Source organism: Sturnira hondurensis, unplaced genomic scaffold (assembly GCF_014824575.4).
Source record: "Sturnira hondurensis isolate 20B ecotype Veracruz unplaced genomic scaffold, ASM1482457v3 Scaffold0006413, whole genome shotgun sequence".
In the NCBI taxonomy this organism is placed as follows: domain Eukaryota; kingdom Metazoa; phylum Chordata; class Mammalia; order Chiroptera; family Phyllostomidae; genus Sturnira; species Sturnira hondurensis.
Genome location: NW_028079044.1, coordinates 45,321,632 through 45,393,720, shown reverse-complemented (window position 1 = coordinate 45,393,720; position 72,089 = coordinate 45,321,632).

The following is a 72,089-nucleotide window of genomic DNA, read 5'->3' as shown; positions in this document are numbered from 1 at the left end:
GAGAATGCTCTCACCAGAGACACCCCAGAGAGAGATGACACCTTTCAGAGGTTCAGGGAACATGTAAAGGTTGGTGATGGATATTTTCCTCGGGGGTGATTATAGCTCTTTAGTCTAATAGCTCCCACATTCATACCATATTAAGGGCTTAATAAGAACTGAAAAGGCACTGGGAGCTTTAAAAGCTGACGCAAACTGAAGGGCTGTGTGGCAAACATAATATCCCTGGGAAAATAGATGGCATAAAACCATAAACAAAACATAGCTCGCCAATGCATTGATAAAAGCCAAACTGGTATTACAACCTGATGGGAAAGAGGCTCATTCCTGGTAGTGACACTTGTGTATTTTAGGGGTAGGTCAGAAACCAGGGGAGAGAGAATGCCTTCTTGTTGGGACTTGCTGGAAGAACCTATGCAGGGCATGCCAGACTCTTCCCTCATTAACTATTTGATTCTTCCTACAGGTTCAAACACATCACCTGGGCAGTTGCAACACGAGAACAGTTGTGGGACAAAGAACACATTGTTGAGTGGCAGAGTGGCACAGTTATCGCCCGGAGCACCAGGGCAAAGGGGACTTACCAGGAGGATTGGCTGGCACTGTTGGTATATAGTGCCAGCCAGTCCCAGTCTAAGACCCCGATCCTGAGAAACTTGCTGGATTCTTGCCCTTCGATTCAGAGAAAGCAGCTTTCCAGCTGGGGCAGACTCCCTCCCCCACAGAAAATAAAATAAAGTCAATAGCACATAAAAATTCTTTGTACTTTTTCCAGTGCCTTTTATCTGCTGAGCTCAAAGAACCATGAGGGTATTAACTCTGGCTACACCCCTTAGTTGTAGGTGGAGAGTTGGCTTATCCCTTTTTTTATGGATGGGGACCTGAGATATGAAGGGGGTAAGCCATTTGACCAGGGTCACATAATTTGTCAGGGTGGAGCTGGGAAGAAAAATCAGGTTTCTAATTCTTAGTGTAGTGCCCCCTGCAGCCTATATTGAGAGATGCAGTTTGGAAAAAAAAAAAGGAGGACTTCGGAGAAACATGGAAGTGGAATCATATATTAAGATCAGGAAAACAAATTAAAAATCATTTAGCCAATGTTCTCATTTTCCAGATGAGGAAGTGAGGCTCAGGAATCTGATATAAATTTCCACGGTAAACAATGTAGTTAATTATAGAGCAGAATCTAGAATCTTGGTTTTTCCAGTCCAAGGTGGTTTTTACTTCACTGTGCTATAGTCTCTCTGTCTACACCAGCTTTGCAAACTTTAGAGTATCTACTAATTTAATTAGTGTTCAAAAATATTTGACTATTAATTTGATAATCTCAGAGTAGTTTTTCCCCTCTCTATGACTTTGTATTTATTTTTTAACATTTAATTTAAGAACCAGAGCACCCAAGAAACTCTACCTCATTACCTCTAAACAGCTCTAGCCTCAACCATTTGATTCCCACATTTTCCCTGGAATCAGTCATTATTTCTTACTCTAAGTTACACCTGTCATTTTCCTTGACTCTCCAAACTCCACAGACTACACTCCCCAAACCGTTTGCATCTAACTGTACTACAACATGTGAACCCCTTAGTCATAATCCATGACATACTTGTCTCTTCCCCCGAAGACCTTTTATATACATTGAATCATTTAACCTTATAGCAATTTGCCGTTGCAGGTTTAATCCCTTTTTAACAAATGAAGAGAGAGATGAAATAATTTTGCCAGGTTCTCACTGTTGATGCGTCACTTGGAAGCTGTCTTTTACACTTCAGTTCTGTTCCCTTCCTACTCACTGTTCTGTCTCTTTTGAGGGCACCAACCATGGGTTTTACATCTCTCATCCACAGGGACTAGTATGAAAATAATCACTGATGACATACATTTTTGCCATGATTATGGCACTCCGGTTGTGTCAATGCTCACTGAACTGGACTATGTTGTGTTGTAGCATGTCAGGACAATATCCTACAATAATAGGGTAGGGGAAGTCTGGCACAATATGAGGGAAAAATAAACCTGAGAAAAAGAGAGAGAAGAACAAAGTCATTTATTTGTAAGATAATGAGTAGGTTGGACATTTTTCTTTTTGGACGTTGCTGGTTTCCCAGGACTAATATCCCACAGGTAGCAGGCAGAGCCTCAAATACTATTTGAAATGAGTATGATCTCATCATGACTGATATATATACACATCTCTCTCTCTCTCTCTCTCTCTCTCTCTCTCTCTCTCTCTCTCTATATATATATATATATATATATATATATGGTATATCCCACCAAAAAAGATATTAATGAGGTATTTATTGCACCATTTTCCCTTCTATTGCTTATATGGAATTGGTAGTTCCAAATGAGATTCCCCAGGGGTTACACATTTAGGCTGGAGAAGAATTACCCACATAGTCTATTATTTTCTGATACAAGTTCTGTTGTAGGAAGGACAAAGTTTACTTTAAAAGTACACTTTTTCAGGCTGTCTTTTTTACAGTTAGATTTGGTTTCAATCAGTGAAATATTAATGACTCATTTTCCTCCTCTGGTCCTCAATCTCTCCGTGTAGGAAGTGGGACCATGTTTGTAAGTGAGACTTTAGAAGTCTGCAGATCAAGACTGGATGGAGAGGTCCTTTCTCACTGCTGAGTGTGGGATGTACATATATTGGAGGATGCTGGTCAGGCGGGTTGTGCCTTTGGCGTCTACAATCTTGCAGTTTAGTTGTGTCTCTGCTGGGTGGTGGCATTAGATGGTTCCTTACAGAAGCTCCTTCCTAGATGAGCCCTGAAATCAGAGCCCCCCAATTTTATTCACACGTTATTTGTTTAAACTCACTCTAAACAAAGTAATAATCTCTGTGAAAGGACAGTTCTGACAGGCTAGGATTTTACTTCTGACACATGTTAAAATATGAAATGACCATTTGAATTTCAAATATTCATCCACACAGTGAAAAATGGCCTCCTGTGGTATGTTGGCCACTCTGGGAAACACTACACAGAAGACATCAGCAACTATGCTTCTCAATAAAGTGGAGGCAATTTCCTTTTGTAGTGGTTAGTATATTCCAGTGAAACATTGAAAGTACTTCCATACTGTCAATTCATTCCTTTTTTTCTTTCCTTCCTTCCTCTTCTTCTTTTCTTTTCCTTCTTTCCTTTTCCTTTCCTTCCCTTCCTTCCCTTCTATCTCTTCCCTTCCCTTCAACCCTTTCTCTTTTCTTTTCCTCTCTTTTCTTTTTTCTGTTTTGTTCTGTTCAGTTCTGTTCCTGGTCTTTCTTCGATCCTTTCATCTTTTCTTCACTGATTTCCCAGTAGCTGTCCAGGACTCTGCTAGGGAGCCTTTTTGAAGTGCCACATACTGTGGCATTAATCACTACCATAGATTGTAAGACCAAGTGCTTGTCTGTGTTTGGAGCACGGGGGCTGTGTTGGAGCTACACCACAGAGCCTGCATAGGGCAGGATCTCAGAAAGGCTGTGCTGGGTGCATAGACACTGTCTTTGGGGCTGCTTCACTCTGCATTCAATAGAGGGAACAGACAGTAGATAGGAACCAGCAAAAGGTAGCATCAGGACACACACAGGCATCAGTGTGAGACAAATGGGAACAAGGTCACCTTTGCCGGGGTGAGGGGTGGGCAGGAGAGGCTCCATGAAGAAGGCTTGAACTTCATCTTAAAGAGTAAATAGATTAAAAAAGAGGGGTATTCAGGGCAAAGAACTAGCGGGGAGGCCTGAATGAGAAGGATGAACTCAAGGGCTATGAGAACCTTAGGATGAAATGTGATCTTGGGGCTGGTAGAAAACAATAGCAGGAACGAAGAACAGAGCCAATGACAGGTTGCCCAGGTACAACATCAAAGCTGGTGAGTGAGACAGGCACCCTCGCTCAACAGTCTGTGCTTATAATGATGGCATTGTATTGGCTGAGTGAATAAACAGGGATGGAGAGATTAAAATGGTGGTGGGTGCTAAAAATGAAACATGCGATGCTGCAACCTCACATACTAGGGCAGAGGGTGATGGTTGCAGTAAAATTTTGTTATGGAAAAAACCTCTCACATATTGCTGGGTGGGCAGCCACTTACCTGGCCTACTCCTCAGAATAGCCTGGAATGGCAAAGTGACTTCTTTGGGATATGGTCAAGGTAGGTGTGCAGCAACCAACATTCATAGGTACTTGCTATGTGCCAGGAGATGAGTTAAGGATACAGAAAATAATTTATTGCCCTGTTGCCCTTGTGGCTGATAGACCCTCCCCTTATAACAGAAATAGATTAATCAGCAGTGACTACCTAATGTGATATTGTACAAGTCACGGTCAGTCTGTGAACAAAGGGTAGGCGGATGAGGGGAAAGGGGAAAGAAATTACCTAGGTTACGTTTGTGTGCAGATTGTGTCTAGGTTTGTCTTAGGCAAGACTTGACAGGGGAGACAGCTGGAAACCTGATGGTGAAGGACAAATGAGTTTGATGGAGGAGGGAGGGAGGATTTCCAGGCAAAGAGAATGTTGTAAGAGGAAGCAGAGGTAAGAGAGGGCAGGGAACCTTTGGCAACAAGTTGTATCAGCCAGAATGGCGATAGTTGGTACTTCATGTTTTTTAAATAAATGAATGAAAAGATAAACAAATGGCATTAGTGGTGGGAGAAATAAAAGTCTGTGAAGGTCCTGGTATGCCTAGCCAAGAAAAATGGTTTTTATCCTGTGGGCAATGGGGAACCCATTGTAATTTATTTGGAAAAGAATAACCTATAATTGGATTTATAGGTTATTTAATTGTATTTAACCTATAAACACAAAAACATTAGAAACATAATCTAGCAGCTGTGTGGAGGGTGGAATAGAGGCATTCAACTTTGCAATGATCCAGGCAAGAGAGGCAGTGAAGATGAGGAGGAGGAAAAAGAATGGACAGATATTTGTAGGAAAGAATTCAAAGGAGAGGCATGAATATAGATGAGCAAGGAGAGCTGGGAATTGAGGAGTATTTGATCTCATCAGGCAGTGGTTTGCAAACTATGACCCACAGCACTTGACCTTTGACCCAGTGTCTTACATATGTACTTCTGGGAAACAACAATTTAGACCAGGTTAGACTCTGTCATGTGTCACCACTTAGCTACCAAACAGGAAGCCTTATTAGGAAACCAAGTTTTAGGAAAAGGGCAAAAATCAATGTTCAAAAAATATCAAGAGATTGTGGTGTGCATATGTGTCTCTCTGTGTGTTCAAATTTAAAAAATGTAGGCAATGTATTTTGCAGAAGTGGAGGGACAAGGAGTCTAGGGAAATAAAGCTCACTTTTTACCAGAACTGACTCAGTGGTGCGTTCATTCGTAGGAAAGTGAAGTTCCTATGGAGAGAAACTGGGAGCCGTTTCTCACAGGTCTTACTCTATCCCACTATCTGGGTTTGGGCAGTAGGTGAAGGGCTAACACTGTGGGGAGAGGGAGAATGTGTGGGGTCAGAGGAATCACCGTCTATCAACTGGGGCCCATCATTCTGGTACTCTTTACTATCTCCATGATTTCTTCTTTTCCAATTGGCAACTCCAAGCCGCTGAAGGAAATTGGAGCCCATGTAATTTTGGCCTCACTGGTTGAAGCTTGGACTTTATTTATGCCTTTAATTTTCTATTTAGCAAGTAGTTGTTGCCTTATACCCTGTCTCATGAAATATCCTGGAGTTGAAATTAGATTCAGCCTTTGGATATGCATCTGTGATTCCTGGTGACAGTCCCCATGATATCATACTTTGAACTGAGACCTTTCTGGAGCAGGTCCAGCTTCCAGCATGGAGTTTTTCACCCCCTCCCCCTTTGCTGCTGCAATGCTCTTTTTGGGAGAGTCTCAGACTGCTCACTGGCACCTTCCGTCATTGCTCATTTATCACCTAGGCTAGTGCTTCAAACAGTCAACCACTGTGAGGGCTATTTTGCAGAGGAAAGAATCTGGGCTTTGGGTTAGTAAACTTGTTCTGTCACTTGGGAGCAAGAGAATGATGAGAAATTATTTACTCATGATGGCCCCACTAAAGTGGGAATAAAAATCAACTTCCTCAAAAGATTATTGCATTGATTCCAAACGTGGTGCCTAAATGATAAAAATATGTCAAGGGTTTAACACAGTGTCTAGTACACAGTGAACACTCATAAACATTGGCTACTGTCAATTTATGTAGAGAGCACTCCGGGGAGTGGGGGGCAGGAGTATTTTTATGACAGACTTTCTGGGGAAAGAGGAATTTAACTTAGGTCTTGAAGGATGAGAAGATTTGGCTGGGCAGAAATGACTCCCAGCCTGGGACTGGGCAGTTTAGAATCTCCTCTTGGACTGAAGGCTCAGAGTGCTGAGTACTCAGAAGCCCCAGGGGTAGGTCTGCCCTCCTCTGGGACATGATTTCTACCATCACTGCCATGAATACTAGGGTGCTGGGTTGTCCTAGGTGAAGCTTGAGGAGGCGGGGGCTGCCTTTCTGTCTCCACATCCACTGTCCTCTTCCTTCTCCCATCACACCATCACACACCTGCTCCCAGTAGGTTCCTCCCCATCTCCCCTCCGTGGGCCCAAACACTAAACTCTTGGGCTTGGAAATGTGGGTGTGAGTCATGTAGTTTGTTTTTTCCATGCCTTAATTCAAGTGGCCTGAATTATTTTCTCCTTCCTCCCTGCCTTCTTTTTTTTTTTCTCTTTCTCACTTTCTATTTTTCCTCCTTCTTCCCTCTCTTTCAGCCTTTCTGCTACAGTGAACTTTTGAATATAGGGGGCCACACCAGCTTTGAATTCCAACCCTGACACTCATAAGCAATGAACAAGTTTTCACATCTCCAAACATCCATTTCCTCTTCTGGAAAATGAGAAAAATAATTATACTTACATCTTAGAAATCTCAGGGAGATTAAATGTGCTAATATATGTCAGGGCATGTATCAGCATTTCTGGCTTTGAATAAAAGCTCAATAAATGTCTCTTTTAGTTATTACTCAACAGACATAAGTTTGTTGAAAACTTATGCATATGTGTATGTGTATGCATACCTATAGGAGTTATAGAAATATATAAATGTAGTAATTAGAAACATATAGAAGAGATGGGGTGCTGAGAGCCCTTGAGGTCCTCAAGCATTAAGCTCCAGAGAACAGAACCTCCATGCTTCTGCTCACTGCATACCCATGGAACGCCATATTTACTGATACTGCTGTTTAAATCCCTACTGATATTACATGGCCTTGATTGGCTTTGAAGTACTGCCTGCATCTCCCCTCCTGCTCCTCCTGCCCAACACAGTGCTCCTTGTAGCACCTGCAACAACAGAAACCCAATACATATCTCCCCAACTGCATGCCGAGACAAAAATAATTAGGTGTCAAAATTCAACAAAACTTTGTTCAGTCAGTTCAGTTACCAAGCTTAGATCAGACCACTGTCTTCAAATTCTCCAGCATTTGCTATTAGGACCCAAACAAAGCTACCCTGGCCTACAGAACAGGTGTGATAGTCCAGTTAGGAGAAGAAACAATGGTAAGAGCAAACTAAAGTCGGCAATAAAGAATGACCAGTATCTTGTATGAATGCATTCATAGTAAGGAGCAGATACACTCCATGTGTAGGAAATGATCTTGTTTGTCTTGTTTGCTGTATCTGTTCTGGATAGAACAGTCCTGGGGTCTCAATGGGCCATCAATAAATACTAGTCCATCAATAAATGCAATCAATTGAAAAAGGAGCTGTTGAAAAACGAGCTATCTTAAGCAGAACTGCTAAAATGTATAGAGTGTTTGTGTGTCCGAAACTTTAATGTATTTAATTTATTTGATCCAAACAATAAGACAATATGGTAGGCTCTATTATTATTTCCATTTTTGACATGAGGAAACTAAAGCTTAGAGAAATTAAACCCCCAGGTAAAGACCAACCAGGCCTGGTGATTTTTTTAACCATCATAATGCAGTCTTAAATGCCTTTTTTGCTCTCACCAAATGAAAACAGAAAAAAAAATTCAAGTTTAATATTTTAATTCAGCGTAAAACTTATTAACTACTTCACTGGTTCCACAATCAGGTACAACATGGTTTCATACCTTATAGAGCTCTGCCTCAGTTTCTCCATTTGTAAGGTGGAAATGATGAAGCCTGGCCCTTCTCTGGGAGGTTATAAGATTGAATTAGGGCAATGGTTATGAAAATGCTTTGAAGTTAGAAAGTGCTTATTAATATCAGAGCTCATGATTATGTTTCCAAATAGGATATCCTTGTCTTTAAAGCCAATTGCCTGGGATGAACCCCAAGGCACCCCAGAGGGAATGGTAGGGAGCATTCACATTGGATGCCTAATTCAGCCCATATGGTTTTGCAGTGATTCCATAGTGAGGAGGAGAGCAAATAACCTCGTCTCTTTAACTTTCAAGTGTGGGAACGTTAGAGTTTGCTACTTAATGATTATAACATTCAGGAATGTTGGCACCTTTTCTTCCTGACTTCACGTTATGAAACCCAGGGAGTGTTGAGTAACAGGATGTACGTTCATGCCATTTTCAGTTTCTTTGGGGGTTCATTTTGGGAAAGCTTCCTTCAAGCAAGAGCTTCAGTGGTTAGACATGGAAGAGCCCTTTAACCTCAGGGCTGTTGCCTCCAACGTGGTGTAAAGGTCCTGGTGTGTGGAGTAAGAGTTGGATCCCGTTCCTCATCAGTTAGGAGCCATTGTTTGCAAATGTGCTCCCCGATGAAAAAGGATTAGACACTGGACAGTAGGGAACATTATGTTCCTATTGCAAAATCTTGGTACAATCTAGTCTTGAGCTGATGGGGATTTGATAAAGCATTCTTCTTGGCCGAAATGAAAATGTCACCATAGGGCTCAGCATACTACCATATTCCACTCCCCCCACTTAAACTGCAAATCAAACTTTAGAGAAATCCTTTTGGCTCTGTTGGAGTTTCCCCAGGTTGTGTGGGAAGACCACAGGACTCCAGTCAGAAAACTCCTTTGTGTTACCTTGAGCAGGTGATTTTAACTCTGTACCTTAAGTTTTCTCATGGAAAAAGAGGGACCTTAATACTTGATTCTGATGATCAACTGGGGTGTTGTAATATCAAATGAATCTATCTCTACCTCTATCTATTAATCTATTGATCTATAATAGATGATAGATAGATAGATAGATAGATAGGAGGACAGATGGAAATAAGAGGCAGTCTAGCATGGTGACTTTGTTGTGAATTCAAATTCTGTTTGGTCCTGGGAACGTTACTTTGTATAAGTCTCAGTTTCTTTCTTTGAGTGTTACCAAAATTAAATGAGGTGATCTGTGTTATTAGGTTAATGCAAAACCTGGCATGTTGGAGCCTATTAACAAATGTGAGCTCTGGTCATCATCCTCTTTGTTAGTAGAATAATTAGAAAATTATAACAGGTTCTATACATACAGAAAGTACTATCTTTTAAATTTGCTCTTTATTTTGGGCAAAAGCAATCCTGAGGCTTACAAATAGTTTCTTGGGGAAATGATTTATTCACTAGGTTATTGGCCTCAGCACATTGCATCCTCAGCGGGAACAGGAGAAGTACGAGATCCGCTGGCTGCAGCTGTGGCCCACTTGCAGGGGTGCACTTGAGGAAATTCAGCACAGTGAGAACCTAGCTGGAACTGTTTCTCGTGAGGTTAATGTCTTTTGCAGAATAAGATCAATGTTGAAAAGATGCCTGGAGAGTGAATCTCCACAAATTGAAAGCTATCTTCTAAAGTTACCTTATGAATGTACAAATATACTCACCCAGACATCGGGACATAAAATCACCCTAGGAAACATAGCCGATATTTCCAGTCACTTCGTCAAGAGAAAAATAGTGTATTCTAATAAGATAAATCATCATTGCAAAAGACCTAGGTTTTCCTTTTAATGTGGTGGTATCTTGAAACCTAAGAGAAGTAATTCATGGTGACAGAATATCAGAGTCACCTGTGGATCCTTAAAAATATATAGGTGTCTTTAGCCTTGCCCCTTATGCTTTTGAGTCATAGCTTTGGATTGAACTCAAGATTTTTTTCCTTCATTTTTTTTTCTTTTAGCTCTACATATGATTTTTGTGTGCAGCTGGTAAGAACCACTAGAAAGATAGATAGTAGCATTCCAACTAAATAGAACCTAATCACTAATTTAATAATTCAACTCTGCATCTTCTGCCTTGATTTATACCCGCATTTGGTTGTGCGGATCTGTTTTTCAGCTCTTATTTTAGAACTGACTTTTCTCTTCCTGTATAAGCCTATCCAAGCTAATGAGATGTGGTGGGGAAGGGAACAGGTGACAGAAACATGCAGATGGAAAAAACAGATAACCCTACTTAGAATTCACGGAAGAGATTAAAGAAAGTGAAACAAGGTTGTATTTTTGGAATGAAGAAAAGGCAAGGATTCCGCAGTGTGATTTTTCAGATGATAGATATGCAGATCTGAGTTAGGAAGACTTCACTTAAGAAAGATTTTTACTTTACTCATTTACAATTGTTAAGAGCTAATCCACTTAAAATAAAACCCTTAGGTCCATATACTCAAAAGTCAATTCAAGAAAGAGTAGGGAAGGATCGGGATCCAATGCATGCGATTTTCCTGCAGAACTCAGTGGGCTTCCCATTTACAGGTGTGGCAAATAGACTTAAAGACGGCTACCACCATGCTGCTCCTCACTTCACGAGGTAGAGCCTTAAATCTAGGCTGTCATTGGTGACTGCTTAATTCATCAAATGTGGCAGAGATACTCTGGGACTTTCAAGGCTACATCAGAAAAAGCCTTAGATTTTCTTCCTGAATCTCTTAGACCATTCCCTCCCAGGATGCCGCAGAACCCAGCTGCTATGCTGGGAGAACCCAAGCAACACAGAGAAGACACGTGTAGGTGTGCTGGCTGACAGTCCCAGCTGAACTCTCAATCAACAGCCAGCATCAACGGCCAGGCAGACAAGTGGGCCCTCTTGGATGTTACTGCCCCCCCCCACACACACACACGCAGATGCCTGCAGCCGCCCTACCACCCTAGCTACTACCAAGAAAAATTACCCAATCAACTTCCTAAATTATGAGAGATGCTCAGCTGTTGTTTCACAGTACTGATGTTTGAGCTGGATTGTTATACGTCAACAGAAAATTGAGAAAAAAAGAACATGGTTGTTACTCTATATTTGCCAGTAATAGGAAGATAGTAAATTGGTTGACTTAATATATTTATCTGTGTCTTGATCCATTCATTATTCATCCATCTATTCTTTCATTCCTATTCCATTCATCCAACTACCTATCTGATACTGAACATCAGTGAAAAGAACAGTGGGAGACATATTTTTTTTTATTAAGTAAGTATTTATTCAGAATTTACTATTGCCAGATATTAGTCAAGGGAGTAGTACAAAGGTAGGTGAATTAATTGAAATCAAGGGGTAAGACAGATATGGTACTTGCTCACACCTGGGGGTGAGAGGAAGCTGGAAAATAAAGAGATACCTAAGTAAGCAAATGGTGTCATTTAGAAGAGTACAATAAAAAAAGCAAAGCACTATTATTGAATAATTTTTTTTTCTGAGATACCAGGAAAGTGTGACTCCTGTATGTAGCATTGTTAGAGAAAGGTTCCCTAAGACAATGACATTTGAATGGAGATTAGAATGGCAGGAAGACAGCTATCTGAAGAACTAAGTTGAGGGGAACATTTTCTCCACAAGAAACAGAGTAAATGCCCTGAAAAGGGAAGGATATTGGTATGAAGGGAAGACAGCAAAAAGACTAACGTGGTTGGAAGGAACATTTGAGTAAGAGGGAGAATAGAAGAGAGAATGGAGAAGTAGAAGGAAGCAGGGCCATGTGAACCATACCAGGGACTTTGAATTTAATTTAAAACATATTGGGAAGTTCCTGCAGGTGTGTAGTAAGCAAGGAAGAAGTATGATCCGAACATATTTTCCATAGACCACTCCTGCTGCTGTAGGAAGCATGAACTGTTGTTGAGGGAGAGTAGAAACAGGGAGACCACCAGGAAGGTCTTTGATGATGCAGATGTATGTCGGTAGTGATATGAGCTGGGTTGGCAGCAGTGAGGGAGGTGACAGGAAGTCCTATTTAGAATATGTCTTTGTGACAGAATCAACAGAACTTGCTGATGGTTTAAATGTGGAGTGTTAGAAAAGGAGAATACAGGATAATCCCTATAATTATAGACAGCAACTGGTGAAGAGTGGTATCATTAAGTGAGATGGAGTAGATTGGAGAGAAGCAAATGTGAAGTGAGGGGTGGGCAAGGTTTGTTTTGGCCCTAGAAAGTTCAAAATTATTAGGCATGCTAAAGAAGACATTGAAGAGGCAGCTGAAAACACAAGCCTAGAAATCAAGGGTGAGTTCTGAACTAGAATAGTCAGCACATAGACTTTCATTTAGGTCCTAGTTGTATTTCTCCAGAGAAAGTGTAGAAGAGAGCCAAGTACACTGCTATATTTAAAAGTTGTGAACAAAAGGAAAAGCCAGCAAAAGAGATTAAGAAGGAGCAGCCAGGTAAGTTAGAGCAAAACCAGCAGAATGTGTTGTCCCAGAGCCAAATGAAGAAAGTGTTTCAGAAGGGAGGCGTGCACAATTAAGTGTTAAACACTGCTTAGAAGTGAGTAACATGAAGACAGGGAATTACCCATTGGAGGATGCTGACGAGCTTGACAGGTACAGTTTCAGTGGGGTGGTGAAGACAAAAATCCTGATAATAGTAGGTTACCAGAGAAGGGGAGGTGAAGATTTGGTGACAGATAGCAGAGTTCACCATTTTAATAAGTTGGTCTGTAAAGAGAAAAAAATGGGGCGGTTATTTGAGGGGCACATGGGGATAAGGGAAAGATTCTATTTTAAAAAATGGAAGACATCATGGTATATTTAGATGTTAATTGGAATGATCCAAAAGAGGGGACAATGCTTTATATAAGAGACAGATGAGGTTATTTCAAATGCAAAATCCTGAGTAGATAAGAGGGTATGGGGTCTAGAACATAAGTTACGAGACTGGCTTGGATGAGAGCAGGAACTGTTTATATATGCAGTAGGCAGGAAGATCAAGTACAAAAGAACAAAACCAGCAAGTTTTGTTGATGAGAAGACTTAGTTGTTCTCATCTAATCTGATCTCCAGGTACTTATGGCTTTGTAGGGGAACTCAAATAAGTTGCCAAGGAGATAAAGAGTATAAAGGGGTTACCGATGAAATAATGTGGAAATCAGAAAAAGAAATGGAGGTTGTTTCCAAAAGGGAGTTTAGAAAACAGATTTTTAATCTCTCAAGTTTCAAAAATCTCACTTAGATTCAAAAGGCTTTAAATTGAGCATATCTGTAGTAGTAGGTATGTAGTATTGTTTTTTTCCCTCTGCTTTCCCCCACACATGCACACACATGCAGGTACAAACACATGCACATGCACACAAAAATTGCCTTTTTGACCCCAGAAGTGGGCACCTGATCCAACCTGGGTCAATTATAACGCCCCATACTCTGGGCCTTTGTGATTGGACCAGGAAGGGGCACATGCTCTAAACCAGACCAATCAGCATCTTTTCTGTGGTTATTTCAAAAAGGAACCAGAGGAGGAGAACAGTTCATCTCTGTTTACCTGAGAATGTAATTCTGAGTCAGCCCCTGGCTGTCATCTCTACTGCGTGGAAGAAGCCCCTCTTAGGAGAAATAGGCGAGGTCAGCAAATTGATAGAATCAGGGATGAGAGATGAAAGAAGATAAGGTCCTGATAGAATTCCAGTTCTGGCTGGAACTCACCATATGGCTGAAGCCCATCTCCCTACACTCTATGTCTTTTTTTTCTAATAAAAATCAATAACGTCCTGTCATTTTACTTGCACTAATTCAAGTTGACTCTCTGGTATTTGGAACTCTAAGAATCTCGACTACCAACATTACCCTTTCTGACTCCCTTTCCAGTGAACCTTTACCCAGTCTCAGAATTCTAATCAACACCCTGCCCCAGTCAACTTTGGTTAAAGAGAGTTGGAACACTGATGAAAGGTAATTGCCACTTGTGGCCTCACATTTGGATATACATTTATTTATTTTTAAAATCAAAATCCCTTTGATTCTATTTATTTATCTTTAGAGAGGAAGGGAAGGAGAGAAAGAGAGAAATATCAATGTATGGTTGCCTCTTGTGTGTCCCCTGCTGGGAACTGGCCAGCAACCCAGGTATGTGGCCTGACTGGGAATAGAACCGCGATCGTGTGGTTCTCAGGACCACGCTCAATCCACTGAGCTACACCAGCCAGGGCTGGATATACATTTAAACATGCCTTCTAGATGGCATGGACTTCTTAAGGACTTCTTTCTCTTACAGTTTCTCCTTGGAGCTAGTGCAATTCCCGGGAGCTGTTGGAACAGAAGAAGTAAGCTATCTGGGTCACACCCCCACCCAGACTTCCTTTGTGGAGGGGTCCCTCCCATGACACATATGCTGTGGTCTGAATCTCTGCAGGCAATGCCTTAAATCTGTGATGGTGACTCTTCTAACCCAGGAGCCTACTGTGACCACCCCATCTGACTTCTCCTTAGGATCTCTTTAAGGTTGTTACCAGCCTCTGACATATGATCAAGGTTTTGATCAGGAAATTCTACCTGAAAGCCACCACCATCAGGAGGCTGTGGCTAAGAGTATACAATAACATCAATACTGGATAAGTTAGTATCTGAAGGTGTAATCAGCAGCTCTATCCCTGATTCCTCTCTCATGTTCAGGTCCAAAGTGGAGGTTGGGAGCTATCAACCCAAACTGGGCTGAATGTATCGGTGAACATGTTCTCCCTTTGTTGATATTTTCCTCTGCTGTGCAAAACCTTCCTACTTTGATGTAGTCCCATTTTAAATTTTTTTCTTTCATTTCCCTTGACTGGGGAGATATAGCTGATAAAATACTGCTATGGGGGATGTTCAAGATTTTGCTGCCTATGTTTTCCTCTAAGATTTTTATGGTTTAGGCTCTAACATTTAAGTCTTTGATCCATTTTGAATTTGTTCTTATGCGCGGTATAAGGTGGTCTAGTTTCATTTTTCTGCACACATCTGTCCAATTTCCCAAACACCATTTATTGAATAAACTCTCTTTAGCCCATTGTATGTGCTTGCTTCCTCTGTCAAATTTTAATTGACTATAAAGGTGTGGGTTTATTTCTGAGTTCTCTATTCTGTTCCATTGATCTATGTGTCTGTTCTTATGCCAGTACTAGACTGTTCTGATTACAGTGGTCTTGTAGTATGGTTTGATATTGGGTATTGTGATTCTTCCTACTTTGTTCTTCTTTCTTAACATTGCTGAAGCTATTTGGGGTCTTTTTTAGTTTCACATAAATTTTTGAAATATTTGTTCTAAATTTGTGGAATATGCCCATGGTATTTTAATAGGAATCACATTGAATCTAGAGATTGCTTTGGGTAGTATGGACCTTTTAATGATGTCCATAATAAAAACCAACTGGTCTGATAAAGCAGGTATTCCTTGACTTAGCCTGAGGGTGTGCAGGTCTGGGTCTCTAGGTCAGGCATCAGCATAGATCCTACACTCACACTCCTTTAAGAGGTGTTTCAAGAAAACAGGTTGTTTGGGGCCCAGGGTGGTGCGGGCCAGTCTTTTACCTTGGTTCTGATATTAAGCTCTCATTTTACACTGGTTTAGTAAGCCCAAGAAAAGAAATTCTTCCTTTCATCCGTATGGTTGAGAAAATGAGGAGAAACTTTCTGATAGAAAACTGAAATTGGTAACCCTTTTTGAAGGGGAGTGTGGCCAGCACATCTGAGGAGTTGCCAGCTGCCAGAGGGGCCATGGTAGTGGAACTCAGCCACAAGCCTCAGGATCATCTTCTAAAGTCAAGTCATCAGATCCCCTGTTCTTTCAGTCCTTTTAGGTCAGAATCTGACCTGGTGCAAACTTGATCTCTTGCCAGTCTATCCTGTACTTTGTATCCTTGAAAATCTGCACTGCAGTATCGGTCTTAATACATTGTGGGGACCCAGTCCCCACTTCTCCTCCTGCCCCAACCCTTATAAGCTTTTTCTGGCCAACTTCTTGTCATTGTGCTCCTGCCATGAATGTCTCCTCTACCACCTTCGCCTGGGTCACATGCTTCTGTCTAGGTTTCCATGAAACCTTGCCATGTTTTATGATGATCATAGCCCTACAGAGGTGTGTCCGGTGTTCCAGTTTAGCCTTGATGAGGAGAAACTGAGGAAGAATAAACTTTTCCTAGACTGTTCATATCCCATGTGCCCAGACCCTGGAAAAGGTCCAATGTCAGCCTGTTGAATGCTTATTTTTCTGGGGACACAACATCGGGTTACCCTCCCGTGATGGGAGCAGAGACACGTAGGTGTTCTGTTGTCAGTCATCCTGGGAGGAGATGGCTTCTGAAGTGGGGACTGAGGACTTGGGATGTGAGAAGTAGTCAGGACTTGGAGGAAAACGTGCCCTTTTGTGAGCCTTTGGGTGCGAGTCAGGGACAAAGATTTGCCAAGTGGCAATGAAACAGACTTAACTGGAGCAATTCTGGCAGGGAAAACATGTCAGCTCAGGTCCCATGCAGAGAGGCTAAGAGTGGGACTGACAGCCAGCCCAGCACCGGCCAGGGAAGGTCAAAGCAGAGGTCGTCAGTTATCTTGGTACTATAATTTCCTAGTAGCGTCCTTGAGCTTCCAGGAAAATCTAATGAACAAGTATATCTGAATCTCTGATGTGCTGTGTGGAGTTAAAGAAGAGGAGCAGGTGCATGCTTGGGATGAAGCAGGTAAGGAGAGCAGTGGCCTCCTCCCAGGCCAGGGTGTGGATGGTGGCCCTGACACCAGTGGAAGGCCTGAGAGCCTGTACACACTGGAGCTGCTGCTTTGCACAGAGCGTCAGTAGCAACCTACAGGACACTGTGCATAAATAAGAACATTCTGCTCTTTTGCAGCTATGAGGCAGCTTGGAAGTTCTCATTTCTGGCCGTCACGTGGTTAGGAGTGTATGCTACTGTATTTTGAGTTACACTATTATGGTTTCAATGTATTGACTTAAACCAGTGGTTCTCAACGGGGGTTGGTTTTCTCTCCCAGGGGACATTTGGCTATGGCTACAGATGTTGCTTTTGGTTATCACAGTGGGGGTTGGGGAGTAAGTGGGTGGAGGGCAGAGGTGCTGCTAACTACCCTACAATGCACAGGACGGCCCCCCACAGCAAGGAAGGTCTGGTCCAAATGTCAGCAGTGCTGACTTAAATAGTGCCTGACTAAAGAGAAATTGAATAGAGCCAGCACCAGGGTCAAAGTAGTTCCCACCCCCATTGATCCACTTACTATTATGGCTGGCTAAGCCCCTCACTGCCTGCAGGAGAGTCCGCTTGCTCTGGAAATTCAGCTTCTGATGCCAGAGCTGAATATGAAACGTGCCCGGGGGGAGATCCAATCTTGTTTACATTCCTGCTGGCAGCAGAGGAAGAAGCTGCTGTGGGTTGGAGCCTTTATCTGAACCTAAAATAACATGCAAAAACGATGAATTTCATCTAAAAATAGGCAGGCACTAGGCTCTGTCAGACCCGATAGGTAGTCAGGCTCTGAACCGACTGTCCCGCTGCGCTGGGTTGGAGCACGGGACCAGCTGGGCAGCAAAGGGACGCTGCCAGCCAGTGGTGCCTCCTGCTTTGCTCTCTCCCTTCTCCTTCTTCCCCTGTGTCTCCCTCCCTTGTCCCTGTTTCTCCTTCTCCTCTTTTTTCTCCATGATTTTCTTGTTCTTGATGGTTCTTTCCCGGACCTCTCCCCCACCCCATCCCCTAATTTCACAGCCATTATGCTCACCACCGCCCCCCAGCCTACAGGGGTCTCTGCCCATTGCTTAGAGCACAGTTTCACCAGCAGGATCTGGGGCTCCTGGTGGCACCTGGCACAGCGCTGGGTGGCACATGGGTAATTATCAGTTGTTAGAAATTCGTAATTATTTTAAAGTTTCAGTTTTTCTTCAGAAAAATTTCACTATATCTAACTCATTGTTTTATGGATATTAATGTTTAAGAGGAAATCAAAGTGAGGTATCTAAGCTAGAAAAGTATTAAGATAAAGCCTTAAGTAAATAATACTACTACCTTATATTAGGATGGACCATATGGAATTGACTTACAAAAAATGCTAATTTCATATGTTTCATCTAATAGAATAAAACCCCATGTTCCTCAGCCTATGCAAAGTTTCACGCTGTCTGGCCCCAATTCATCTTTCAGTTCTGAGTTTCCAGCATTTCCCCAGATGAACCTTCTGATTTAATTAGATCAGCAAATATTTACCAAGGCCCAGTTACAAACTAGGCCCTGGGCTGTGTCTTTGCATTGCAGGTATGCATTGAAATCAACACTCTCTATTCTAAAAGAGCTTACCATTGCCATGGCCAGAGCACAATTTCAGGCAAAAACAAGTATCAAGATGTGCTTTTTAACTGGGAGTGGTATTGCCCACTCACCGCTAATTGAAAAGACACGGGGGAGATCTTGGGTTGTCACAATGATCGCAGAGTTTACTTAAGATATTTAGGGAGTGGGAGTCAGGAATGCTAAATTTCCTGCCACGCATAAGACAGTCGTACTGGATTACTCAGTGCACTGTCCCACCCTGAAGGCCAACAGCAGCCCAAAGAGAGACAATGATGGGGGCAGGTACCAGGGACAATGAGGAGCAAGAAGGGACATCTTGCTAAATCTGGGAGTTCAGAGATGGCTTCTGAAAGAAGGTAGCATTTGTACTGAGTGTTGAAGGATGATTATCTGGTTTGTAAATGAAAACGGGAAAGGCCTCTGGGCAGAGGGAAATACACTAAAAGCTATTTCAGGAGACCCAAGTTTGCTTAGCTCCTGTCCTGTTCTCAGCTGGTGTCCATTGTAGACTGCGTCTAGACGCGTCCCATTCCCTACAAGAGACTGCATTAGGCCTGCAGAAAGTGTTCCCATCTGTCAATACCTGGCTCCTATCCTATTTCCTTCACAGAGTCCTCTTGTTGACTCACTTGGGGGTGATTCCTTTCTAGGTCTTTTTACCCCAAGAATACTCCTTGTCTTTACACCTTTCTTCCTTCCCCTACTTGGTTAAGAGAAGAATTATTTTATGCTTCTTTTTGTACTTAGCAACTGATGACTGATAAATAATACTGAATCTTATAATATTTTACATTGGCAAATGTATTTTGTTTCTTTTTAAAGATTGAAAACATGTATCAAATTCGCTTCCCATGATGGCTCGATTAAGCAGTTTTGTAGGTACTTTAATCCTCTTGTGCAGCTCAGAAATTTTCAGCTGGGGACAATTTGGCCTCCCAGGGAACATTTGGTAATGTTTGGGGACATTCGTGTTTATCAAGACCGGGGAAGGCGTGCTACTGGCATCGACAGTGTAGATGTCAGGAATGCTACTAAATCCCTTTCAGTGCCCAGGGTAGCTTCCTATGTTAAGAATTATCTGGCCTGAAAAGCCAGTGGTGCTGAGGTTGAGAAACCCTGGGGTAGATGAATAAATGCAAGTAACTTCCTGAAGGCTGTACATCCAACTGGCAACAGGTCAACCAGAACTTAGATCATCAGTCCCATCAAGGAGTAAAGGCAGAATAGACCATGGGCAAGGTAACTCAGCTCCCAGTCTGACTGGTTTTCCAGAAGGTTCCTGACTCACGTGTCACATTCCTGCTTTGCCCTCCATTGGCTCCTCCTTGCCTCAGTTGGATCTCCAAATGACTAGCTGTTTTTAACATTGGGTATGTTCTTTCACCTCGTTAACTGAGAAAGACTCAGTTTCTTTATCTACTCATAATCCTAATAAAAATCTCCACCACAGAATAGTTGCAGGCAGAAGTGATATTTATTAGGCACCTATTATGTGCTTGGTAGAGTTCTACGTACTTTACATGTAGTAAGTAACGTATTCTTCTTAATAACCCTGTGGAGTAGAAACCATCATTACTTCCATTTTACAGACCTGACCACTGAGGCTCAGGGTGGTTAAGTAACTCATCATGGTATCATAGCTACTTAGGCGGTACAACTGGGATTGGAACCCTGGATCCACATGCTTAACCACCATACACACCACACACTACATATTAGTATCTGAGTACCATATTCTCTGCCTGCCTCCACCCCTCCATTTCATTTCTCTGCCCCCTCCCATTAAATGCTTCATGCTGCTGTGGGAAGAAGGGGCCTTGTTCACAGCCCACATTTCTGCTTTGTCCACCCTGCTTTAGGACTAAACTGGGTCTCCACTTGCCAGGTTATTTCTACTTAATCTTTGTATTCATAAGACCCAGGTTGTGACCAGCAACCCCCAAAATAATCAAGGGAAAGTAAGTAATTCAGATCCACTCAGCCACAGAGGTTTTGGGGGTGGATTCACCTTCTCGCTAAGACTGCTGTAACAAAGTTCCACAAACCGGGCAGCTTAGAACAATAGAATTTGTATTGTCTCAGAATTCTGGAGGCTCAAAGTCTAAAATCAAGGTGTCAAAAGGGTCATGCGCCCTCTGAAACTTGTAGGGGACCCTTCCTTAACTCTTCCTAGCTTTTGGCAACAGTCAGCCCTCTTTGGCGTTCCATAGCTTGAAGGCGCACTGCCCCAATTTATGCTTCCTCCACCACCACGTGGCATGCTCTCTGTGTGGAATCTCATCTTCTCAGGAACACATGACTCACATTGGAATAGGGCCTGCCTACTCCTGTATGGCCTTGCTCTAACTAATTATATCTGCAATGACCCCATTGCCAAATAAGGTCACATTTTGAGGTGCTGGGGCTTAGGACTTCAACATACTCCTTTCTTTTGGTAGGAGGACACAGTTCAGCCCATAACATAGGACAAACCCCTTTCTCTCTTTTTCTCCCATGGAAGTTGGACTCTGCTCAGGGGTTGGCCACCTCAGAGCCTCCCTCTGCCTTCCCCGGCTCTCTTTGGAGGGCAGATAGTATGCTTGCAGCTTCTTAATCTTCAAGGAAATGAGGTATCATCCCATGTCCTTGTCAGAATCCCTGCTATTTCCTACGTGAGTTGTTCCAAATAAATGAGCTCTTGAACAAATACCATCTGGTCCTGCTGAATCACTCTCTCAGGTGGCCCCATTGCCACCTCCCATCAGGGGCATCCGTCTCTGTTGGCGCCATGACTACCAGAGCTCCCAGGGAGAGCCCAGCTTGGCTCTCGTTCTGCTTTGTAAGCTTGCGAGGTGCCCCGAGGTTACAATCTAGCCTTCTTTGAAGAAAATGTCATTGCTCAATGTCCCTAAAAGTCATGTGGTAAAAATCAGTCCCGACTCTTCTCTTCCCTTGTCTTCTGTTATTACAAAATGTCAGTTTAAAAGGAAAACAAAGGGTTTTATTACAGCAGCTTTCATGGAAATTAAAACAAATATTTGTGCCTAACAGAAAAGAACTGTTAGAACTTCATTTCCCAGTTTTTAGTCAGAGGCATGCATATTTTTACATATACTGCAACTTATATAAAAATTTTTGTTCTATTTTTTCTACTTTAATATTATTTTGAAAGGAAATTTTTTTTTAGGTTCCAATGTGGTCATTTTAATGAGTGTAAAATATTTTCATTGGGTTAGTTTACCACAATTTAGTTAATCAAAATGTTTTACCAGGCATTTAAGATTTGGGCGGGTTTTTTTTTTGGTTACTTTAAATAATAAACTGTAAGTATGCTGCAATGAATTTCCTTTTTTTCTTTTTTCTTGAGTTTGTGCCTTAGAGTGAATTGCCAGGAGAATTTCTTTGTCAAAAGACATAAGTATACGGACTCAATTTATGTTACCGATTTGATCTCTAAAATGATTTTTCTAATATATTTGTGTTCCTTTTCCCCTATAGTCTTACAAGCACCAAGCTTTCTAATTTTAAATTTTCTCTAAAATTATTTAAGTGGGCATAAAATAATTTTATACCCCCTAAATAGTTTTAATTTGCATATCTTTGGTTAATAGTGAAAAGGAACACCTTTAAAATACATTGTACTGCTTAATATTGTAGATGCTGCTAAGAGCTGTTGGCCTATACTTGAGTCCAGTTTACCTCTAGAAATGAACACTGTCTAGCAACGCACACCTGCAACAAGGAGAGCTTACATCCTGCCTCCTAGCCCCTTCCTATTTCTGCCCTTCTCGAGAGCTGTAGGGGTGCTCCCATAGCTGCAGGCAGTGGAGTTGTATGTACTTTAGCTCTGCTTTTCTGTAACTCAGACTCTCATGGCCCAGAGGGGCAAGAAAAAAGCAACTCATCAATAGCACCGGTTTCCATCAGGAGTGTGGGTTATTCGCTTAAGTTCTTTCCATTACATGGCTGTAGGATATTATTAGAAAAGCAGGTAGGAGTTTGGGTGGTTTACATCGAGAACCTGACACCATAGTATTACGTGTCCCTAGGCCACAAACCCAAATATTCTAGCATCAAAAAGTATGCCTGTAGGTCCCAGTTAATGAGATTCTGAATATACACCCATAATACAATTTTTTAGGGAAAGAAGAGGGCAGAGAGAAAGAAAGAAGGCATGAAGGAAGGATGAAGGTCTTTATGGAAACTTCGCTACATCAGGGGTCAGTGGACATTTCTGTAAAGAGCCAGATTGTAAACACTTCAGGCTTGAGGGCCATGGGGTCTGTGACAGCTACTCAGCTCTGCCCTTATAGCACAAAAGCAGGTGTGGACAATTCTGAAATGAATGGGTGTGGCTGTGTTCTAACTTTACTTCTGAACTCACAGATTTGAATTTCACCTGATTTTCATGTGTGACAAAAATGTTGTTTTCCTTTTGATTTTTTTTTTTTTACTTGCACCATCTGAACATGCAAAAACCACTCTTGCCTCCCAGATTGTATCATACAAACACAGGCAGTGGGCTGGATTTTCCCCAGGGGATGGAGTTTGCTGATCTCTGGGCTAGAGAATCAAAGAAGGGAGGATGGTGTTGTGGAGTGGTTTTCAAACTTCGATTAGCAGGAGACTCACTTGTGAAACCCTACAAAAATAGGAGATGAAGTGTCGCTGCTTTTCAGCCCCTACTTCCTCTTCCTGTGCTCCCTCCCACACCTGAAGCAACCTCTGGATCGCCCGTGGCTGTGGAAATCAGGCTGACCTGGAGATCCCAAGACTGGATTTTAGCCATTCCTCTGCTACTCTGAGCAACTTGCACGTGACGGGCGCTTATTAAGTGTGTTAATCTAATCAGTGGATGGAGGGCTCCCGCACAAGCTCTGGGCCGTAGGACTAGTTTCTGTTGCTTACTGGTTTCGATTTCTTCTCCCTTAAAAATCAAGTTGGAGGTGAAGAGGGAAGGGTGGAAAGATTCCTGAGGTCTCTTCCAGTGTTGTCTTGGTTTTAGGTTGTATGCCCAACAAATACTAGAAAAGTCCCGGCTCATTAAATTTGATGAGTATAAGGCATGGCCTTGGCTTCACTCAATTACTTGCTCCTAGGTTGATTAAACATAATTGGAAGTCATACTAGAAGAAATGGTGGGTGTGGTAATGGGAATGAGTTGATACTGAATTATCTAAACTTTCTTTCTTACTGCACTAATTAAAAAACATGGAGTGTTTTTCAACTGGAAGGTCAGTTCCTTGAAGTTAGGAATGACGTATTTTTTCCTTATTCATTTCCAGTAAGACCCTGAGAACAGTGGGTGTTTTTTAAATGCTATCGATGTTGATGTTAATGATGCCTATTCCTGGGACTCCTTGCTGGTTCCGCCACAACCACACTAGCTCACATTCTCTTCTGCAAATACTCCATGGTCATTTTTGCCCCAGGACCTTTGATTTTCCTCTAAAAAAGCAGATCTTTGCACGGCTGACTAATTCTTTTCATTCAGGTCTCAGTTTTCATTGCATACTCTCAGAGAAAAGTCTTCCTTGGACCCTCTACATCAATAGAATCACTACCCTGTGTGGTGATAGGGATATCACCCATGATAGCTATGCACATATTGAATTAGGTTTGGTCTGTGTGGCTGGCTGTATATGGCAAAAGTAATAGTATGTCACTTCTAAGATTCAATGATAAATGACCATGGCTTCCATCTTGAGGACATGCTATCTCTTCTGGATCATTTGCTCTGGGGAAGTCAGCTGTCATGTTTTGAGAACAATAATGTATCCTATGGAGAGGAACTGAAGTTTCTAGTAACAACCAATGAGAAATTAAGACCTGCCATCAGCCATGTGTGAGTTCAGAACAGGACTTCCCCAAATTGGGCCATCAGATAAGGCTGCAGCCCAGCCAACAGCTTAACTGCAACTTCATGGGCAAGACCTCACCCCAGAATCACCTAACTGAGCTGTTCCCCAATTCCTAACCTGCAGAAACTATGAGATAATGTGTATTACCTGAAGCTAAGTTTTGGGGGTGATTTGTTACACAATAATAGATAATATAATGTAATTTATTTTTGTAATGCTTTAAAAAAATTCTTTTTTATTTTTAGAGAGAGGAGAAGGGAAGAAGAGTGGGAGAGAAACATCAATGTGTGGTTGCCTCTCATGTGTCTCCTACTGGGGATCTGGCCTGCAACCCAGGCATGTGCCCTGACTGGGAATCGAACCAGTGACTCTTTGCTTCACAGTCCCTGTAATGCTTTTTATTATCTGATATTGCCTTATTGACTGATTAAGCAAGTAGGAGAAATGCAATCATAAACAAGTAATTTATATCACATGCTGGAAGTAAAACGAGATCATTATATTTGAGGTAAGTAAAGGCAGGAAGTTTTCCGAGTGTGAACCCTGAGCCAACAGCATCAGCATCAGCACCACTATCACTGGAATGTAATAAAATGCAAATTCTTGGTTCCCACTCCAAACCTACTAAACCATAACTCAGGATGAGTTCCAGCAAAATGCACTTTAACAAGTCCTACAAGTGATTCTAATACACAGTAACATTTGAGAGCTACTGGTATAACATTGTGAGGGTATGAAGAAGGGCAGCTGTCCTGGCCTCAGGCTCAGGATAAAAAGTAAGGACACTGGAAGACACACTGGAGGAGCTGATGCTTGAAACACGTATATAAAGATGATTTAGTCATCAGTCCTGAAGATGAATGTAATAGTAGAATTATAAAAGTGAAGAATGCAGAATTATTTTTCTTAAAAAAAATATTATTGAGCCCTGGCTGGTGTAGCTCAGTGGACTGAGCGCGGGCCTGCAAACCACACGATCGCGGTTCGATTCCCAGTCAGGGCACATGCCTGGGTTGCAGGCCAGTTCCCAGCAGGGGACTCATGAGAGGCAACCACACATTGATATTTCTCTCCTTCTCTCCTTCCCTTTCCCTCTAAAGATAAATAAACAAAATCTTTTAAAAATATATTATTAAAGTGACTCTGTTTCCCTACACAGTAGGAAGTCTTTTCGGCAGAGTCGACTTCTCTGTAGGAGTTTTCCAAGAGAAGGAAGTGAAAAGAGAACTCCAGGTAAGCAGCCTGCTGTCGTGACATCACAGAGTCTTTGCTGCAGGTAGTGGCAAGTGACGAAGCTGAAAATGTAGGTTGGAACCACATTGCTTCAAGCTGGGCAAAGTAGCTGGGGTGTGGACAGCAAGACAAATGCAGAATTGCCTAAATCTAACATTGGGAGGCCAGATGGTAGGAGGGCATGCATCTCTGAAATGGCAGGGATGCACCTGTAACAGGCCATCAAGGGGAGGGGAGGGAAAGGTGGCCTCTCTCTTCCCCTTCATTGGCTGCACTGCCTCCGGCCCTGGATGCCTTCGCAGAGATGGCAGGCTCCTCCAGTCCTTCGGGCAGGAACTGCTGGCAGGTTTGATCACAAAGGGCGAGTTGTTCTTGGGACTAAGCAACACAAAGACACTCCTTTCATTGTGCCCAGGAGGCAAATCTTGCTTCTCACATCAAGACTGCATTTGCCTTTCTGTCTCTCCCAGGCACTCCTTTCCCAACAGGAAATCCTACCTGCCCCGTACCCCCTTGCATTTGCATGTAGCTTGCCTTCTGGGTGAGAGGTCTAAAATTGACTTCTCAAAGCATCATTCGTGTGGCCTGTCCTGTGAAGTCCCAGGGACCATGTTGCATCCAGAGCAAGGAGGTTTGAATAACCAGCCACTCTATTTGCAGCCTGAGGTACCGGGGGTGGCTTATAGCTGGTTTATTCCACAGTGATTTGTCTTTCACACATAGGTACACATGGACATGTTCCTAGGGGGGGTCCATGGAACTCTCTGTGGTCACTATTAATTTCTGGAGACACTTGTACTTCAGGAACCAAGATACACACACTTTCTTTATATAATTATATATATATATAATGTTATTAATTATACTATTACAGCTGTCCTATTTCCCCCCCTTCATTCACCTCTGTCCTGCACACCCCCTCCCATCCACATTCCCCACCTTTAGTTCATGTCCATGGGTCATACAAATAAGTTCTTTGGCTTCTACATTTCCTATACTATTCTTAAGCTCCCCCTGTCTATTTTCTACCTACCATTTATGCTACTTATTCTCTGTACCTTTTCCCCCTCTCTCCCCTCCCACTCGCCTGTTGATAACCCTCCATGGGATCTCCATTTCTGTGGTTCTGTTCCTGTTCTAATTGTTTCCTTAGTTTGTTTTTGTTTTTGTTTTAGGTGTGGTTGTTAATAACTGTGAGTTTGCTGTCCTTTCACTGTTCATATTTTTATCTTCTTTTTCTTAGATAAATCCTTTTAACATTTCATATAGTAAGGGCTTGGTGATGATGAACTCCTTGAACTTGACCTTATCTGAGAAACACTTTATCTGCCCTTCCATTTTAAATGAAAGCTTTGCTGGATAGAGTAATCTTGGATATATGTAGGTACTTGCCTTTCATGCCTTGGAATACTTCTTTCCAGCCCCTTCTTGCCTGTAAGGTTTCTTTCGAGAAATCAACTTGACAGCCTAATGGGAACTCCTTTGTTGGTCACTGTCTTCTTTTCTCTTGCTGCTTCTAAGATTTTCTCCTTCCTTTTAATCTTGGGTAATGTAATTATGTTGTGCCTTGGTGTGTCCCTTCTTGGGTCCAACTTTTTTGGTACTCTCTGAGCTTTCTGGACTTCCTGGAAATCTATGCCAGATTGGGGAAGTTCTCCATTATTTGTTCAAATAAATTTTTAATTTGATGCTCTTCCTCTTCCCCTTCTGGTGTTCCTATAATTTGGGTGTTGGAATGTTTAAAGATGTCCTGGAGGTTTCTAAGCCTCTCCTCATTTGTTTTTTGAATTCTTATTTCTTCATTCTTTTCTGGTTGAATGTTTCTTTCTTCTTTCTGGTCCACACCATTGATTAGAGTCCCAATTTCCTTTCCATCACTATTGGTTCCCTGTAAATTTTCCTCTATTTCACTTAGCATTGCCTTCATTTTTTCATCTAATTTGCGACCAAATTCAACTAGTCCTGTGAGCATCCTGATTACCAGTGTTTTGAACTAGGCATCTGATAGGTTGGTTATCTCTTCGTCACTTAGTTGTATTTTTTCTGGAGCTTTTATCTGTTCTTTCATTTGGGCCATTTTTTTTTTTTTGTCTAGGTGTACCTGCTATGTATAAAGGGTGAAGTCTTAGGTGTTCACCAGGGTGGGGCTGCTTTGTGATGTTGTATGTGGGGAAGGGGTCTGAGAGGGAACAATGGCGCTTGCTCCACTCTCTGCTGGAATTCAGTCACTTCCCCTGCTACCCACAAGCAAAGTGGGCCCTTCTGGTGCTGATTGTGGATGGTTTGGCTTGTGTATGTTCTAGGACCCTGTGGGTCTTTCCAACGAACTTTCCTGTAAATGAGAGTTTCCCCTGCTGCCTCCTCAACCCCCATAGGTGTTTTCAATTGGTGGTTTGAGGCTTTATTTCTCCACACTGGGATCCCAGGTTGCAAGTTCTGTCTCGCTCCCCAGGTGTTCCTCCTGGTTTATCCACACCTGAATGTGGGACCACCAGCCCCACCAGCCACTGCCTTGCCGGTCAGCCAGCAGCCACCTTGACTGCCCCAGTCCTCTACCACTGCTTTGCCACGAGTCCTATCCACCTGGCTCCCTGGCTCCAACCCCCCACTAGACTGGATGGATGTTTCTTTTTTGACTCCTTGGTTGTCGGACTTCTATACAGTTTTATTTTTCTGTCAGTTCTAGTTTCTTTTTTGTTTTTAAATTGTTGTTGTTCTTCTGTTGGTTGTGCAGGAGGCACAGTGTGTCTACCTACATCTCCATCTTGGCCAGAAGTCAAGATACACACTTTCTTTAAACATTTATTGAAAGAATAATAGACTGAGTTAGAGTGAATGAGTGAATGAATGAATGCTGTGGTAAAAATAATCTGGACTTTGGAGCTAGACAAAACTGGGTCCAAATTTCAGTTCTGTCATTTACTTGTACAGATCATATTGAAAAAATTATTTTGCCTTTAGAATACCTACTTATTTTTACCTATAAAGGGGGCTCTTATTTGATTGGAGGGGTTTTTATGAAGAGCAAAGGAAGTCAAACATATACATGATGCTCAGTGCTTGGTCGGCACCTCCAAATGGCGGGTTCGTGGTAGGGCAACGCTTTTCAACCGTGGCTGCCCATTAGACTCGTCAGGGAAACTTTTAAACTTATTGACACCTGGATCCCATCCTAAACCAAGTAAATTAGAATTAGAATGTGTGAGGGTGGAGCTCTGGCATAGGTACTCTTTATAAGCTCCCTATGGTGACCTGAATGCACAAGAGGGTTGGTTGAGCACCATTCCTATGGAAAATTCATTGGCAATCTGGGCTTTGCATTAGAATCACCTCTGGAGGTTCTAAAAAGTGTCAATGACTAGGATCTGCCTCCCAGGGAGTTTGTTTCCATTGCTTTGGAGTGAGGGTTCCCAGCATCATATTTATTTAAAAGTCTCCAAATGATTATAATATACATACAGGATTGGAAAAGCCCCACTTATTACCCATCTACCCACTTACCCTGCTGAGTCACTTTGTGATTATAAATTAGAAATATCATTTGCAAGTTAGAAGGAACTGCTTCTTCATTTAAGCTCTCACCATACTATTTTTCCATATAGCATAGTTCACTCAAATATATTATACTTAATTGATTACAAATCTAACCCCTACTGAAAGTGCGAATTCTTTGACAAAAAGGATGTATTTATGTTTTTTAAGGGTCTGGTACAATATCTGGATGAGTGAGTTCATGCTATTGTTTGTGGAAGATCTGGTTCTATACACAGGCTTCTCAAACTGTTACAGGTTGTCTATCCATTCATGTAACTGGAGTTTCAAAAATCTGAACCTGTATTAAGATCTATTTCCTAAAAATATTAACAAACTCATTAGGACCAATGAATCATTTATGTATGGGTACACAATTTTTTTCCTTACACTAAGTGGGTCATATGACTTTTACACATATATAGCACACACACAGAGTCTGGAAATAGGGTTGACTTAAGATACAGCATTATTCAGAGACTCATATAGTGTTTACCATGACCTAGCCATTCTCTTTCCCTTCTTAAGTTGGAATCATTCTCAGACAAATATTTCCTGCCTCATCATATCAAGATAGCTGTTGAGGGTTTATATTTTATACCCAGAATGAGCTAGAGTCTCCCGGAAGTTTAAGAAAAGTCTTGTCAGATCACATTGACTCTGATTGGATCAGATATCCATCCTTGAATCAATATCTAGGGCTAGGGCCAGGAAATATTATAAATGGTTTGGCTGATGGGTGTACCTCACCCAAGGCACATAGGCTGAGACTGATGGGGGCATGGGTTCCTGGAGAACAGTCGGCAATCAGAGTGTGGTTATCTGAAGGGCAAGTGTGTGCTTTGCAGTAGAAGCCACGCTCTACTGACAAAATGTATTCAGTTGATTCACCTAAATACAGGTTTCAAATAGAAAATGGAATAGTTTTTTTTAATCAAAAAGTAAAAGGTGCTTTATCATATGGATAAACATTTTCATATATACTTTGCATCCTAATCTTAAAGGAAGTCCAAATAAGAATTGCTCATCTAAACACACGCACATTTCAAAATGTTATGCCATTGTGAGATACTGCTGCTGCTGATGATAAGAAAGAGTTCTATTTCCATATCCTTTCTGATCACTGCCTGTCTTTGAGGGGAGCCAGACATACCGTGCAATTCTAATTTCCACATAGTAAATATGCAAGACATAAATTCACCCATTCAGTCACTTGTCCATCCACCATTCATCCTTCCACCCACTCACCCATCCATCTACTTACCATCCACCCACCCACTCATCCACCACTCATCCATCTACCCACCCATATACCACCCATCCATCATCCACTCATTCACCCTTCCATCCATCCAACAAATACTAATTTCTACCCACTTAATAAAAACTACATGTTTTAAGTACTCAGCTTTCTGACAAATAAGACAAAATTCCTTCTACTAAGGAGCTCTGAGTCTCAAAGGGACAGAAATTTGTGAACTACCCACTACAGAACATGAAAAATGCTTTCCTCAAGGGGTGAACAAAATGCTGTGAGACAGAGTGAATGGAGGAGTTGGTGAACAGTGAAATCAAGCAATTCAATTCACTTCAAACCAAGTGAGAGAGGACTCCATGAGACCTCTCAGAGAGCCTGATGCGCATTCCCAGGAGCTGGGGATGAGTTGTGGCTTGATGATTGAATCCCTCCAGGACCCCAGCATGAAAGAGAAGTGACTCCACTTCCCTGCATATAACCAATTTGTTAAGGGAAAAGGTGTGTTGGGCAGGAGTGTTTTCTGGATCAGACATGGGCACATGGGAGAGAGAGCTGGCCTCAGCTCTTTTTGCCGCCTACCCGTGAGTGTCAGCATGGGCGTGAGTGTGTGGAGTGGGGGCAGGTATAGAACTCTATCCATTGGCTAGGGTGAATCCATGTCCCCTATAAACGAGGCTGCAGTAGACAGACTCATATAGAACATTTAGCCCATTTGGAGTTGGCCCTCTGAAAAGTGTAGAGTCCACAGGGTTCATTCACTGGGCTCAGAGACAGCAGAGCTGACATTCAGATGGTACTTATGATCGCACCATCTGAGCAGGGAATTGCTCACTCCCCTCACCTCTCTTTCTCCCCTCTTCCACCCTCATTTGAAAGAGAAGAGGGATCAAAAATAACAACTTGCCTATAGAGAATGTGACAATTGAAAAGGTGAGAAGAGACCTTTTCCAAGGCAGGTTACCTGACTACCACGAGCTCTAGGTACTGGAGTAGATCAGTCATATCCTTGAATATAGACAGACATTTTGATTAATGTATTGGACTGGATATTTTAATTTCTGAATGGAGGCTTATAATATTTATATGACAATGGGATGACCTGAATTTTCACTCAATGGCAGGAGAAGGCTTATTATTTCCATTGTGTAGGTTTAAGAGGGGAGTTGCTGAGACACTAAAAGAAAACCCCCAAAACAAAACCCTTCCCAAATTTATAAATAAATAAAGCCTATGAGTTCTGTGTGTTTACATAGTCTCATTATACATATGTCTCCATCCATTAGAAGAGGACCCATAAAAAAAGAACTAAAGTTGCACTGGAAACACCCACTAGAACACCCATGTGCAATGACAGTGGGCGGGAATCCATCTGGACTGAATTAGCTGAAGTGTGGGTCTGGGCATTGGAGCAGGAAATGATTGTTAGAGCTGCCTCATGGGGCAGCTGTCCAGAGGAGGAATCCTTTGGGTTACCCAGTGTATCACAACTCCATTAAAAGCCAGAGCAGGTCTTTCTCGCCTGAAGGGTTCTTTCTGACAAGAGAAGATTCATAATTCATGCTGTCTGCTCTCACCAGGCCTGTCATGCATTGTGCTGGACAGAAATTCTGTCTCTTTCAGATTTTGTGGTGGGCATAATGCGCAGAGAGATGGGCCTGCTATCCCTAGTATAAGCAGTCTCAAATTCTAGGGTGCTTCAAAATGATCTGGGGATCTCGATAAATTATCGAGTCTCCCACTCTTTCCCCAACATCCAATTCTGTTTCAGGAAGACTGGGGTGAGACCTTGGAATCCATATTAACAACAAAAGCCCAGGCATTTATGAACCAGGTGTCCTGGTGATCATACTTTGAAAAACACTGCCCTGGAGTTTACATTCAGAAATAACGACACTGGCCACGTCACAACAGACCTAATGGAATTCATACAAAGGCATCTGTACCGTGTACTTTGCTGCCTGCCTTGTGACAATTGCCCCACTTGGAAAATGAGGCACAACAGGGTTAAGCATTTGCTCAATGTCATGCAACTAGTTAGTAACAGAAAAAAATAATTCAAACTCCCATAGTGCTCTGCTGGTGTTTGAACCCTTAATCACTCGGTAACATTAGCTTTCACTTTTCATAACATGTCTCTTGGTCCTCTACTGTAGCAGAATCCCAAACAAGTCACATTCTTATCTCTCTTAGAAGGACTCATTCTTCTCCTACTCCCTGGTGCCCTCCCAGAGGGCACACCAAGGCTCCAATGGCCCTGAATGTCATTCCAAGAAGACAAGCAGGGTTGGGGACTGGGGGGCTGGGACAAGCTTCACCCAAGGCCATGCACACTTTACAGTGCAACTGTGAGAGAAGTTGGGAAGTTTATCCTCCCAATGAAAGAAAAAGTGGTTCTATCAAGCAGAAACCTTAGCGGCACATTTCAGTCTATTTGATACCTGATGTAAAGTGAGCATCGTAGAGATCTGTAGTCTCCACAAATATTGGAATGCCTTCCCAAGGCAGAGGAAGTCACATTTCATACCAGTGTGCATTATTATTATTAGAGCAAATTTCTCCATATGGCAGGGGTCTGCAAAGTTTTTCTGAATGGGCCCGACTATAGATATTTTAGGCTCTGTGGACCATAAAGTCTCTCTGCTCCAACCACTCAGCTCTGCCATCATAATGCGAAAACAGTCAAATGACGTGCATAGGAATGGATGTGGTCATTTTCCCAAAAAACTCTATTCGCGAAATTAGCCTGCCTTAGTCTAGTGCCCCCACTATAGAGCATTACAATTTACAGCACACTTTCCAATCTCTTACCTTGTGGGATCTAGAGGGACAGGATTTCTAGAACAGTGGACTGCTCATCTGAGGTCCCCAGCAATCTGGTGACTCACTGCAAACCCTGCCCAGGTGTGCCGTTTCCAAGTCCAATCTTCCTTCCACTACAATCCCAGCTACCACTGGAGACAGGGTGTTACAAGGATTTTTACAATGGTTTTTGCACGTGGTAGCCATCAGGACAGATATGAGATGGGTTTACTATGAGAGATCTTTAATAAACCAGGAAAGCTAATTGTCTTTCTTTGCTGGACATTTGATATTTACTGTTGTAACAATTATACTAATTAAAGCAGGGCCCAAAGTCATATTTTTTCCTGTTTGTGTCATTCAAACCCCAAACAGAGATCTCAAACTGAAAACCCTACAGGGCACAGAAAATTAACACTAATGAATAAAGTAACAATGTGGTAGGGACCGGGGTAAACTGGGAGCACGCAGCCCATTTCTAAGAGGTACAACTATCCAAACTGAGATAAAAGTTGCCCTGCAGAAACACTGGCCCAATGCTACCAACACTGATTTTTCCAAGACTTGCTAAAAATCTAATTTAATGTAAATATCCTGATTTTTAAATATTGGCAATTTGCTTCCAATTGTAACAAAAGGACAGTGCCAATCAACTAAACAGAGCACACAGACCAAGTCTAAGGGTTATATTCCACTTGTAATCATCAGCTTTTGATCTCGGACCTTGCACATAGTAGGTACTCTGCAAATGTTGACCAGAGGAACTGCATTTTCATTCTGTAGCAGAGGATATGGAATTCAGTGATTGTTTCTAACAGGGCTCAGTGTTCCTTCTGTTAATCGAAATCCAGCTCCAAGGAGCTCCAGCAATCTCTCCTTCTCACCTCTCTCTTTCATTAGAAAGCTATGAACAAATGTTTTCTCAATCAATTACTATAATCAGTCAGCTGCGACATTTACAGGTCAGGAGAACACATCAGCCACTGTCAGGAGGCCAGACAATCATGATTCCCATTTGTCAAATGTGCTGTCTCTCCCCATTACAAATTCAACACCACCCACAAGTACAGCCTCTTATAAATGGATGGCTGCTGCAGGCCCTTTAAGGAAACAGCCATGAGGAACGAGATCATGATGGAAGTGGACCCAACTGAGAATCTTGTGGTTACTCAGCCATGTAAAACAGTACCCTGTAGTAGAACAATTAAAAATGGCATGGGGATAGCACAGGAACCATTGAGCTGTCTTTGACGCAGAAGAGTGATCTCCAGTATAGAAGGCATTTATTTTCTATTTCCCTCCTAAACGTGGTGGTCTGTAAGCACCTGCCAGGTGGGCGTGCCCTGGCTCCAAACCAGGGTTTTTTGAAGCACCCACAGTGAAGGAGGGGCCAGGAAAACAGAGGTCAGCCTTTTTATCTCTTGCACACAAGAGAAGTCCCCAGTTCATCTTCCTTGTTCAGTGACAGAATTTCCGGGGAAACCATATGGCGATTATTAAACATTTATATAATGCCATCTGCATACTCCATGCTTCATGAATTATAAATAAGACAAGAGCCCTTCTCAGCAAACTGAGGATTTCCGTAAAAACTAAGCAGAGGAGATACAAGGAGGGCTAAGTGAGCAGGGCCTGTCAGGTGGGCCAGTTGAACCAAAGCCGAAAGAAAAATAGGAGTCCAGAGGAATTCTGAAAACACTGGCGTCTAAGTGCTTTCGAGTTTAGCAGGGGCAGGAAGGAGTCCCAGGAAATCAGTAATGAGAATAATAATCATAATAGTAAGAACTTGTATTTTTTGAACACGTATGGCTCACTACCACCATGGAAAGTAGCGGTCACTGCTTTGTTTTTCAGATGTGGACGCTGAGCTCAGAAAGATTGGATGACTTGGCCAACCCTAAGACCCAGTGAGTGACAGCGATGAAATTTGGGTCTAGGCCCGCAAGGCCTGAGACTGTCTCCAGTAAGTCTTGAGGTCATAAAGACTCAAGATACTTCTTAATCCCTTTCCTACTTGCTGGCTGGGGTGCTATGCCTGTGACACAGACATGACAGAAGACTTGTTTTAATGTCATCCCCTTCCTGAAGCTTGTAATGTTTATTTGTTTTCCCTTAGTGGCAGGTTATTGTCTAGCAGTATAATGAAAATATTGGTAATAATAATGATAAAAATAACAATGACAATTGCTTTCTATTGAGTGCTGGTGATTTGCCAGAAACTGTGGTAAGTAGTTTGCATATGTTTTCTTGTCTAATCTTCCTGATGGTTCTGTGTAGTGTGGATAATTATTTTCATATGATACCCAGGAAAATTCAAACTCAGAGAGAAAAAGGAACTTGCCAAACAGTTAGAATTTAGGTTTGCTCTACTCTAAACATTTGGGACTGAAAGAAAGAGATTTAGTAGTCAAATAGAACAATTTGACCTTTATCTTGAAGGCCAAGACTTTCAATATAAAGATCAAAGAAGAGCTAGAAATTAGCACAAGGTCACAGGAAAAAACAGGAGTCAAACTGGATCCTGAGTCAACTGATTTCTTTTCAACTGCCTCTCCCCACAGACCATGCATTATTTCTCTTACCTGCCTCTGTTCTATTATTTTTTAGGGAAATAGTTTAGAGCTGAGAGTAGTCTTGTCATTCAAACAAACAAACATGCAAAAGAAATCCAGAATAATATTTGCATCAAGACTCCCCAAACCACCGTACTGAAAATGGCAGATCTGGGCTTCCAAACCACATCAGGTCTCTGTACAACGAAGGGGAGGTATGTGGTTCTGACCATGATCACGAAGATGAGCAAACAGATCAGTGATAGAAAAGAGCAATAACTGTTGCTGAAGTGGATAGATAGACATGGCCTAGGTCTGTCCGGTTCACCCAGGGCATGTTTTCAAGGTAGAAAGCCATCAGTCCTGGAGAGTTCCCACCCAATATGAGGAGGATTTCTAATTTACTGCATACATAGTTCAGGCTGGATTTTTAGAGCGATGTGATTTTTTATTTATAGGGGAATCTAAATGCAGCATTTTTCAAAGGGTAAACTTCAGATCCGGCCTATCAGCTAGAGTCATAAATCACAGCTGTTTCATTTTCAAATCATTAGGGAGACTGAAAGCTTAAAGTATTTAATTTATCCAAACCACATGGGGTAGTTTATCATTGTGCATGATGTACCATTTTTTTTTTAAATTTCAATGCTGACTAGTAAAATTTTGAGCAAATCATGCTGCGTTTTGGGGGTGTATGAAGGCAATGCAAATCTAAATCTCCAAGGAGTAGGTAATGTGAGAATCCCCATGAAAAATGTACAGAAATGGTCGTTTACATATCCCTATAATATGTCCCTGATGTGAGAGGGTAGTTCATATTAGAACACTTTTTTTGTGTGTGTGTAGAATAAGTTGAATTTTTTAAGAGATAAAAACATGGTGGTTTGATAGAAATAAAGACATGATTGAATAAGAGGGCTGCAAAATGGACTGGCCTCCTCTTGGTCAGAAAAGACATTTTTATCCCCACTTACATGTCTCCCCAGTAAATAAAGTGAATCCTACAGCACTGGTGTTGAAAATTATCTTGTGTTAACAAGAAAATGTCTTGCATTCCTTGATGAGTAAGTCTTTTTTGTTTGACTCAGAGTTTCATCCAGCCTTAAGACCAAGACTGAAGTACTTGGCTTACTTAAGCTTAGGTGGTAGCTATCATTAGAATAACAAAGATTTAGTATGTTAACAATGCCAAAGCCTGGAATTTGACCCCACATGTGTTTTGGCTCCAAGGTCCCAAGATGAAGGAATCTCAGCAGCAGCCAGGGCTTTACTTCTCTACCGAGAGCCCGAGGAGGGAGAAATCAGTTGTGTGAGTAAATGTAAATTTCTCCTCAGCTAAAAATGCGTTCGTTTTCGATTCCACACTTAGCTACTGTTTTCACTTTTGCATTGCGCCCTTCCCGGACATCCGCACTCCCATCCTCCATGCAGCATTGAGGTGACTGTTCACAACAGTCAACCCAACCCAAGCGCCCATGACAGACTGGCAGGTAAGGAAAATACGGTATGAACACGCCACGGGGCATTATCCAGCTTTAAAATAGAAGAAAATTCATTTGTGACAACATGATGAACCCGGAGGACGTTATACTAAGTGAAATAAGCCAGTCACAGGTGGGCAAATGCTTCACGATTCCACTTATCTAAGGTATCTGTAGCAGTCAGATTCAAAGCAGTAGAGAATGCAACAGTGTTTGCCAGGGACGGGGAGGGGGGTGGTGGAGGAGATGGGGAGCCGTTGTTCAGCCACTGTAGGGATGTACCTCTGCTAGATGAGTAAATTCTAAAGGTCTGCTGTACAGTGTACTGTCTATTGTTAACACTAGCGGCATTGTGCACTTCAAAATCTAAGCTAGTGGATCTACGTGAAGGGTTCTTAACACACGAACAACAAAAACAAAACAGCGGCAACAACAAAGGGACATTGGAAAGCGGGAGGGGTTGGACATGTCTATTACCTTGATTGTGGTGATGATATCACGGGTGTTTGCCTATGTTCCAGCTCATCAAATTGTGTGTTGTTATGTATAACAATTATTCTTCAGTAATTTAGCAATGAGCCTGGTCTTGTACTAGGTGAGGGATATCCCATGCTAGTGCTACGCATTTTAAAATACAAATGTAGTGTTGACTGGACCTCGAGTTATTTCTGAAGTTTATCTGTAACTTTAGGTGACTCAAAAACCTTTGCAAGAAAAAAATCTCCTACCTATCTCCATCATCTTTTAAATTGAGGAAGTCATAAGACATTTCTAAGCCTCAATTTTTTTTTATCTGCAAAGTGGAGATGATAGTTTATTCTTCTTAAATGGGAAGATTTGAAGAGATAGGGTCATGTAAAATATAAGAATACTAAAAGTACTAATTATCGGGTTAAAGTTAACAGCTAACTTTAATTGAGCGTTTAGTGTGTTCTGAACAATCAACAATTTTCATTTCTCATAATCTTCATCAGTGCCTAAAGAGAGAGCTGATATTATCCTCACTTTCCAGATGAGTAAACTGAGGCTTAAGAGAGATTAAGATCTTGCCCAAGGTCATGAGGTATTGGACACCCACAGCACATAAACATTCACAACTTTGCAGTGGAGCCTGAGAGATTCTTGACGAGTACAAGAAGACCGGCATCTCTACACCCAGCTTTGGGACAGTTTGGGAAATGTTCATGTTTCTGCAGTATATTGAACCTTGGCTACCTGTCCCTACACCTCAGATCTGCCACACTGGAAGTGTGTCAACGGGTCACACATAACAGCCAACTGTTTTCCAACTCAGCAAAGGAACAAGTCTCATGTTTAACAGGTCTCTTCCATGTTCAAGGTTATGCCAAAAACTTGATGCATTTTATCTCACTTCGTCCTCGTAGCTAAGTGATACGTGTTTATATTCACATTTATATGTCTGAGAATGGAAGTGCAGAAAGATTATTTATATATGTACTCTGCCTTGGTTTATAAAGATCATGCCTGTTGGACACCAATAAAATACATTTATATGCTCATTTAATCCAAGTAAAATTTATGAATATTAAACATAAAAGTCAGAATCATGGAAAATATGAGTAAGAGAGGAGATAAAAACCAGAGGATAAGTTAGAATTGATGTAGATGTCATTCGGTCCTATCTTGTTATTCAAAATGAGTTTTAGACAAAACTGTGAGCCTCCTGGTGGCCAAGGCAAAAAGGAAAATACAATTAATTATATAATTTGTCTCAAACCGAAGAGACAAGTTATACTTTAGAAAAATACTTCAGTATCTCTTTTTTTTTTTTTCTGGGAGACAAAATGGGTATTTGCACAAAATCACAAAGTTAGGAAGAAAACGAAACACAGGCATTGGAACCTAGGTCTGCCTATCTCCCAACTTCATATCCTTGCTTTACAGAAATGTGTCTCCTACTGTGTCTAGCTTGGGATAAGGATGTATTTGCTTTGGTTTCTGTCAGTACAGTTTCGCCTTCAGCACTCGCTTCACGTCAGTATAATTAAGGTGTTTTGTCAGGGGCAGAAGGGAAAGATGTTAAATTTTAATTCCTTGTATGGCATAAATAATGGGGGTGGGTTTATTTGTTTCCTTGTCTAGTTAACACAGGCATGTAGAAAGATGGAGCTGAAGGACAGAGAGGGAATGACGGAGAGGGAGGCACCTTGTGGTACATAGATACCTTTATAAATGATATGGACAGATGTGCAGTGATGCAAAAACAGTGAATGAGACAACATAGTTCTGGAGAAACAGGGAAGGAAAGAAAGGAATGAAATGAGATGGTAGCATTTGCTGTGGCCCAGACACTAGTCAAAGGAGAGAGAATGGCTATAAGCAGGTAGGCATCTAAATGGGGTAAGTGCCCCACCTTGGAACTAGGGACAAGCTGGCACTCTGCCTATTGTCCTCAGTGAGCTTGAGGGCATGGTCCCCAACTCTTTCCCGGCACAACTCTTCACACACCCCCAAGAGAGAACCCGGCTATGTTACTAGCACTCAGTGGCTCAGGACAGAATAAACTACATAGAAGAACACATCTGCTTCCAGTGCCAGCTTTATTACTCCTGCCTCCTCCATTACAGTCTCCTTTCTTGTAGGGGTGGTTAGAACCATCCCTTGGCTTCCCAGAAGGCTCAATCCATTTCTGTATATGTAAGGCTTTGGGAAACTGCACATGAAAATGACAGTGTGGTGTACAGAATTCATAATTGAGCTTTTTCCAGGATTTCTGCTTCCCATGAGAACTCTACCGAGCAGAATTAAGTCTCATGACAGTCACGCAAGAAGTAAGCAGAAAATAAAAGAAGACAGGTAAGTACTAACTAATCTCTTCTCTCGGGGACTTTGCATTCAAGTGGGCTGAGCTCCACGTCGGGCATCTTACAGACTTCATTCTGCTGCCCTACTACGTCAGTTACTGTGAGGCAGGTATTGAGATTCTCAATGTACAGATCAGGGAAAGGAGGTTTAGAGATTTGGCATGAGTTTCTCAGGGTAGCAAATGATGGAGCTAGGTTCTATCCCAGTCTTTGCTATTTCCTTCAAGATCTTTCAGTCCAAGGAGTCATTTGACAATTCAACACAGTACTGGCTGCTAAGCTTCCCTAAGAGGGCTTCAGTTCTGGGAGCAGTTAATGTCCAGTGCGTACAGTAGTACAATTATGGGAAAAGATAACGAAAAAGAGGATTTGAAAAGCTTCCTGTTGGAATGTCTGCTAATGTTCTAGAACAAAGTTGTCCAACTAATTTTCACCAGGGGCCACAGCAGCCTCGCAGTTGCCTTCAAAGGGCCAAACGTAATTTCAGCTCCTTGACAGTTAAGGAGTAGTTACATTTATATAGTCCTAAAATTATTTTGACCTTTTGCAGGCAGCCACCAGGTTGATGTGGTCATGGGTGAAAATGAGTTTGACACCCCTGTTCTAGGAGGAATAGAGAAGAGTATGCAAGCCAGGCTGTGTCTGTTGTCTGCTCACTTGGGTTGGGCTACTGTTCACTATAAGAGTGGCAAGCAGATGGAGAGAAAATGAGAATAATTCTGATTTTTACATTGTGATTCCCTATGCTTTAAACCTACTGTTTCCTCTACACTTCCCACACTGCCTTACTTCAGCCCTAATTATTTCTCACTGGGTTTCCATTCAAAACTCAACTCCCTAACTCCTCCTCAGGGGGTGAGAGTGCATGACCTTTGGAAAGGCAGAGTTGACCTTGTCCCTCTCTGATCAAATTTATTTGATGACTTCTCATTACTTTTGCATGGACAATGAACAAGAGTCCAGATTCTTTTCTGCTATTCAAGGGCTCACCTTCCTCTTCCTGCCTCCACTCAGGTACTTTCTCACCACACACTCAGCATTGTTCTTACTTCGCTGACTTACTCACCTTTCTCTGTCATTCTAAGCACTTTTGCTCTCCTGGCATTAGCTAAATCCTTGACAAAAGCAAGCTATTATTGCCCAGGGATATGAAACTGCTAATGACTGTGACACAGAGGACTTTGGGGCAGGTAAGATCTTGTTTCAACCCTTGGCTCTGCCATCTTGCCTCCAGGGTTGGGTTGACATGCAGGTAATTTGTGTAAAAGACCCAGAACAATAACTGTCATATGCTATAGATACCAACCACCGGCAAATCTTGTGGCTCTCCCTGCAGAACGTCTCCACATTTGGGCCATTTCACCACCCCTGCTATAGTCTCTCTAGTCTCACCCGGATGACTGAAGTTGCTCTGACCTCAGCCCCTACCTCCACCTTTGCCCCATTTGGGTTACTCTCCACCCAGAATCAGGGTCAGTTTGGAGAATATAAATTAGATCAGGTCATCCCTTTGCAGCCTTCCTTCCACGGCTTTACAATTTGCTCAAAGTGGAAACTGTTCTTATAGAGACTGGCAAGGGCCACTGGGAGCCACAAACCACTCCCAATCCCTGCTCTACCTGTTACCCTTTGTAGCCCTTATGTACAGGCTTTTCCTTTGGTTCATCCAGCACTCACAGACCACTCCAGAACCTTTGCATTTACTATTTCCTCGGCCTGCGATGCTCATGCCTTTAATATTTGCAAAATCAATTCCTCACGCCCCTTAACTCTCTGCTCAGGAATTAGCTTGTTGCTGAGGCCTTTCCTGACCACTCCATAGTACACTGTACACGCTTTCCTTCACCACGGTCCTCTGCCTCCCTCTTTCTTTGCTCTATGTCACATTTACTGTGACCTAACCCACAGGCTACATGAATAATCACTTGGTGGTAGTTACCACTCACTGTCAGAAAATTCTGGGATCTAATTCTGCATTGTCCTTTTATGCAGTAAAATATGCACATTAATATACACTTGTAGGTTTTGCATATTTTTATTTGGTTGCCTATTTTGTGAGAAGTGGATGCAACACTGTTTGCAAACAGTCTAACCAGAGTGGCTGGCATGCGCCGGGAATTAATTAATATTAACTGCCTTCATTTGATTGAATGAATTCCATTTCATTTTGTCTGACAAGCTTTTCTTGAGTTGCATATTTAAGTTAAAAAATAAATTTAGAGGCTCCTTTTAAAAAAGCATATACAATCATGAATAGAGAATTAGTTGTGAAATGATTATCTTCAATAAGAAAAGAGATAGCCACAAACTATGCCATTAGTAAAGCTGACATGATGCTAGAAAAACCTTTTAAAAGTATTTTAAATACTTACTTTTTAAACACGACTTTATAATAGCTTTTTAAATTTATTGGGCTGCCTACCTTTTGATCTCTCCTCCCGGTGACAAGGATTTCTCAGTATCCTTTTCTTTAGAGACACTGGGAGCTCACTTCGTCTTTCCTCTAGCAGGGTTGCCTGGAATTTGTTATATGTTTTTTAGTGGGAATTCGTCAGGCATATGATGTCACCGACAGGCAGCCACTTATTTGTAACACTGCTGGAGTCTGTGCCCTCCAAACAGTAACATGCGGATATGCTCCATTTCGCGTGGTTCCAATCAGGAAGGAAAACACGCACGGGGCATTTGTCACAGAATCTGCTGCACTGTCGCGTACCTGGTCAGAAGAGCTGCTCACCTGTGACTGGGCCTCTCGACTGTTCTCCACGACCACCTTGCCTTTCACGGACGAACCGCTCCCTTTGCCGAAGCAAGCTTGCTTCTCATAGGCCCGGAGGGAACTCTGAAGCATTGTCCTAGGTGTGGAGACCTCTGAGGGACTTTTTGAAATTCTATTGTTTGAAACGTGTCATATAATCAAGATGCCATAATTTGTTTTCTCTCTACCCCATCCATAGCAAATAGATGTTTTGTCAATAAAATTTTAGCTTATAAATATTTATAAAGTGTATAATATTTTTAGCTATATTGCTTACTCCTATTGATTGTATTAACAACTTAATACAGAGGAAAACATTTAAACTCATGAAACCTAGTGATCACAGGAAATTTAATATGTACATATATACACTATCTGTCTGTCTATCTATCTACCTACATATATAGATTGATAAATTTGTTGTAGATTTGTATTGTAGGGTTATCAATGAAAGACCTAAAATATGAAAATATATAATATTCTATGACTCTTGGAAAAGAAAACAGGAACATACTTGCAAGGAAAAAAAAGGAATGATATACAATTTCAACTGTCAGAAACAGGTAATATGCACACTGAAAAAAATTTAAATGGATGTTGGCTGTATCAAATCATCATCGCATTTAAATTCACTTAGGTAGTTTTAAGAATGATATAGATATTAAGATTTACAAAGTACAGGCAATTACATCCTTTGCAACTCTAATGAAAAATACTAGATGTCGACCTAAAAATGTGCAGGGGCAAAATAAATTTTTGAAATCTTGCATTAAGATACATCAGGAACTCATTAATCATACGGTGTGGTAGGCAATTCATGGCTCCCAACATGTCTATGTCCCATTCCCCAGGGCCTGTGAATGTGTTAGCTTGAATGTCAGAGGGGAAGTGACATTGGAAATTAAATTAACACCACTAAGCAGCAGTACCAGGGGGAGATTATTGTGGATTATCCAGGTGGACCCAAAGTAACTGCAGGGCTTATTACAGAGGAAGAGGGAGGGAACACAAGGAGAACCAAAGAGATGTGACCTGAGAAGGACTCAGCTAGAGGTTCCTGGCTCTGAAGACAGGGAGGCCACAAGCCAAGGAATGTCGATGGTCTCTAGAAGCTGGAAACACAAAGAAACAGGTTTCCCTAAGAGTCTCCAGAAGAAACACATTCCTGCTGACACCTTGGTTTTCACCATCAAAACCTTTTGGGGACTTCTGACTTCCAGTGTTCCCAAAAATAAGATTTATGTTTTTGAAGCCACAGAGTTTATGGTAATTTGTTATAGCAAACAATAGGAAGCAAATGCGCATATTAACCCACATGACTTGTATCACCATGTTCAATGAAGAAAAATGCTCTTTGTTTTGCTACTTCTCTAAGAATATTGAATTTTAAAAGAGCAAAGGAATACTTATTCATCTCAAGTCCATGAAGATAGTAGTATGGATTTTCTAGAACAATGGTTTTCAAACTTTAGCAGGTACCAACCACCCAGAGGGCTTGCTAAAATAGAGATTGCTAGGCCGTGTCCCCAGAGTTTCCGATTCAGCAGGCCTGGGCAGGGTGGGGGCCACTACACTGCCTTTCTAGCAAATCCCCAGGTGATGCTGATGCCACCAGTCCGAGGACCATACCTGAGGGACCAGTGATCAGGAAGAAGGCCGGAAGCGAGATGTAAAATCTTTCTTGGGAAGTCAAACCTGGCTTAGAAATGTCATACGTTCCTGCTTCTCTGCTCTACTCACAAAATGTCTCTCTAGCCCTGCCTGAGTAAGAGAGCCCTGCTTTTAGACAGAGTTGTTTAATTATCTATTTTCCTAGCTTATATCAGATTGGAAGAATAAATGAATAATAGGAGGCACTGGCATTCGCTAGAGATGAGAACATTTATAACAATGGAGGAAAATGGGCTGCCTGAGAGTGAGGGGGAAAGTGAGACACCACGAACGGTAGACATAGGAAGTAAAAATAGTAAAGTGCCCACTCCCATTTAGTGAAGGGGCAGTTAACAAGTCAGATTTTATTAGCTCTAGAAGTTTGGTGTCCAGTGCAAAAGCCACTGGCCACACGCAGCTATGGAGCGTCTGAACTGAGGTGTGTTCTGCCATGAAATGCACACGGAAGTTGAAGACTGAGAATAAGAAAGAATGTAAGCTACCTCATTAGTGATTTTTACATGCGGAATACATGGTGACATGTGCAATAATATTTAGGATGTGTTATATTAAAATATATTATTAGAATTAATTGCCTCTGTTTTCCTTTACTTTTTAAAACATGGCTTCTAGAAAATTTAAAGTGGCTCACATTACATCTCTACGGGAAAGCACTGCTCTGGAACATATCCTTGTATCACAGAATTTGCAGTATATTTACACTATCCTGAATAAAAATGGGATAATGGAGGCTGGTGGTGTAAGACCGTCAAGTTCCTTGAAGGCAGAATGACTTATTTGCTTGGTCTACCCCAGCGCCAGGGCCTTTCATTTTCATAGGCATGGCCTGTGGGAAGTGTTTATTTTATATTTCTTGAAAGAATGAATGAAGAAGTAAATGGATGGAACACTAAAAATGTTTTTTTTTAAACGTTTGAGATATTCTGTTTAAGAAAGCGGGAGAGTGCTTTCAGAAATATTGCCAGCAAAAGTAAACAGGATTTCAGAAATCTTAGTCTTTAGCAGTTACAATAAGCTTCAGTTTTTTGAAAAATACATAAGGAGAGATGGCTCATTCTCTACCCATTCAGAAGGGATGATCTGCTCCCATTTTAGGTTTAAAATGCCTCTTTCCCTCCAAACAACACATAAATATTTAAATAACAATTGTATCGTAACTTAGTAGCTTATGAATCATTTATTGAATGTACTAGGATTTGACATACTTATCCTACTTGAATTAAGAAGCGTTACAACACAAAGTGAAAAGTCCCAGACTTAACTCAAAGGGTTTGCATTAGAGTCTCCCAAATCTCCCATTCATTAGTCACAGATGCTCCCAAGTTACGCACGCCTCACCTTATACAAACGGTATCTTAGGTGCATTGTTTCATATTTGTTGAGAGAATAGCACCTACACGCTATAGTTGTAGGTGTGCCACATTTTTTTTCAGCATGCATGGAAGTACAAGATGGTCTTGTGTCCAGCTGCAACCTGAAAGCAGGAATACAAAGGAGTAGACAGAGGAGGAAAAGCTGTTCTTTACTGTGCTGAGAAAATTCATGTCACTTCATCTTCCATTAGTTATTCGGTGCTATTCTGGGTGAGACCCTCCTTGTCACATCACAGTTCAGACTGGAAAACAACCAGGTGGTAGCCACACTGTGTGTGAAATAGTTTAATTTAGAACTAAATATGTAAATAAGAATAAAATATAAAAAAGTCAACGTATCTCTTTCATTGCACGTCAATAGTGAAAAATACTTGGAATACAATATATATAAGACATAGTACAGTGTCTATTGCTGCTTTGTCCAATATAGTAGCCATCACCCACATGTGGACATTTAAGTGTAAAGTAGATTTAATTAAAATGAAAATTAAAAATTCAGTTATTTAGTTATATGGCCCCTATTTCAAGTGCCAATGGCTACATGTGGCAAATGGCTACAGTATTAGGCAATGTGCAGGGCATTTCTGTCATTGCAGAAAGTTCGATTGGCTGATGCTGCCTGAGAAAATTGATTTTCCTAACTTATCTGAGTTTGGCTTCCTTGTCTGAGCAAAGGGAAGAATGGTAACTTAGTCCTTAGTTATATCACAAGATTTCCATGAGTCATCTGTTCATAAAAGTGCTATACCAGAGCTACGCAAAGATGAGTTATTATCACTATCTTGACCAGGGGAGGGAGGTTAGAAGTGAGAATTGGTGATAGGCAGATGGTGGAAATTTGCTGTATATAAAAAATAGACCTCTCCTTGGTGTATCTGCTATATTTTGCTGAATGTATATACATGGTTAAACCAGACACCTCTTTTGCCCCATCTTTTATCCTCTTGGTTTATGTTTCCTACTTCACCCATTGTTGCAGTAACCGACTACCATGCAGGTCAAACTTAACAGCATCTTCCCCTAGCCATACTCAGTAATCCTTTCTCCCTAGTTCTTTATGACATATCCAATATGAGGTACCTAAAACAACCTGTTTAGACATTCTGTAGCATATATACCCTGAAAGTAGGAGAGAGATAACACTTCCTGGGATAACCCTTGATGCATAGTGGATGGGAGTGAATGACTATTTCCTTTATTTATCTCTTAGGTAGCAACTCTGTGGTGTATTCTATCAGGCTTCTCAGAAGGTCACAAGTGGAAGTGAGCCCTAGTTGCTCAGACAGGTAGTCAGCTGGACAGCACATCCTAGACAGTCTTTTCTTCACTTTCTGTTTTACTCTTCATAATCCCTCTTCTGTTTCTTGGGAACACTTCTCCAAAACAAACTTCCTACAAGCCCTTGTCTAGGCTCGACTTTTCTTGGGGACATCTAGGTAAAGACAAGGCTTTGGGAAATTTCTTGCTTTTCATCCACAAATTTTCTCAAAGTCATTTGAAATTTGGAATCTCAGTAAGTTGCTTTAGTATTGCCCATGGTCTTGAGCCCAAAGACAAAATCAGTCATGTCAATTAACCTGCTGATTATACTAATTCTTAGTATACCTGCAAAGAGAAAGGAGGTAGCAGAGATGGGAAAAGTCAAGGATATGACAATAGTCTCCATGACAACTCAAATCTCTGACTATAATATTAAAGTCAGCACATTCAGTGAAGAGGTTAATATTGCCCAGAACTGTGCCTGACAAGATGGAATAGGAATAGAATGTTTCTCACCCTTAAGTAGCTTATAAGCAGTGTTAGTACTGGGCTTTGATGTCAGAAGACTTGGGATTCTGGTTGTTCTTTATCCCCAAATCACATTTTTTTCCATATCGCATTATATTTTGAAACTACTCATTTAGAAAGTAGAATGTAAACTCAATGAGGATCAGAACAATGGACTTTCTCTCAATACTCTTCCCTGAGAGCCAGAATGGGGTCTTGCACACAGGAGGTATTCAGGAAATATTTATAGATTTAATGAATGGCTAATAGTATTTACTGAGTTTCTACTTTGTACTAGGTCACAGTTGGCAAACTACAGTCAGAGGGCCAACTCTATCCTAGAATTGATGTTTATAAATCAAATGTAATTAGAGCACTGTTACAACTACCTACTTCCATATTGTCTAAGGCACAGGTGGCAAACACAAGGCCTGCAGGCTGAACCCGGCCCTCCATCTTGTTTAACCAGCCCAGAACCTTGTTTCGACCTGATGGCAGAGCTGAGCTCCTTGCCCCTAGTTAAGGAGTAGTTACATTTATACAGTCCTAAAATTACATTTGGCCCTTTGAAGGCGACCATGAGGCTGATGTGGTCCCTGGTGAAAATGAGTTTGACACCCCTGGTCTAAGGGTACTTTCAAGTTTAGAAGTGGCAGAATTGAGTTACTGCAGCAAAGACCATGTTGTCCACCCAGAAAAACATACTTCCTGTCTGGCCCTTTACAGAAAATTTGCCTGTCCCTGTGTTAGGCCGCAGGGTGCTGAGAAGCTAAATTTCCTGTGTACGCCATGACATGAAAAAGGTTGGGAAGGTCAATGTTAAGTTCCTATGGAATGGAAGCAACCGTTCTAGAATACCACATGCCAAGGTGCAGAGAGAACAGTCTATACAGTTGACCCTTAAATCAGTACATGAAAGTTAGGGGTACTGATCCCCAACACAGTAAAAAATCTGCATATAACTTTTGACACCTCCCAAACTTAACTCTAAATAGCCTATTGTTGTTGATTGCAACACTCATCAATAACATAAATACTCAATGCACTCAATGTCTGTTATACATATTAGAGACTGTATTCCTACAATGTGTAAGCTAAAGAAAAGGAAGTGTTTCTAAAAAATATATTTATAGCATTTATTGAAAATAATCTGCATGTAAGTGGATCCGTGCAGTTCAAACTCATATTGTTCAAAGGTCAACCGTATATAGAATTTTAAGGTATGGAGCAGGGCCTTTTCAGCAGGCCCTAGAACATGGACCTACACATGCTTACTGTTCCTCTTGGGGCAGTGTCCTCGTTGTCTCAGCTGCAGGTAGGAGAAATTGCTCTGTTTCTCCCCCAAATCCCCTGCTCAGAATATTTGAGTTCTAATGAAATAACATCATCATAGTTATGATTTACTGAGAAAGTAAATTTACTGAGAGACTGAGAGTAAATTCCATGTGCCTATTTTGCATTTTAGCTGGACTATAGCCTCAGGGCCTAGTACAGAACTTGAAAATGATAAATGTCTACGAAACTTTTGAAATTCTCACCATGTTATGGATGAAGACTATTTCAGTCAGGAGAAAAAATCTTGTTTGTTGCAGAGAGAGATGGTATGGTCAATGCCACCTGACTAGCAAAAGGGAGGTGGATTCAAACTTGGGTCTTTCTCACTCAGTACTTGGGTCCTCTGCCCTGTAACCTGCCACTAGGTAGCTGTGCCCAGGAGCCAGCTCCTTCACCATTCTGCAGTTGACTTTGCTCATCCATAAAATGGGTGAAGAGCTGGGAACACATTGAACAGTTGCTGAACGCATTTCTTAATTTTGGAAGGTACTAAAACAATCAGCCGTGGTTTTGCAGCCATAAACTGAAAAGACTGGTTTGATTTAACTGAGGTGCTAAAAACATTTTAAAATAGGGGAAAAGTGATGGGATTTCACAGTGGATAAACTTTACTGGAATCAAATGAGCTCTGTTTTAGAGAGCTTCAGGCCCCCACGCCATAACTAGGTCAAAACTCACTTGAGCAAGTCTCAAAGGTCAAGTTGACCAGAAAACAAAAACTGAAACAGACCAAGCGGAAGAGAGAAAGCCCCCTTTGCTTTCAAACTGCTAGCCTCTATTCAGAGCTGGAAAGAGCTTATCTCAATTGCTTCATCCCATGACGACACTTTGCATGGGTTCTCTTTGGTTTTCCCAGTACAGTAAATCTTATATTTTTTAACCCATACTATTTTAAAAATTTGCATTATTTTTTCTTTTAATTCAAAGAAATCTTCCTCTGTCCATTTGACATTCAAAGTCATGCTCTTTAAAATCTTCTACAGTCAAGTCACCTCATCTGTGACCTACCATCTCATCAGTTTTATTGTCTAAGCCTCAGATGGCTTCTGAGCACATGGTTTATTTTCATTTTTATATCCTGACTTGCCCTGGGCCACATTCAAAAAAAAAAAAAAAAGGTGGCCAGGGACATGCAGGCTGTTCTCTTCCCTTAATTTCCATAATTAATTGCTTTATAATCAGTGGCAATGACTCTGGCAAATGAGCCTGCCAAATACTTGCTTACTCTCCTTATGAGCAATTCAGCTTTGACCACTGAACCCACACACTGAGATACAGATGTAGCAGGATGAGCTGGCTTGGGAATACCAAACCAGATCTTGACCTTGCTGGGCTATAGAGGGTTGTTCATGGATTATAGGGACTTTTCTGATATACCATGGGTCCCATGCTTAAAATTTTTTAATGCATTTTAACAAAAAATTTTCTGAACAATCATCAATTCATTTTTTAAAAATAATATTGACTGCATTTTCTACATATTGTAAGGGCTAGGGCATGAAGACAAGGCAGATTGTGCTTTAGCCTTCACAGACATTCTAGTGCAGAGACAAACATATAGGGAATGTGTGATATGTACATGAACAAATAAATAAACAATTAGTAATAACTGCTATGAAGGAAATAAAGTAGGATGATGAGATCGAAATTGGGGTGTGATGTTGAAAGTCAGAGCATCACAGAAGTTGTCACATTAGAGAAGCTCTTTGAGTGAGAAGAGTCAGGTATGTCAGAAATTGGTTGAGGGTGGGGTCAGGTGTCCAGGCCGATATAAGGTCGTGAGGATGTAAACTGGAGCTTGGTGAGGTGGGGAATGCAAAGGAGCTCGGAAGTGTGGTTGGAGCTGGAGGACAACGGAGCATATTAGTTTAAGATGAAGTAGGAGTAGCGATTTTCAATCAGCGTGCACAAGAATTTTTAATACATGCAGTACCTTGACTATTTAGCCATGGGCACTGTCCTCTTCCCCCTTGGACTGTCAAATAAAAAATGACAATAGCCAACACAGTAGCCATCTGGTGTGAATGAAACAAAATTATACCTATTTTTCTGCCAAATTGGCAAAAAATTCATTTTTTTTTTTGTTGAGATGAAGAATTTTAGCAATTAGTTTACATGTGCCATGAGATGAAGAAGGTTGGAAATCATTGAGTACAAGACATAGGCAGGGGCCAGATAATGCTGGAAATGAGTTGGGGTGTGGTTGCTAGGCCTGTACCAATAAAACACACCTGTGGACCAGATCCATTGCCCTAGGGTCTCCCCTCATGGTATAAAGCTCCTGCCCCACCCGAGACTTCCATCACTAATGCTCCAAGACTTCCAAGACCTGTTCTCTAGCACCTCCCTTCCTCTCCTCCTTGGTCACCATCAGAGGCCAAGGTGACCAGCTGTCCTTTACCAATGAATGTGCCTGTAGACTTCCTAGATCTGACCCTGTTCCCACCTTTTCCTGCCCTCCTAAACTCCCGTGCTTCCCTGAAACTCACAGTGAGCCATGAACAAAGCCCCTGTGTTCCAAACCTTCTCTCTGAAAGCTCCCACCAACTCCTTGATCTAAATATGTTCTGCCCTCTGGTGAAGCAGCTTCTTCGGCAAGCCTCATTGGTGGCGGTTTCATCTCTCACACCGCACAGAACAGAGCATTTGAGGATGATGAGGTGACCTCCTTTTCCCATGCTGTTTTCTTCCCACTTCAAAATCCCAGCTGCTTGGAAACATATCATTAGACTTTATTACACAAATGTACTAGGCACAGAGGAAGTGTTTGCAGAGTGTTGGCTTTTATTATATACCTTATTATTTTATTTTATTTTATTTATTACTTTTTATAGAGAAATAGGGAAAATGCATGCTTACAAGCATATAGACTTTGGAATCAAATGGCCTGGATTGAATCTAAGCTCTGCCATTTAGTAGTTGTGAGAAGACAGCTGTTTAACTAATGTCTTTGATACTCAGCTTCCTCATCTTTAAATTAAGCATCTGATTCACTTCTTCCTCTCTCCCCCTCTGCCTGATATCATTCTTGGCAAATCTAGCATCCGTTAAGATGGGTCATTGATAAATGCAATTGTTCAGCCCTCAGCCTCCTTAGCTCTGACCATTTCTTCCCCCATTCCACATCAGCCACCTACTCAGCAGGTCTGTGCTCTAGCCTTTGTCACCTCCATCAACTGTATTTTCTCTTGAATCTTGATTTCTTACATCCCAGTTGCATAGTTGTTGCTCGTATTGCCAGCTTATCCACTCCAGCACTTGCCCTCGAGAGACTGACATCATTGACCTTCAATCCATTTACCCTTCCTCAACTTTGTCACTATTTCCCCCTCATCCTTGTTCCTGTCATCATCCAGCTTATATTTTATGGCTCATGATTAAAATTAGTCTCTTGAAAAACTCCTTATCTTCCTTTCCTTTCTCTCTTTTTGCCCTCCTTGCCTAGAAAAACACTGGATAAACCTCAATAAATCACTTAATCTGAGATTGTTCCTGAGAAGTGGAAAAATCAAAATATTGCTTGGAGGACTCACTTCAAATATGTGACTACAAAGTCCAGATGTGTACACGATATCAGATAATCCTACCTTTTTTGAGTAAATTCACTTTCTCCTTCTTTGAGGTGACTATTACACTTTTTCTCTCTCCTTAAGTCTCTAAAACTCCTATTCACTGGTTGATGTTTTAGTTTTAAACTTTATTGAAAAACTAGATGAAATTAGACATTTCCTCCAATACTCCCTCCAACTCCCTCTATTTATCCCACAGCTCTGCCTTCATTTGTACCTTCCCTCTTATAACAACTGGAGGTCTGTCTCTGCTCTTCTCTAAGACAAACCATTCCTCTTGCTCTTTGGATTCACCCCTGTAACATTTTCAAATACCTCATTTTACCAATGATCCTATTTCTCCCTTATCAATCTCTCCCTCTATGTGGGATCATTGCCACTGGCAGGTATCTTTTAATATTATTTATCTTACCAGAAAAATAAAAACCTTGACTTGAACCTAGGTCATGATGCCAGATATTTTCTCGTAGCTCCTCTGCATCTACTCTTCACCTTTCACCCTGGGTCTAGAGGTCAGAGACACAAATCAGGAGGGTTATGTAACATGGTGGAAACTCTCCACTGCTGGCTTCTAGGATGGAGAGTCCATGTGTCAAGGAATATGAGTGTCTTCTGACTGTTTGAGAGTGGGCCTCGGCTGACAGCTAGCAAAGAAACGAGAACCTTAGCCCTATAACAGCAAGGAACCAAATTCTGCCAAAATTTCAATGAGCTTGAAAGAGGACTCCACTCCAGATGAGATGAACATGACCTTGGCCACACCGTGAAGAGATTATAAACAAAACCTGAAGTCCTATGCAGACTTCTGACCTATATAAATTGTGAGCTCTTAAACAGTTGCTCTAAACAGTTAAATTTGTGTTAATTTGTGATGTAGCAATAGGAAGCTAATACACAGTATTTGTCTACCTAGAGTTTCAGAGTAATTAGAAGTATAAGAGAATCTCACTGGGGTCTTTTGGGTATGGGACAGGACTTCATAATGGACTCACAGAGTATTATAACTCTGAATTCAAGCAAGCATTTCCAAATGAGTGGGGATTTGTAAAAAGCTGTCCTTGCTGAATCTCTCCAATCTGGTAAGTCTTGGTAGCTTTCATTAAATAAGCAATCATTACACATATCAAATGTACAATAGTCATGCAGGAGACAGATAGCACGCTCACCCAGGGTAACAGGGGTGAGTTCTGTAAAGTGACTTTATGCAAAGGTTTAGAGAAATAGGCATGAAAGTATGCGGAATTGCAAGAGTTGACAAAAGCAGTGAGCTGTCAATACTTCCAACTTTGAGGAGCAAGTGGAAGGAGCAATTACCAGAATCTGAAAAAGGATCTGAATGGAGTAGTTAGAGGAATAGAGTAGACAGAGCAGAGGAAGTGGGCTTGGGTTTGGAGAAGGCTGGGAACCAATAGCCTAAGCACACTTCCCCCATCTCCTGACCTCTTATTTCTCACAATCAGAGCCAGATGGTGAAGAGTTTGCCTCTATATTGGCCAGGTTCGCAGGATGGAAAAGTGTAGACTATGTTGGAAAGGGGAGGACAAAATGTATCTGATACATGAATTAAACTCTCTTCTCTAAGAGAGGCATGCTTCAGAAAGCTGATTTTTGCCAAACCTCCCATCTGGTCTCTTCATGACTTCTGCAGACAATGAGAGCTCCAGGGTGTCTATTTGTCAGCCGGTGACACAGGACAACTGCACACATCGAACTGAGAATGTCCTAATGTCCTTTTCCCTCGGAGAATATTCCTGGAAAATGTTGGCAGGCCCTGTTCGTCATGTTCCCAACAGTTGAAATTACATTTCCTTTTTCTTTTTAGAGACTTTTGGACAGTTTGTGTGTGTACACACACATGCACATAATTTCTTCTTGCTCGGTCTCTTTCTCATTGTCCCATTCCCAGTTTCTATAAGATAACTTTCTGGAAATCCAAGATTCTGGGAGGTTGGGGAAGTATTAAAGACAACTTGGTAGGGCATGATATGAGAATTAAAATTCTCACAGTAAAATTAAATGCCAAATATGAGAATTAAAATTGTCATTGATTATTGTGCTTGGTTCATAAGTGAGTAAATTAAGGTCTATTTGGAATTAACACTCAAAACCCCTTAAAGTGTGTCCAACTTTATTTTCTGTACCTGTGGATTGAGTTAACCCAATATTAGCAGTTGGATATTATTTCATTCATTCTTTTGTTCACTCATTCAATGATTATATTCTGAATGCCTATTTAGTGCCAGCTCTCTGCTCCATTTGAGTGAAGTAGGGGACAGTGGAATGCCATAAAAGGGGAGACATTGGTTCCTGCCTTCAAATAGTTTACTAAGAACCTGGTGTATGCAAGATTCTAGATTACTAGTATGTCTGACAATGCACAGCTAGTTCAATAACTTATTTTCTGAAACATATTAACAACAACAATAATAGTTAATATTTAGTGAACATTTTCTCTATGCCAGAAACTATTAAGCTCTTTATCTTTTTCATTTTCTTATTTTTAAATACAAACAATGCAGATAAACCGTTTAAAAATTCATATAACACTGTAAGAATTATTATAAAACTCAGAGGCCACTATTTTAAAAAGCATCTGACCAGTTATTATACTATTTGTTTCTTATTTACTAATAACATGTTTTTAATTTCTTGACTTTATAGTTTTAGATATTTGCCTTTGGTTTCCAATTTGGAGGATGAAGAGGTAGGTCTTTTATGTACCACAACATTAAACACCTTTCCCCCTGGTTCTGCTATATTCATATTCAGTGTTTAAACTTTTATTTATTTATTTTTTAAATTATTGTTCAAGAACAGTTTTCTGCGTTTTACTCCCATCCCAGCCCACCCTCCTGCCTTCCCCACCTCCCTCCTATTTCCAACCCCCCTAGTTTTTGTCCATGTGTCCTTTATACTTGTTCATATGATATATTCTTTATGGCTGAGCCACACAAGATGCTATTATGTCATCTTATCTTTCTTTCTCTCTCTCTCTTTTTCATGTTGGTGTGTGTTTCTGGAGATAAAAATCGCCTTATATTTTTATTTGCTCCATGTAAGTGTCATAAATACATCCACAAACTTTCTTCCACGTGGCAAAACTCTGATTACTGTCAATTATATCAAGAAATCTGTTGATTAAATGAATACATGGAATCATTTATGATTTGATCTTCAAACACATTTTGTCTTTACATTTCCACTTCATTCTTCCTTGGTTAACCTTTCCTTGTATTGAGGTACTCAAAATGCCCCCAAGGACACAGTGAGCTATGTATCTGTAAGATGGTTGGGGACCAGGTACAGGAGGATTGGTCTCGATAAAAGTATAAACTTGTCGAAGTTCAAACTCAGATGTCCTCCCAGAGCCTTCTGCCTCCTGCTCCTACCTTAATGCTTTCCATGCTGGCTGCACTGCAGTGTCCTTGGACCTTGTCCTTAGCATCGCCCTGGAATTCTCTTCTCTTTCCCCTTATGTTGGATCTCACGCTTCCTAGATCTTTTTTCCTGGCTGACTCCCTCACTTGGAGGGAGGATAGCTTCCAACAGCGTTCTGAGTAAGACTGTCTGGTAGGCAATATTTTGGGACATTGAATGTCTAAAAATATCTTTATCTCCTCATACAGTTGACTGATAGTTTAGAGCAGTATGGGATTCTGGAAACCATAGTTGCTCTGGGGGTTGAAGATATTATTCTACTGCCTTGCAATGTTGAATGTTTTTAAGCCTAATTTCATTCTAATTCCTCATCCTTTTTAGGTAACTTTTTATTCCCCTGTTGCAGCTAACTGGACTTTATGTCGATATTCTTAGAAGAATTATTTTAGTCCTCACACCAGCTCTAGGAAACAGATGCTTTTATTGCCACCCTCTTAAGGTTGAAAATGTTAGACACGTTCCTACTATCACCCAGAAACTGGGTGAAAGGGGTGAGATGTCAACCTGAGCCAGTTATGACTGCAGAATGCATACTCTTTAAAAGGATCCCCTGAAGACTCTCCATGAAGTTCAAGTTTAGCACAATGCTTTTTTTTCCAAAGCCATTTTAGTTCATGCCCACCCTACCCTGGGTCCAAATCTACTGCTGGGCAGTTCTTATAGCTCAGTCAATGTCTGGTTTATCTTACTCCTCTCCAACCACTTTGCTGTCTCAGTATTCACTGCTGCTGAGAGCATGGTGACCATGATATTCCTAGAAAACGACTCCATTCAGAATCTGCATTTTCCATCTACTGTCAAGTTTTCTTTTCAAACACCTGATATTTGAAAATGCAGGTGTCTCATTTATATTATTTTCCTCGAGTTACACGTGTATCCCATATTTTTACCACATTCTTTAAGGCAACCTTATTTACTTTTCAGTGATTTGTTGCCTTTTCCTTAGCTATTGGTTATATTTTTTAAAAATTGTCAAATGTTCAAACTGCCTTTCTCAGATAAATTTTTAAAAGGTTCTCTTTGCTTTACTCTGGGAAATCATTTTTGTTAAGCTATCTTACATTTACATCCTGACCTAAGAAGTATTCGTATACAAGTACACATAGAAGGGAAAAGTGTCACTGTCAGGAAGCACAAAAAGCAGGGGACTTGAAGTCAGTGGGTGTTGGGAACCTCCCTGCCTGGTTTCAGAAGCTGTAGCTCCCCCATGGCCAAGGCTGAGAAAGCATCCTTCGGACCATAAGCCACTAAGGAGACAAGGCTTATCTCCCTGGCAGGGGTGCCGCTTCTGCTCCTTTTTCTTCATGCACAATTGACCCCCAGTGCTTGATCCATTAGCCAACGATGGGTAAGATTCTCCAAGGGTGGAATGACCTAAGACAGGCATGATCACATGGAGGCCCCAAGGAAGGACTTGGGGGGCTACAGCAAAAGGGGGTGATGGACCCTCACCCCTCTGCTAGGACACAGCCTGAGTCCTCATTATGTCGGCAAGAAGTCTTCTAATCTCTTGGCTGCCTTACTACCCATGCCGGAATTAAGCCTGAAACAATGCCTTAAGCCTGAAACAATGCTGGTGATGGGCACCACCCTGTGCTGGATTGGGCAGGTTCTCTAGGGCAATCAGGCCTAAGAAAGAATATGTAAAATTCTGTGAAACCTGCTTTGTTTAGAATGCTTTCACTTAAACAAGGGTCCAAGCAAGAAGTGAGTTTTTTCCTCAAGGTTTTATAGCTCTTTAGCTATCTGACCCTGACTCAAAATAGGCCCTCAGAGTATTTTGTTATCTATTGTTTGATCCTTATTGCCTAATGATGTTTAATGGGCTTTACCTGCATTCCTGTGCAAATGACCCAATAAAAGCCCATTGAGGAACAGGCTCTTGGCCCTTCTCCTTTGAGAGCTCGACCACCTTTCCTCCCCAAGCAGATCATGTCTTGGTAGACTTATTCTCATCCATGGTGGCTGGGTGGAGGGGGGGAGGGGGCTGCGGGCAGAACCCCCCCCCACAGGTGGGTTCTCATTTTAGTCCTGGATCTACCAACTATTTGTTGTTGACATTGGGTAATTCATCCAACCTCTCTGAATCTTAGCTTCCTTGTCTCAACAGTGGGTTAATTACTCTTATCTTCCCTGCTGTTATGAAAGTCACCAGGACAAATAAAAATACACAGAGAAATATTCTGTCATCCTGCACAGTCTTTGTTAAACTGTCAATCATTTAAAATTATCAAATTTTTGGCCACATCCACATTATCATTACATGATTTAGTATTTAGTAAATATCTTTTTCTTTACTTAAGTAAATTTATTCAAAAAAGGAAATAAAGATGGAGGAAATGTAGGAGGGATCATAGCCCAGAGAGAAAGAATTGCTCAATGTACATATGCTCAGTGTATACGGGACAGGAATGAGTTTCTGGCTTGGGGACCAGCATGAGTTTCCAGTGTATTGGATCAAAAAGTAGGCCAGTAGAATGAACAGGGGAAAGGAAGGCCTGAAGCAGTGGGGTCGCCTATTGAAAGACAAGACATCTAACCTGAAAGGGAAGACTAAGTAGGAAGGACTAGAGAATGAGAGATGGGCTGTCTATGGCTTATGGCTGAGTGGTAGGACAAAGCACTTTTGATTGGACAGGGCTGTTACTGAGGAAGAAGAGCTAGGGGGTTAGGAAAAGGTTTAGTTTAAGTAGGTCACATAAGGGTCACAGTCGAGGGATTGGTGGGAACTTGAGGAGACAAGGTTGGTTTAGAAATGAAGGGGTTTGAGAGACTTAAGGAAACCAATTGATGAAAGGTGGTGAGGGATACTGAGTAGGACTTTGAGGGATGGAAGTTACCATGGTGATACATCAACTTAAGTCAAGGTGCCTGGCTATGAGGGAGCAGATTATTGACAAGAAGTGATGATGGAATACGTGTCCTCATTATTTGAAGCTTTATAGTTTTATTTATTTTCCCCCTGGGACTGGAGTTTTGAGAGCAAGGATGACTACCAATGAGCAAGCACTAAGCAGTCAATGTATCACACCTGTCCTACTTAAAATTCTTCTGTGTATTTTAGACTACCATTTGTATGTGCATCATACTTTGGAAACACTGCTTTAAAACATTTCACAAATACATGGAATTATTCATAATTTGATCTTAGAACACATTTTATCCTCACATTTCTTCTCTATTCATCCTTGGTAAATCTATCCTGGTGCTGAGGAACTCAAAATGCCCCCAAGGGCACAGTGAGATGTGTATTTATATGATGGTTGGGGAGCAGATGGGTGAGGACTGGTATTGGTAAAATTATAAACTTTTTAAGTTCAAACTCAGAGCACCTTTTAACATCTGGTAAATGTAAACCCTTCCCCCTTTTGACTTTTCACTTGGCCCTTTTCAAAAAATGAAAAGTTCTTGTTCTCTCAACATTAGCTTAGATAGGAGAAGGTTTGAAATGCATGCAGTGGAAATAGTGACATCATAAACTATTTCAAGACTTGTCCTAAAATGGGAAATCTGGGAGATTGCTCAGAGCTCCATCTTGCTGAATTCCTCCACTGGAAAGCTGAGAACAAAAGAGGATTAAGTGTCTTAATCATTATCTTAGAATTGGGTTTCAGGGCTGGGAGGCCTACACCTAGGTTCTGCATAAGCAGAGACAGCAGCTGTAAGCCTGACCTAGACATCATTAGCCAGAGCAGGGTCATTTAAAAGGACATCGGTCATGGCTCATTTTGAGCAGTTGTATCAACAGGGGGAAACGATGAGAAAATTGTTTAAGAAGGCAAAAAAACCCACTTCTGTGAACCTCCCTATTTTCTCCTCCCTTCCTTCCCCTTCTTCTCCCAAGGTTAGGATTTAAATTTAAATTGGGTTCCTGTGCAGAATTCTGTAAATGGCTGCTTATTTAACATAAGACTAGCCACTGTGTTGTTAAGGATCCAAGATCAGTGCTTGGGCTGAGGGGATAAGATTTTGAGGCTAGAGGGGAGGTCAGAGGTCATCTAATTCTGTCTCCTCACTTTGAAATGAGAAATTTACAGGCCAGGAGGTGAAATGATATGTCCAAGGTCACCCAAATGCTTAGTAGTAGGATCAGGGCTGGGTTGTAGTTCTCTGCCTCCATGTGTTATAAATCCTCTTGGATGGGCTTCGTGGCAAGCTACCAGGGAAGCTTATTGTAAAGCACTTAAGAACGTTAGGCCGTCTGCAGATGTGATTTTAAAGGTTATTTATTTGTTTTACCGTGGATCACGACTTCCCCTCCATCCGTCTTCTTGTTCCAGGGCCAAACTCTGCCCTTTGATGTTCTTTGTGGCATTCTCATTGCCTTTGGCCTGAATCAGAAGCAGGGCTTGACCCAATGCTACTGGGGCCTTTGTTCACTCTCAGAGGAGTTCCCTCGCCCCAGGAGGCTCTGAAAAGTCAGTTGTATTAGAGTTACTTCCTACACCAGAGGAGTCCTGCTGTGTCTGTGTCACAGGATCTTTGAGCTAGAAGAGACCTCTAAGGTCATTAGTCCAACCCCCAACCCAGTTCAGGCATGTCTTTCAAAAATTTCCTGGCATCTGGTCACACAGCCTTATGGCTGGGAGTTACCTTGGAAACCAAAAACATCTTGGTTTCTTTCTGTACATAAAGAAGCTGAGATTCAAAGAGGTGAGGTTATGCATCTCCATGCAGGTGGAGGAGCTAACACTGTAATTCTGGTTTCTGACCTTGAGTCTGTAGCTTTTTCTACTGTGTCATCCAACCCTTGATCAAAAACTTCCAAGAATTTTCCAGGAATCATCCAATTATTTACATGTTAATCATGATTAACTAACTAAGTCCTTATTTTACCCAGTGCTAATAGTTCCAGGCAAACTGACAGTACAACTAAAGGAAAACTTCATTCACTGAAGAGTCTTTATTCTTTAAGACAGTCTTTTAGAGGTTCAATTAGTTTTCTAATGCTGTTGTAGCAAACTATCACATACTTGGGTTAAGACAACACAAATTTATTACCTACGGTTATGGACATCAGATGTCTGAAATGAGTCTCATTGCACTAAAATCAAGGTTTTGAAGAGCTGTGTTCCTTCTGGAGGCTCTAGGACAGAATCTCTTTCCTTGCCTTTTTAGCTTTCAGAAGCTGCCTACACTCATTGGCTAATGGCACGGTCCCTTCCTCTGTCTTTAAGTGCAGCATTCTTTAACTGTGCATGCCTCATCTCTGACTCTATCCTTTGCATCACTCTTTGCCTTATAAAGCTCTTGTGATCACATTCAGCCAACCTGGATAAACCAGGACAACCTGTCCATCTTAAGATCCATAATTTAATCATGTCTGCAAATTCCATTTTGCTGCATAAGGTAACATGGGACTGACATATAGCCGTCTTTGGAGGGTTGTTATTCTGCCTATCACAGAAATCACAGACAAAGCAGTCTTTGTTTTTATTTCTAAAATAAAAACAAAGTGTGATTTGTTCCCCACCCCCTTTTTCTAGCTGGGTTTTTTTTTCTGTCTTTGGTCTTCACAATTTGAATATTATATGTATACCTTGTGTATGTGTGTGTGTGGTAGTTACCTTGTTTTACATTCTCTAAGCTTCTTGGACCTGTGGTTTGTGATCCTCCACTAACTGAAAAATTCTCATCCATGATCTTTCAAATATTTCTCCTGCCCACTCTCTCTCTGTTTTTCTTCTGAGATTCTGAAGACATGTATGTTAGGCTCTCAATATTGTACTATAGCTCTTGGATAAACTATTTTCCCTACTTTTTTCTTTGTGTTTCAGACTGCAGAATTTATATTTATTTACCTTCAAGTTATTTAATTCTTCAGCTGCATCAAGTATACTGGTAAACTCATCAAAGGCATCCTTCAGCTCTTACAGTGCTTTCTTATTTCTAACACTTCCATTTGACTCTTTCTTAAAATTTCCATCTCTCTGATGTGATTATGCATTTGATCATGCATTTCATGGATCTTTTCCTCTAGAGTCTTTAACATCTTAATGAGTTGTCTTAAAATCCCTGAATGACATTTTTAAAACATTTGTCTCATTTCTGAGTCTGGCTCCATTGATTGCTTTGATTTTTGACAGGGTGTTGTTTTATCTTGTTTCTTTGTATGCTTCAAAATACGACAATAGAGACAGGTACATTTTTATGCCTGGAAATGAGTATGCCTTGTCTCTCCTAGGCTTTTTGGGGAGGAAGGGTGCTGGTTTGAGTCAATGGAGTCAGGAATTGAGCTCATTTTGATCATTATTATTGCTATACTTACCCTTCCTGCACCACAATCTTCAAGTTCTAGAGTTGCCTCTGTTCAGGGTGGACACTGGTTCAAAAGACAGTTTGCTCAAAATCTGTCCCAACTTTCAGCTTTAGGTCTTCTCTTGGAATCTTTGACTTCAGTTCTCTCATTGGTTCAAAAAAGTTGTGAATTTGCAGATTGTTCAGGATTGTGTTTGTAATACCTGTGACAGCACCACACTTTCCCACTTTCCATATGCTAAGTAGTAGACAAAAGAGGTTTGCTCATTCTCCTCGATGGAATCACAGATGCTAAACTGGAGTTTTCCATTGGGCTTTCTCTCCGTCATCCACGAAGTTTAATTCAATCAGCAATTTTGGGTGTCTGGGACTCCCAAATCTTACCCTCAAACAGCTCATAAACTATAAGAGGGACAAATGCAACAACATATGATTTTTAAATAGTAATGGTTAACTAATATCAAAATCTATGCTAGGAAATAAAGCTGGTACATGGGGCAGAACCCCATGAAGAGACAAAGGAGATTTCCTAGTAGAGATGAGACCTGCATTAGTTCTTAAAATCATTTCCCTAGTATTGAAAACTGTGTGGGGTTTTCTAAGCATCAAGAGGGAATTGATCTGAATCACAGAATTAGCATAATTTGTGCATGAACAGAATGAAATGGGGAGTTAATGCTATGTCCCACTCACTGACTTTGATAACACTTGGGTGGAAGGACATTCAGGCATCCTCCCTTCCCCACCCCTGGCTTGTGTGTGTGTGTGTGTGTGTGTGTGTATTTTTTAAATGTTATATATACATGTAAAACATAGAACATAGCATATTCTGAGAGATTTAATAACTACTTAATAGTATAATGATGCCTAATAACCTTTCTTGTTGTTGAATATTCGGTTTATTTTCATTTGTTTTGCTTTTATTATAAATATCACATGCAGTGGTTTCCACCCCACCCCCCATTCCTTTTGGATTATTTCATCAAATTTGCCTTTCATTCATGTGAGGCAAATTTCTGAATAAAGTTCACTGAAATTTCCAAGGCTTTGACAGATTTACTAAATTCCTTTCCAAAGTGGTGGTTTTCAGTATTTACTTTCCCATTAGTGTGTGAAAGTGTCCATCTCATCACATCCTCATAGGCATTATGTATTTGCATTAAAAAAATAAACTTGGCTAATTTAATAGTTACAAAAATAGCATGTCATTAATTTTCAAAAGTTTGCACTAGTTGGAATATGTGTAGGTCTGACAACTTAAAATATTTCTATTAATCATTTTGCACCCTCTTTTTTGAATTTTCCTTTAATGCCTTTTGCTCATTTATATATTGGAGGGTCTTATTTTTGGCTTCTCCTTTAAAGTCTGAGGTTATGGTATCTTAATTATTAGCTCTAAATATTGTGAAATCTACCTTTTAGATTCTGGAGAAGGGGTACCCAAATCTTGCTACTGAAAACTGTGTTTGGAGGTTTTTTAAAAATATGCATTTTTGAGCCTCACCTATTGAAATCTTGGGTCAGTCACCCCAGCGCCAGGCTCAGGAATCTGTGTTAAAAATCCAGAGGATACTGATACAACAGCCCAGTTTGCAACTGGCTCTCTTGTGTTCCATGCTCCAGGTGCCCTCCTTGGTTGTCACATGGTGCCTCTTAGGTTCTGCTCTCCACCTGGGAGTGAGCTGGGTGAAGACTGTGTTCCAGAGGATGAACCTGGAGAACACAGAACAGACTTCCCAGTGGGCCTGGGTTTAAATCCCAATACTGGTGATGGTTAAGCTGTGAAACTTCGTCACACTTGGCTGATTTCCATTTCCTTCATTTTTAAATGGGAAGAATAATATTATCTATGATTATTACTTTACTACTAAATCAAGGCTGCCAGTAAAGAGACTTTTGTAACAGTCTTAGGATAATATAATAAGGGTCTAAAAGAAAAAAGAAAAGATAGATCTAAGAGACATTAGAAGACTTGAAAGGTTATATTTTAATCACTTAGTCTTATTGAGTGCTAACAGTGGCAGTTACTATGAGAAACATTTGCAGTGTATTATCTCACCTGATCTTCACACTGAGTTTGAAATGGGTACATTGACCACTGTACAAGTGACAAAACTGAAGTTCAAAAGGTTAAGTGACATGCCTCGTCTGACATAACTGGGAGAATGGCATTATTATCATTTACTACTATGAGGAAGAGTCTAGGAACTGTAAGTTTGGGGATGAGTGAGGATCAGGTGCTGAGTGTCCTACATGGTAAGTTTGAAATATCCTTTAAATGCCAAGTGGAGGTATTAAAGATAACACTTGCATTTATAAGTGTGGAGTTTGGGGGAGAGTTCTGGACTAGAAATACAAACTTGGAAGTCATCAGCACATCATAGGCCAATGCAATGGGAAAGAATGCACTCCAAGCACGCGTGGTGCGTAGAGATGAAAAAGAGAAGGGGTTCAAGTCCGAGCTCTGAACCTGGTGTTAAGAGGTCAGGAGGATTAGCAACAACTGGCAAAGGAGATTGAAAAGAAGTGGTGAGTGAGGAAAAAAGAAAACCAGAGAGGGTGGCATTTTGGAAGGCAAGCGAGAAAAAGGATATCTGCTTGATTAAGTTTTTTGTCAAATGAGTAAATGACACATGCAGGCAGCATTCAAATACAGATCTCTGCGATCCCGAAGTTTACACGTTTTCATCCATTATACCAGATAGTAAATGTTTTAGGACTGTGGGTTAACAGGCACAATCTAGACTATTATGTGGGTGCTTATATAACTATTTAAAGGTAGTTTAAATAGTTATGATGAGGTAGGTGGGCTGGGTGAAAAAGGTGAAGGGATTAAGAAAAAGAAGCCCTCATGGATAGACAACAGTAAGTTGATTACCAGAGGGAAGCGGGGAGAGGGGAGAGGTAGGTAAGGGTAAAGAGGGGATAAATGGTGATGAAAGGAAACTTGACTTGGGCTGGTGACATACAATACAATATACCGATGATATATTATGGAACTACACACCAGAAACTCATATAATTTTATTAACCAATGTCACCTCAATAAATTCAATAAAAGATATAAATAAATAAATAAAAATGTGAAAACCATTCTTAGCTCGAGGGCCATAAAACCAAACAAAACCAAAACAGGCTGCTGCCTCCCCACCAGCCACCATTTGCTGACCTCTGCACTATACTATATCATTCCCTTTAATTCTAGAAATATTTATTACCAAGATGATGATATTCAGGCAACATCATTTTAATCAGCTATCTCAATCTCACATAAAATTCTGTAATAATTCTTTTCAGCAGTACCATAGTTTAACTTTTTTTTCTTTATATAAAGGGGGCCTGCATCTAATCCAGCAATTTTATTCTTCCCAAGACACTACTTCTTGTTCCATTTTGCTTAGCTACATAGTTCACGGAGAAACAGAGTGCTAAAGCAAGCACAGATTTGCGTGAGTGTATTTATCATAGATCGTAGCTCCTAAAGTAGGTTTTCTGGCCTGAAAGCATAAAGGAGAAAAAGGTATTTCCCTCTCTTTTTCTTTTTTTTTTTTGAATGTCAAAATAGAATCTATGTACTGAGACCACCATGAAAGCACAGATATTTCCCCTGGGGTCCCAGCAAGAGGTACCATTATGACCCATTACTCCAGCCAATGAACTCTGCCCACAGAAGTACTGTTTTTCGAAAGATAAAAGTTCAAAGTTGGTAAGTAACACTGGCATCTGTTTTTCTTAACTTGCTTTCTGCCAAAAATCAATGCAATGACCTAAAATCATTTACTGCATTTATTCTTCTCTTCTACCCTGCCTCCTAGTTACACTCTTTGTATCCCTCTTCCAAGCCCCTCAATCCCAGAACCTTGGAATCTGTTCCCTGATGGAGCTTCCTCAACCCCAAAGCTATCTGTGTCCTCAGTGCTACTCACCTCTAAACTATGCTACAAGGACAAAGAGACTCACTGGGAAACAAAAACAAAAACAAAAAACAGCAGCACATATTTCTCATTCACCTCTCAGTACACGTGTCTTTGCAGATACTTCCAATCAATCATGAAGTGATTGCTACTAGAACTTCTTTCAAAGATCAACCTGCCTTCTTGGAATTTCTCTTATTTCGAAAAACGGTTGAATGATTATAACCACCTTTGTTGAGAGGCCTTTGAACACAAAGGTGGTCAAGGGCATTAAATTCCTGGACTCAGGCTACAGGCCAGCTCCATCCACTTGGGTCTGGTCCACTTTCTGTCACTGTTGTAGTGGTCTTTGCCCATGAGATGCTCTTTCTCCTTTCCCTCTCCTGCTGTTGGCTTATGGATGTTGTAAGGTTTGGAGATGACGGTGGATGCACAGAGCATCCTCAATGATCAGTCACTACTCTCAGAAACCCATCTTTTTTTTCTTCTTGGTTCTAAAATGTTTCTTTTGTGTAGACTCCCTATGTCCAATTCAACTGAGATCTGTCCTGAAGCCTTTGTGTCTCAAGTAAAATGCTTTGTAAACTATGGGGTCTGTAAATTTGTATTTTCTTCCTCATGACCCAGAACAGTGCCTGGAACAAGGTAAATAATCAGTGAATGTGTCTTAAATTACACCAAGTAGGTAGATTATTAATCCTGTCTGGTTGGCAGACTGGAAAGGGGCAAGAAAGAGGTGTGAAGGCCAATTTCAAGGCCTAAATTATAGACTATGAGCTCCTTTTGGGCAGGGGATAAATGTTTGTCGACCCACAAAATGATGCCAGTAGAGCTTAACTTGGTGTGATGGCTATGGGAGTGAAGCAGAAAGAAATGTCTCTGAGAAATATAATAGAGAAAAAAAGGTGAAGCTGAAGCCAGCCTGAATGAAAGAAGATCACAGAAGGAGTCAAGGTGAACTCCAGGTTATCGATCTGGAGACTGACAACTCAACAGTTTGTTAAGGAGAGAACCCTCTGAGAGTGAGAAGACATGGGTTGTTTCTCTCTCTTCTGTGGTGCTGAGGCAGCTAATTAATCTTCTTAGCCTCAATGGTCCCATCTGCAAAATAGATACCACCATACACTGAATGGAGTTGTGAGAATTACTATTATTATTGTCTTTTGCACAACACCAAACTGCCTTTGGAGCACACACAACTCAAGGGCTGGCCAATATGGAAATTCCTTGTAAACAAGCAAACTGAGAGGTAAGGGAATTTTGATGGGAGGCGAGAAGAGCCATTCCCAGGAACTCTGAATTCACAAAGTATATAACAGGCTTGTCCCAGAGGGACTTGAGGGCTGCTAACATGCACAAAAGAGCACTTTCTTCTCAGAATCTGCTTGTAATCTTTGCCCAGGCTCATATGTCACTTTAAAGGGTTAACAGGAAACTAGATGTCATCTTGTCAGCCCTCCTGATCTCTTCCAGCTGGAAGTAATCCCTGCTCCGCTCTGAGTAGTCCTGACCCTGTATCCGCTCTAGTGTTGCAGTGCAGTTCCCCCTCGACCTCAGATCCTGGATATTCATGCAAATTGCTTATCTCCTCCCTAGAAAGTAAGCAATGCAGAGGCAGGAGCCATGGCTTGGTTATTGATAAATTACTCAGTTCTGCCAGCATTTCTTGTAATAGCAGTAATTCATTAACTGCTTGTTGAGTAGATAGATAGGTAGATGGACAGACTGAAGGAGGAATAGATGTAGACAAAGCATCAGTCTTTTTCAGTAATGAATTCTGAGGCCCTGAAACAGAGCCTGGCACATGGTAGACAATCAACACACACCTGCTCAAGGAACAGACAGAAAGACACCCAGCACCCAGCAACCTTGTTCTCACTGATTCTCTAGGGCCTAACTGAGGGACCGGCACTCAGCAGACTCTTAAGAAAGAGTTGTTGACTGACCCCACTCTGTCTGTGAAGACATCAATGATCATAGAAAGAGATATCAGCAAGGTAGTTTCACTTAATGGACTCCCCTCCGAAAGAGAGTAACACTAGGGTGAGTATACATCACGTGCTTTTCCCTGAACCTCCAGTCTATGGTCTAGGACTGGACAAACTACAGCCATTGGGTCAAATCCAGTCCACTGTCACCTGCTTTTGTAAATACAATTTTATTGGAACACGGTCCTGTCTATTTCTTCATAAATTGTCTCCCACATGAGCATTGCAATATAGACTAAACACTGCAAAGTACACAATGTTTACTATCTTGCTCTTCATAGAAACAGTCTCCCAACCCCTGCTATAAAAAACTGGTCATTATAACCAAGAGACTGACACTTCCATGAACTGCTGCTGGCCCACCACTCCAGCAGATAGCAATGGCTGATGTTTTTGAGTCTTTACATGAGGGAAAAGGTCCTAAAGTTTTCCCTTCTTGGAAGCAATGACAGTTTCCATTTGTACTTCCCCTTTTTCTTCCTGTAAGTATTCTTGATTCTCCCTCATAGTCAGGTATTGAGCTCTGAACATCAATCCTATCTGTCCCTCCTATGCAGGTTTTTCTTATAGGAAAAATTAAATTTTTGATTCCAAACCAAGGATAATTCTTGATTCATATAGAATACAGACCTAGGACATACAGGCTTATAAAATATGACATGAAAAAAGCTGACCTCTTTTTTTTTCAAATTATTTATTCATTTTTAGAGACAGGAAAAGAGGGAGAAAGAGAGGGAGAGAAACATGGATGTATGAGAGATACATCAGCTGGTTGCCTCTCGAAGGCCCCCCCATCGGAGGCCTCGCCCACAGCCCAGATGTGTGCCTGGACCACAACCCAGGCATGTTCCCTGACTGGGAATTGAACTAGTGACCTTTTGGTTTGCAGGCTGGCGTTCAATCCACTGAGCCACACCAGCCAGGGCAAAAGCTGACCTCTTGAAAATAACTATCATACAGAAAGAAGACATGTTTCCTGACCTTGAGGAGCATATAAACTCCCAGGGAGCCAGGCATGATACCCCTCAACTGCAGCCAGGAGCAGACTGACACTATAGTTTATAAATTGTAGGATTCAGACCCCTCACATGCACGGACCCCTTCCACAGTCCTAGTAATAAGTTCATGTAGTCCATTCGTGGCTGTGAAAATTTCTAGTAGGAAGATATTTTAATCTAAATAAGTTGCACTCAGTTTTGTAATTCTGTAGTTGTCTTTTTCCTTCCTTACAGAGAACCCTCCTAAAACTGCACAGGCTTTATGTCCCCTGATTCTATTACAACATGATACTGCACTAATGAAGGTATATCTATAGTACAGGAAAGAAGTCCCTAAGGGTGATTGGAAAAATTTGAGGAAGGCAACATTGACCTAAGGAGAATCAGGACTTCTCTACACAAAGATTTACACCAGTGGGGGGGGGGGGGGATGAGGTGGGACGTAGAGATTTGTTGCAGGCATGTGTGAAGTTCAGAGGTGAGAGAACATGTCATGTTTGGGAAATAGATATAATACAGCATGGCAAGGGCACGAATGCTCCAAGAGAAGGTAGGTGAAAAGTAAAGTTGTTGTTTTTTTTTTTTTTTTTTTTTCAGAAGATGAAAATAGATAAGCAGTCAGGGGCCAGGTCCTGAAAGGCTTGTCTGGGGTTTGGATTCTGGTTCACTGGTGATAAGGAGCTGTTGAAGAACACTGAGCAGGGAAATGATATAGTTATACCTTATGATTAGAATTGTCCCTTCAGGACTCAGGGGAACTTCCCGGGACCTTGTCAAGAGAAGAGACGCTGAGATGGGGAGGAGATGACACACTGCCGGTTTCACAGCTGCAGTGGGTGAGAGGGTCAGGGCAGCTGGACTCCCGGATTTTCTCCCGAAGTGTTCAGCAGCCTGGACACAAGGGAGAAAGAGAAGGCAGATGCCTATTTCTTTGAATTTCCTTCCTCAGATCTCGTCATTTGCAGTCCTTTCAAGGAAAACTTTATACACTACAGTTTTCCTCAAACCATGGATCGATTCTTCTCAAAACTGCCTTGCTGTTTAGCTACAAACCACAAAAAAATAGAAAAGATCTCCACCATTAGACCATGTCCTGCTAGCAAATGGGACCCTCCCAAATGAAAAGTTATGAGAAACTAAGTAATAATGCAGATAAACATGTACTCAAGAAAATCTCAAAAAATTTTACTTTTTTAAAGTTATGTTTTTAAGCCTAGAAAGGTCTGAGGTGTGATTTTTTTCAACTCATCTTTAACACCAGTCCTCGTTTCCAGTTGTCACCTCAAGCCATTGGGACAGGCCAATGTGTCCTTGTCCATCTCCCTATTCATCCTTCTGGTTGTCCCAGTCCCTCCACATTTCCATGGGGTGGGCTCACATCTCTGCTCACCCACCTTATTTCCCTAGCTTCACAATTCGGCAGCAATGGTCAGCTTACAATTCGTCTCATCCCCATTCCCTGTCATCTCTCCTACCTTGCTGACTCTTCTCCTGCAGGAGGGTGCTTCATCCTGCCTCCTTTCACCTGGCTCAGGGGTGGCTCTCCTCCAGGAAGCCTTGGCTTCTGGTCTCTCTCCTTTGAGTTCCCATCATTTGCCATGCCACCTCTAATTTCCAAGTAGGGCATGGCAGCAAGGGCTGGCTTTCTTTCAGGGCATTCAGTCGGCCATGCCCACTGCCCAGCACACCTGACCTCCTGACTCCTCTTCACTAACCCATTCTTACCCATCCTGTCTTATCTGAAATATCATTGCCTCAGAAAGGATCTTTTTGAATCTCTAGCCTATACCCTCAACCCCCAACCAATGTCCTCACCCATTGGACTGACAGCTTCATAAGAACAAGAAAGACATCTGTCCTCTTGAGCAAGTTCTTCTCGGACTTGGTCACTCTAGGGGGTCGCTATCTGGGGCGTGAACAGAGTTGCTTTTATCCTTTAACTTAGAATAATTAAGTCGGAGATGGGTTCATTTCCTAGGACAGAAACTGACCTCTCCACCAATTAATCATACTGAAATTGGATGACTTTTCTCTGAAAATAGGACCCTGCTCTGTTCAAGACAAATGAGAAACACCGAGAAAGAGGAAATATTTCTAGGTGAAAGTTAAAGTACCGGTTTGTCTAATCAGGAGAAAGTCACTTGTCCCCATTCTCCCCCAAATGACAACAAGAACCCAGGCTTTTTGTTGAGAAACAGCTTACAGTCCTCATTACAGCCCTGGGCACACATCATTCTCTAATAGACAGAATTAGGTTAAAAGCCTGGGTTGGTCACTTGGTTTGTGGTAACAGCCCTATATTTAGGAGTTTTGTTCCACATATAATCAGATTCCAAAAGCCTATGAGGGGTTATTTATTTATGAAAACGAGGAACAGACACCTTCTGAAACAGCTGGTTAGTGCAGCAGCCTGTGTGAGCGAGGTCAGGGGCTGACTCTGCAATAGAACGACAAGGCTTCTTTGACTCCCCAAGGTCATAGCCTGAGATGCTCATTTTTAAAGCAACATTTATTTTCTGCTGGTTTAAAACATACTCCTTGTAGGAATCACCTTCTGGTTGCCCAAGAAATGCTGATCCACTCCTATGCACTCCTATGGGGGTCTACCACTCACGGCAGGGGGAACCCCGCCCACCCTTCCCACCCAGTCTTGCTCTCTTCTGAGAACTGAAAACTCTTCCTGAGAAGAATAGAATATACACAGAACACATTCCCAAGTCAGTGGGTCTATTTCCAAAGCAGAGCATGGAGGAAACTTAGTAAAAATATTTAAGTAGAACATTTTATCTCCAGCCTCCACTCCAAACCCCTTCCTGGCCAAGTTCATGTTTGCTGAAGCCTCTTCTACTCGGCCTGACTTCCTGCACTGTTTTCAGAGAAAGAGACAGGGGAGCTTAACAAATGTTTCCATGCTGGCTTTTTAAGCGAGGACAGGTAAGAACAAACCTGTTCACAAGAGTCCTTGGTAAGCCAGAATAGCAGGTGACAGAAGAAATGAAACCCTAGAACTTTTTGGTCCTCAGGATCCTGTTGTCTACCCATCTGATCAGAGCGTGACTCCTGATTGATTTTGAGGAAAGTTCCAATACCTCAGGCT